At 47.6% G+C, this 72089-nt stretch overlaps 3 protein-coding genes across 3 annotated transcripts; 2 read left to right on the top strand and 1 right to left on the bottom strand.

Annotated features, from left to right (window-relative positions):
• The first annotated feature begins 3275 nt into the window (after nt 1-3275).
• Nucleotides 3276-4431, top strand: LOC125520620 (uncharacterized). Its single transcript, XM_048685583.2, has one exon. The coding sequence runs from the start codon at nt 3363-3365 to the stop codon at nt 4011-4013; it is 651 nt and encodes a 216-aa protein (XP_048541540.1). The 5' UTR covers nt 3276-3362; the 3' UTR covers nt 4014-4431.
• Nucleotides 4432-34141: 29710 nt separating this feature from the next.
• Nucleotides 34142-35393, bottom strand: LOC125522146 (SWIM zinc finger family protein / mitogen-activated protein kinase kinase kinase (MAPKKK)-like protein). Its single transcript, XM_048687222.2, has one exon. It carries the CDS (start codon nt 35150-35152, stop codon nt 34355-34357), a length of 798 nt encoding a protein of 265 aa, XP_048543179.1. The 5' UTR covers nt 35153-35393; the 3' UTR covers nt 34142-34354.
• Nucleotides 35394-67283: 31890 nt separating this feature from the next.
• Nucleotides 67284-68159, top strand: LOC125521448 (early nodulin-like protein 17). The gene is made up of 2 exons (XM_048686499.2): nt 67284-67539; nt 67628-68159. Exons 1-2 carry the CDS (start codon nt 67329-67331, stop codon nt 68026-68028), a joined length of 612 nt encoding a protein of 203 aa, XP_048542456.1. The 5' UTR covers nt 67284-67328; the 3' UTR covers nt 68029-68159.
• Nucleotides 68160-72089: the final 3930 nt, after the last annotated feature.

Here is a 72089-nt window from a genome sequence, read left to right as displayed (position 1 = left end):
CTATTGTTCCTACCTTTTGATCGCCAGACTTTGGCTATGTTCGATCGCTGACCCTATGGCATGATGATCGCCGACCTGTGGCACCGAACTGTGTCGTTCTTTTGGTAGCGGGAATGTGAACTTTGATTTTTTTTATGCGTTTGGGGCCGAAACCTGGGGGCACGGCTGGGAACTCGATCGCGTCTAGGCCGAGAAACCCGCCGGCGCAAACGCCATAAGCCCTTCGCCGGATGCGCTGGGGGCCAAACGGCTGGAGATGCTCTTAGGATCCTTTTCAGTAGCGCACCATGCAGTACAGTTACTGCCGATCCACATATTATCCACACTACAACATCGTACATTATTGCAGAGGATTTCACAGAATCTCAACCCCCTCTTCTGATGCATCTCAAGAATTCTACAAAACTTTTAGCACCGGGCAAATTCTCAAACTGCCCGGAATGGAAACTACCTGAACAGGTGATACATACACACGGCCCGTGTGAGCAATCAAATTGCCCCGTTGGACGATGTCAGCAGTGACATAACACGAGCTACCAGCCTAGGCCGACGACGCGATCTCTGCGGTGCAGCAGCCCTGCTGCTCTAGGCACCCGTGCTCGTTTCCTTCCGTGGCTGCCGCCGCCCGACGTCGACGTTGATCGGGTTTCAGGCAGACACGGAGAGGTCGACCCGAGTGGGTGGCTGGATCGGCTTCGCATGTGACCGTAGACTTTGCGTACTCATTGGCCCTTCCAAGTTGAGCATCAAGAGAACGACACAAAGCTGCTGATAAGCTCATGCGTGTATGGTATGATAAGTTGATACAGCCTTTTTCCTGAAAAACGAGGAGGAGATCGCTTATCACCCGACCTCTCTTGCTCTCTGCTTTTGTGAGCAAGTTGTCGGCGCGGCCGGGAGCCAGAGAGCTCTGGAGATGTTTGGTGGGGTCCAATGGCGGAGCCAGAATTTAAATATAAAAGAGACCGAATACGTATATTGATCTAATCTCGTTGATAATTACTCGTCGCTCCTACTAAAATTGTCGATCGTTGAGGGAAGGAGGCCCCTGCTCGTCCCCCTGGCTCGGCCCATAGTGACGTCGTGGGGTAAAATACATGAGAATCTACATAAGTATCATTTTCCAAAAACAGTGGTATGTTGGTATCTGGCTCACTGGCTGCATGCATCTAGAAGTTGTTTCGTGCATATTCTAACAGCAACCACTGGACCGCCAGGGGAATCTTACAATGTGAAAGTCTTGATTCTATCCAGGGACATTTCTCTGGCGGCTGTGAGAGCATCTCTAGTGGATAGTGTAAATTTGGACGTGTATATCTTCATATACACGTCCATATACACCTTGCTAAATTATACACCTCCTAGTTTTTCAATGAAACGTGTAAATTAGGACGTGCATATTAGAAACGCGATGGCGACCTGGGGGCGAGCTCCTCCGATCCTTCCTTCGGGCGGGCGCGGAACGAAGCAGCGGTCTTCTTTTCGCGAGCTCACGAGCGTGGCTTGCTCGTGCATATTTCCACGCCTTGTACCGTCGTGGCCTGGGCGTGGATGTTTACACGCCCTTTTACACGAGTCGCTGGGAGCAGTTTTTCAGCTCACATCGTGTATATTTTCTATACACGTCCATATAGATGATCCACTAGAGATGCTCTGACAAGTTCTTCGTGATCTTCCCGTGGCAAATTTAACAATTTTGACCTATGGATGAAATCATTTCACAAAATGAACCGCCCCTAAATTTTTTTCACTCAGATGATCTTTTTTAGTGGTGCCCGACACGAAGGCGCCACACTGCACTGTGCAGCGCCTGACTGACAGGCGTTGTACGCCTCGCCAGCGTCGCGCCCGTGTAAACCGAAAATTACTAAATCAGTGTGCAACGCCTGAGAGTTAGGCACCACACTATACAGTGTAGCGCTTAACTTCTAGGCGTTGCATTAGTGGTTGCACTAGTGGCGCCTAACTCTTAGGCTCTGCACATTAACTTATTAATTTTTAGGCAGTCCGGGGTGTGACGCCGGCCAGACGTGTAGCTTCTGTCAGTCAGGCGTTGCACAGTATAGTGTGACGCCTTCGTGTCGGACGCCACTTAAAAAGATCAGCTGAGTGAATTTTTTTTAGAAACAGTTTATTTTGTGAAATGATTTCATCCACAGATCAAAATTGTCAAATTTGCCTCTCCCCATCGACTTCTCTTCATGCATGTGCGTGCGTTGGGAGGGAACGCTGGCCGTTTCATGCCGACATCATCATGTAGAGAACAAACAGTTGTACTTGATGTCTAGATGATCCAGAACAATTATTAGAATTTCAGCTAATACTCGGCGGGTACCAAAATGTTTGTAATCTCGACATTTCAGCCTGGATTCAAACTAATTTGAAATAAAATTAAAATTAGGTTAAATTTCATTCAAATTCAATGTGTTTTGATAGATTGAAATCCGAAATAATTGTCAAAGTCCAAATTGTCTCTCCTCCCCCCACCCACATCTCTCGGCGAATGACGGAGGACAAGTCAAAACAAATTCTACACATTCATTTCAAGAATGGATCACACATATTCCCATTTTAACACCATGAATATGCATGTCTAGTCATCTTTGTGTAACTCATAATCTGCTTGAAATTCATCTGGCCAGTGGCGGAGCTTCCTTAGGGCCAACCTGGGCCATGGCCCCCCCTGTTTGTGTAGTTTTCTTATATTATTAGCACATAATTAGACAGAAATGATGGTGTTTTGCCCAATCTTTGGTTGAATAGCCCCTCCTACATGGATTAGCCCCTCCTATAATTCTGATCAAGCTCCGCCGCTGCATCTGGCTATGTTAATTAATCACAACAAAATAATTAATGAGAACGTCTGTCACAAACGAGAACTTACTAGCTGCAAAAAGGTGAGACCGAAATTTAATGGCACTGCAATTGGCTGCATTTCACAATCACCTTTTGCCCATGCAGATTTCAACTCTACTTTCATGATTTCTCCCGAACACCATCACGTGCTTAAGATTGTGAGCCTATCACCGCGTCTACCACTTGACACAAAGGGTTCTGAACTGGCCAATTCCATCAAATATTTATGTCAAAATTTGTAATCCCTTTAGGTGCATCACCTGGCCACACCACAAGTTATATTCATCAAGTTGCACACCACCTTTTCGCCACATTTTGTGGACAGTATCGTGCATGGACGCACGCATCTTTCCTTTGGCTCCTTTGAACCTCTATAAATAGCCGTGGATTTCGAAGCTTCTTATCACAGAACCAATCGTGAGCATCAGCTTGTAAGATCACAACTAAGACACACACACACACTACACGGCAAGAAACACCAGGAGGTAGGGCAATCCGATCCGGTTATGGCGCCCAGCAGAGAGGCGTGTGCGATCGCCATGGCCGTGGCAGCCCCGTTCATCGCAATGGCAAGCAACATCGGCACCGACAACGTTGAGAAGCGGCGCAGGACCTCGTCCGACATGCTCCAGCGCACCGTCTCCGACGTCTCCTTCCAGCTCCACCACCACGGCCCCGCCAAGGAGGAGGAAGAGGCGGCGGCGGAGGCGGAGATGAAGCTGCTCCACCCGGTCTCCGAGGTGGAGGACGCCAAGTGCGAGTGCTGCGGCATGTCGGAGGAGTGCACGCCGGAGTACATCCGCGGCGTGCGCGGCCGGTTCTCGGGGCGGTGGGTCTGCGGGCTGTGCGCCGAGGCCGTGAATGAGGAGGCCGAGAAGAACGGAGGGTCGCTGGAGGAGGCGCTCCGGACGCACATGGGCGTGTGCAAGAGGTTCAACGGCTTTGGGAGGACGTACCCGGTGCTGTTCCAGGCGGAGGCCATGAGGGAGATCCTGAGGAAGCGGTCCAAGCTCGGGCCGAGGTCCAGGACCGGCATCAACCCCCGGGAGGTCAGGGAAACCGCCTCCAAGGCGAAGGCGAAGGGTTCAGCCGGCGCCGGCGGCATCGCACGCAGCTCCAGCTGCATGCCGTTCATCACCGACGAGTTCAGCGACTAGACGGAGCTGGTTGATTCGCTGGCTAACTTTGAGCATGACAAGGTGCTTAGCTAGAAGGATAGTTTTAAGCCTTCTTGTTGCATGTTTTCGCCATCTTTTTGGGCCAAGGGTGCATACTTCACACGCCTTTAGGGTGTTTTTTTGGTTGCACCTCCAGCTTATCTAGATAGAACCTTGAGCATCGTCGTGGCAACACCTTAAGTCTTAAGCTTGTACTCCCTCCGTTCTGAATTACTTGTCTTAGATTTGTCTAGATACGGAGGTATCTAGCACTAAAATGAGTCTAAATATATCCGTATCTAGACAAATCCAAGACAAATAATTCAGAACGGAGGGAGTATGCTGGTTAGTCAGCGGTCATGTTCTGTTTTTCCAAGTTCAAGTATAAATTGGATTTGGTGGTTGGACAGCCTTAAAATTTGGTGCGCTGATCTTCGGTGTGGTTTAGAAGTTCTTATTTGTTTTGGAACGGGGCTTCTGTTTGGTTCTCTTGTGGCGTAGTTTCGTTGGAAGGAGCATAAAAGATCAGCCCCTTCTTCCATTGATTCCATGCAAGTTTTATGCGTGCATGTGCATGGACAGTGGAGTATGTATGTGTTGAACCGACTAGTAAACTAGTCTTTATCTTGTCATCGTAAGAGAAATGCAATGAAATCAACTGTGATTAACTGCTTGTGTGTTTGGTCATTAATTAATTTGAGTTTCTATGTTGAAAAATGTGGCCAGGGCCTGACGCTGTTGTGTTTAATTGTTTGCCTGGTGTTTAACTTCAGAAAATGGAAGTGAAGAAGAACCAAGTCCAATCATCTCCACGAACTCTCTGTTATTCTTTTCCTTTTCAAAAAAGTACATTTTCGTTCAATGGATATATCGAGGTGATACAACTGCACCGAGTGAATGTTGGGCCTGTGAATAGCATGATCCACACAATCAACACGTCCAACACAACTAAAAAGAACATATTATTTTACATCAATATTAAAAAATGTTCATGTGAAAACCTTCCTAGCCATATGCTTCAGCCGGGTAGACACCATCAAGTATAAATTGGATTTGGTGGTTGGACAACCTTAATTTGGTGCGCTGATCTTTGGGGTGATTTAGAAGTTCTTATTTGTTTTTCGACAGGGCTTCGGTTTGGTTCTCTTGTGGCGTAGTTTCGTCGGAAGGAGCATATAGATCAGCCCCTTCTTCCATTGATACCATGCAAGTTTTATGCGTGCATGAACTGTGGAGTATGTATGTGTCGAACCGACTAGTAAACTAGTCTTTACTAGGAGAACACACGTGCGTTGCTATAGGCTATCCGTCATGTTATCTTTAATATCTGGGGACAATACAAAAATCCCACGCCACGATGCACCTTTTTTTTTCTATCGCGCCCTTCTCTTCCCGCTCAGATTTCCGCCGTAGCGGGATATTCCTAACTGGAGCCACCTTCTTTAAAACCAGATGACGTCCACCTCACCTTTGTTGTACATTGCAAAAGGGGTGAAAAATTTCATTTACAATATAATAGAATGGGTTAAACTAACACATAATATTAACATAAAACAACAAATAACTATAGAGATCATTCTCAAAGGTCCATTCAACTTTGCAAATGCACACTGATGTTGGAGGCAAGTGTCAACCTGAATGTATTCCTAGTCATCAATAAGTTCCACCTCCAACCCACATATCATTAATTGCTTGAAGCGACAATTGTCATTCTTCTCTTTCTTGTCCTTCCCTACATCTTCTACTCCTAGCCTTTTCGCCGACCCATTTCGTTGGCGCCAACTATCACCACAATAACATTAGTGCATTCATCAGCGACGCCTCATCTTCTTCCTCCTCCTTCCTGCTCAGCTTTAGTTCTCGTTCCTACTTATTTTCTAGAATACTCTTTCTTTCTTTTTCGTTTTTTGGAACACTCTTTCCTTATCGGAAACCATGGACCACTTGGTGGCTTTAGTTTTTTTCCTTCTTATTTTTGGAACACTCTTCCTTTCTACTATAGCATGAATCACATGGCCAACACTAGTAGAAAAAGGGCCATTTTTCCCGGTTCATAAGGTCCATCTGTCCCGGTTGGGGAACCGGGACTAAAGGGTCGTTACTAATGCCCTAGGCCTTTAGTCCCGGTTCTTATACTAACCGGGACAGATGGGCCTCCACGTGGCCGCTCCGGCGAGCCCAGGCACGAGGGCCTTTGGTCCCAGTTGGTGCACCAACAGGGACCAATAAGCTTCCACACGTCAGCATTTCAGGGGCTGAGTTTTTTTTTGAAAGGAGGTGGTTTAGGGGTTTTGGGGGTTAATTTAGGTTGGTATAGGTAGCTAATAGAGAGATGTCTCCTCTCTTATCTCCGTGCTACTGCTACTGCTATGCCTAAACATGACTTAGATTGAAGTGAGGCAACATGTGGTGCATGTCGAAAGTAATACTAATCCTAACTTGATCAAGTTTGTATTGTACTACTTTCGACATGCACCACATGCATGTTGCCTTCACTTCAATCCAATCCATGTTCATTTCACCCGCTGATATATAATAACTCTTCATGCTCGCATCATGTATCATCATATATAATAACAAGCCTACTAATCATCATCATACAACTTCTACTCGTTATTAATAACAAGTCATACGATCATCATCCTCATAGTCATCGAACCAACCCTACTTAATTGTTCTTAGCACATGATCATCAGTATTAGGTAGGACCTAAATACCCTCTTTAAGGTAAAATAGCATAAAACAATATAGACCCTGACTCTCCATTATGGAGAATGGAGATCATCCTGTCTTCAATTCTTGCGCTTCGTTTCCTTTTGCTTCCAAGAACCTCCTTACGATTGTCCATATATTTTTTCCATCCTTTGATTTGCATGTCTCTATTCCTTTTAGAAATCTGGTATAGGCAGTTGAGATTCGTAGGATGACCTGGCTGTATGTTCAAAACATTAAGGCTACATTTCTGATACATCAAATGAGGCACACAATTCTCTAGGATTATCTATTGAAAAACATAGTAATAACTTCATAGTTAGCAATGATGTACTAGTTTTAGAAATATGCAAAAGATGCACGGATGTCGTAATAGTAAAAAATCTTACCAGGGTATCTCCATGGTAGTTACCGTAGTTCAACACATGCACTAGTGGCACGTATTGACCATAATGTTGAGGAGTTTGATTGTAGATATTGTAATTCTCAATGTCAGTACAAAATCCGACCAGATGATTTTTCTCCTTGTAAGTTAATTCGGAGCCATCGGTGTAGTGGGTTTTGTCTACCATCTCCCGCACATTCTTTGAAGAATGAAAATAAGCTGTCAACTATTTTTAAATAAACAATATAAATTAGCTAATAACTATGTTTGAGAAACTCACATAGCGGTAGAATTGAAGGCGTATCAACAAGGACCCAAATGTCCATATTGTCTTGCTCGATTTCAGGATCACCAAGATCCATGGTGACAAGCATACCCTCATCAAAACCATACATCTTGCAAAGTGCTTCCCATTTTTTGCAACCAAAATGGGTTACGCTCTCATAATTGTACAACTTTACTTCAAAATCCACATCATGATGAGTCCTTAGGTGAATTTTCTTTGTTTCGAAACTTTCATGGTCTTCAAAACCCATCCTCTCCAAGACATAGCGCCTTGCATGGCATGTGATAAGCTACTCGAATTGTAAAAGATGAAAATTACACGTTGAAATAGTTGTAGTCATGCTTAATTACAAAAAAACACTTGTCGTCGTTGCGTACCATTTCAACATCGAAGGTCTCCTCAAGCTTAATGCTGAAGCGCCAATCATCGTCCAGGTGAGGCCTGTCGCACAGACCTCGATCATCGTGGCATCAGCTGCACTCCCCCGGGAGACTTTCGTCATCTGATGACGACATTTCCTACATTCATAATTCAAAGATTAAACTTGTACAATTAAATATAGGTACTACAAAAACTAAATTAGATCATTATTATTCATCCCGGGTTGACTATCGGTCTGTCGAGTCTTTTCTTGAAAACTCTCAGCTCACGTGGTGTATATATTCGACTCTCGGTGATGGTCGTTACCCCTTCTTCCCCTAGTGCATAACAAAGGTCTAGCACCCGGAGAAGAAGGAGAAACGACCCCCACGACAACAGTCGGGATTCTTCGTCCTCTCATATATATATATATATATGGTGAAACTCTCCCTCACTGATTCCTCTCTGACATTTGCGACCATCGATGATGGTCGTTACTCCTTCTTCCACTAGTGCATAACAAAGGTCTAGCACCCGGAGAAGAAGGAGAAACGACCCCCACGACAACAGTCGGGCTTCTTCGTCCTCTCATATATGGTGGAGACTCGACAGACTTAAAGTCAACCCGAAATATCATTTAATTATCTTTCTAAAAAAGGATTTGGCTTGTCTCACCTCGAGGTCGGAGGGGGTCGGTGACGGGGATGACGGCGGGGATGATGGAGGGGGGCTCCAAGATTTCTGCGAAAACAAAAACCCTATAAGCTATCAACTAATCATATGCATACGCCTTGCATAGTGCTCTCCAATTTTAACATTCAAAGTAGGAGTAGTTTTCCAATTTGAGCATTCAATAAGCAAAATCAAATCACAAAATAAAGCAGTATTCAAATTACGATGCATTCAATTATAAGAAAAACTACATCATCTCTTGCGTCCGTACATCGTCGAATATTATCACTAATACACCTCGAATACTATCATACATATAACATCACTAGTACAGCTAGAATCATAGCGCCTGACGGGTATCGGCACGGGCGGTGGACACCCAAAGAGAAGGAACCATCACATGATCGCTCCAGTGAGATCCCTGAAGAACCTGCCAGGTATTGTCGAACCTTCCCTCCAACGCAACCATGTAGCGATGGACGTGCTCGTCCTCGTCGTTGACAGGGTGACGTACCACCTCCGTGGTGTCCGGAAGCCTCGGCACCGTCACTGGCCCACGCGACCGCCACCAAACAAGGATCGGGTCAACGACGGGCTGGCTCCTCACCAACCTACGCCCCCGGAAGGTAGCACATCCCAAAACCAACCCGGCGGAGCCCAGTCCAAGACATGCCCACTCTGATCAAGCCGACCTCCTCCGCCGAGTCGACGACGAGGATGCGGGATAGGCAACGTCGACGTCGATGCGGGAATAATTGCTTTAACTAAAAAAATAAACTACTTCTATTAATTTTCTTGCTAAAAATAAACTACTTCTATAGTAAAATAAACTAGTTTTATTAAATCAAGTAGTTCAACTACAAAGCACTTACTATAAATAGAATAAAGTAGTACTTACTAAAAATAAACTACTTCTATATATAGTAAAATAAAGTAGTTTTATTAAATCAACTAGTTCAACTACTAACTAATTAAGCACTTACTATAAATAAAGTAGTTTTTATTAAATCAATTAGTTCAACTACTAATTAAGCACTTACTATAAATAAACTAGTTTTATTAAATCAACTAGTTCAACTACTAATTAACCACCTCCGCGGTGTCCGGAAGAAGAAAAAAAAAGAGGAGAAGAAGAAAGGATTAATAGAGGAGAAGATCGAAGAAAAAAAGAACAAAAAAAGAGGAGAAGAAGAAAAAATAGAATATATTCTATTTTTTCTTCTTCTCCTCTATTCCTTTCTTCTTCTCCTCTTTTTTCCTCTTCTTCCTCTCCTCTTCTTCTCCTTCTTCCTCTCCTGCTTCTTTTTCTTTTTCTTCTTCTTCTTCCTTCTTTCCTTCTTCATCTTTTCTTCATTTTCCTTATTTTACTTTTTCCTCTACACTAACCTAAAATGCACTAAACTAAAATTGATATCTACGAACAATCTAAATAAAAAATTAATACATATATGAAAAAAAGGGCTCACATCGGGGGCGGCCGGCGAGGGCGCCGGCGGCGGGGGGCGGATGGCGACGACGACGGCGACGGGGGGCGGAGGGCGACGGTGGGGGGCGTAGGGCGACGGCGACGGCGGCGGGGGGCTGAGGGCGACGACTACGGCGACGGGAGGCGGCTCGGGGGCAGCGGAGGGCGACGACGACGGGGGGCGGCGGAGGGCGGGGGGCAACTAATTGTGAAATTTTCACAAGCCAGCTTATATACCCAGAGCATTGGTTCCAGTTCGTGGCAACAACCGGGACCAATGCCCCCTTTAGTCCCGGTTGGTGCCACGAACCGGGACCAAAGGTCAGTTTTCGGCAGCCCAAAAGGCGGGAAGCGGCAGCCTTTGGTCCCAGTTGGTGGCATCAACCGGTACCAAAGGGGGGCATTCGTATCGGTTGGTGCCACGAACCGGTTCCAATGCCCCCCTTTAGTCCCAATTGGTGGCACCAATCGGGACCAAAGGCCTCGTTCTGCCCGTGCCCAAATGTTTAGTCCCACCTCGCTAGCTGAGAGGGGCGCGCAGTGGTCTATAAGCCCCACTGTCGCACCCTCTCAAGCTCCTCTCCATTGCAGGCTTTCTGGGCCTAATTATCACTGGTATGCCTGATGGGCCTACTGGGCCTTCTGCGGGCCTGAATCCTGGCCCATGGATGGGTTTCTAGTCGTATTCAGGCCGTTGAGGCCCAATAGGTGGCATATTTTTTTATTTTTTCCCTGTTTTTTTCTTTTTTGCTTTATTTATTTTGTTTTGTTTCTACTTACAACAAAAAACTTATTTATTTTATTTTGTTTCTAATTACTTACTTATTATGTAATTTTGCTATTAAAGTTTCTAACAAAAAAGTTTTTTATGAAAATTCTTTTTTGCTTTTAATGATTTTGAACAGAAAATACTTTGATAATTTTAGTTGCATCAATTTTATATGTAATTTTAGTTTCAATAATACTAGAGGTTGCTTATAATGTTTTGAACAGAAAATACTTTGATAATTTTAGTTTCATAAATTTTATTTATGTTATTAAAGTTTATTTTATTTTGTTTCTACTTACATATTTTATTAAAGTTTATATTATTTTGTTTCTAATTACTTATTTAATTTATTTTATGATAATTCTTTTTGCTATTAAAGTTTGTAACAAAAAAGTTCTTTATGAAAATTCTGTGAACTCCTGACTTTTTGTGTGTTCAAAATGCACCATTGAGCTATAAGCCACATCATCAATAAAATTCTTTTTGCTTTTAATGTTTTGAACAGAAAATATTGTGATAATTTTAGTTGCATAAATTCGATATAATTTTAGTTTCAATAATACTAGAGGTTTATAAAATGCAACATTCAAAGCATTTCAACAAAACATTCAAAGCATTTCAACAAAATGGACAATCTATTTCGAGATATCAGGGTTTCATACGGAAACTCATCTGTTACAACATGCATTTCAAATGAATTAGGAAAAGGTTGAAAGTTGGCATGGTATCATCATAATAGTTGTGGAGAGAAAGTCTTCATTTTTTCTTCGCTTGTGTGCTTTGCTTATTGCACCGTAACCATGGATAATCTTCATCATTTATCAGGATGCTTGGGTCAGCCTTGACTTTGAAGGGAGGAATTTCATGAAACTTTTCATAATCTTCGGACATGTCTGTCTTGCCCTCCACTCCCACAATGTCCCTTTTTCTTGAAAGAACTATGTGGCGCTTTGACTCATCGTATGATGTATTCGCTTCCTTATCTTTTCTTTTTCTCGATTTGGTAGACATGTCCTTCACATAGATAACATGTGCCACATTATTGGCTAGGACGAACGGTTCATTAGTGTACCCAAGATTGTTCAGATCCACTGTTGTCATTCCGTACTGTGGGTCTGCCTGTACCCCGCCTCCTGACAGATTGGCCCTTTGCACTTAAACAAAGGGACCTTAAAATCATGTCCGTAGTCAAGTTCCCATATGTCCACTATGTAACTGTCGTGGAATTGTCACGGCAGATGTCCTAGTGGAAGAACTTAGTCGTAGGGCCATCGCAACTAGGAAGCTTAAAGGGGTTAATCGGGACAAAGGACACGAGAGATTTTATACTAGTTCAGCCCCTTACGATGAAGGTAAAAGCCTACGTCTAGTTGTGTTGGTATTGCTGGGATTTCGATCACCAAGAGGCTAGTTCGCCGGCTTGGCTCTCGATCTGTTGTTTCTTGACCTAAGCCGCCATCGGGTCGTCCCCTTATATACACGGGTTGAGCCTAGTGGCCTACAGAGTCCCGGCCGGCTCATAAAACGTGTCCGGCTCGGTGACTTCTTTTACATGCCTTTCTTTACAAGTCTTCCCTTATATATGGCGGTTTACAATATTGGGCCTTAAGCCGCCTCCAGGCCTTTAGGCCTTCTATAAGGTTTAATAAACTATCGTCTTGAGTGTTTACTGGGCTTCCTTCGTGACTCGCCATTGGGGTTGACCCGGCCCCTCCTGGGCGGGTCATAACTGATAGTTATATCCCCAACATTAGGCCCCAGGTTGACTTCGAACTTTGTTCTTTGTCAATCTTCAATACTTAGACAAAATCCATCTTCTTATCCTCGCAGAGGTTTTTGTAACCCGCCATGACGTCATCTCTGGAAAACACAAAAAAACTTTTATGACGTCATCTCCCAACGGATCTTCATCTTTAATGCCTTCCGAGAATCGAGGCGTCCATCTAGTTAGATAACCATTATTCGGCTCTTCCTCGATTTTCGCGCCTATCTGTTCACTTATTTCCTTATAAATAGGCATGCCCCGGTCTTTTCTCATTCCTCTCTCTTCTTCATCTTCTTCCTCTCGCAACTCCACTGCAGCTCGAGCCCCGCCGCCGTCGCAGAGCACCTCGTCGCCGACCTTGGCCACTGCATCAACCAGATCTGGTTCAGAGAACGGCGGCGATCTTCCTTGGAGGATATGCAGCCGTAAGTTCTCGTTCTCCTGTTCCTCAGATCCGCATTCAAAGCTTCTAGGTTTTCCTCATGTTCTTCATAGTTCTTCACATTTTCTTCGTAGTCCTTCCACTGCCTCCTCCTCTTGATCCAAAAGAGATGTATGCTTGAGCGGTAGTTGTTTGGTGCCTACTTTTGACATTAGCATATCCCTTTTTCTGGTACAAGAGCCGCATTTAGAACTGATGAACTCATCTGAGCTGTATTTTTAGGTCTAGGAATTTTTTTCATTTTGAACGACCATTTGATCCATATTAATATCCAGAAGTTTAAGAAACCTGTTTGTCTCCATACTTAACCAATTTCTGCCGCTGGTATTTCTCAAATGTCTGTAGTCATGGCGGCTTACTGTGCCGACTTACTTTTCCTTATATGACATTAGCCCTTAATTAAGCCGCCATTACTCCCCTGTATCATCTTGTACTTTCATCATATTTATTGAATTGAACCGGCATGTTACCTTCCTTTCAGTATGTTTTTGAACACCATGCCATCCAAAACGCCGACTGTCTGCAACTGGGTTCCCTCAACCGTAACCGAGGAGCATTTGAAGGAGTTCTTCTTCATATGATTTTTGCCAGGAAAAAATGTCATGTCTTACCGTGCACCTGACCCGGACGAAGAACAGCCCAATCCAAAAGATGGTGAAGTCATTGTCTTTACTGACCACATGAATCGTGGCTTTTCACCGCCCGGCTCAAAGTTCTTCAGAGATGTCCACCATTTTTTCAAACTCCACCCTCAAGATATCGGGCCCAATTCCATATCCAATATTTGCAACTTCCAAGTGCTCTGTGAGGTGTACCTTCAGGAACAGTCGACCGTGGAACTGTTTAGAGAGTATTTTTATCTGAACCGGCAGAACGAGTGCACCAACGGCCTTAGCTTGGAGCTTGGAGGCATCTCAATTCAGCGTCGGTAGGGCGCTGTATTCCCCCTCATAGTCTTGCTGAGTCATCCAAAAGACTGGAATCAGACTTGGTTCTATTGTCAAGACACTTCACCAGCAAACGAGAAGCCACTGCCGGGTTATCACGCCGAGCGTCTTGACTCCAAATTCGTGCTCCCTGACAAGCTTACTGCTGCCGAACGCAAAAAGCTGATCCCATCAATTAAAAGGATTAACGCCTTATTAGGGAACGGCTTAACCAAAGTTGACCTGACCCGCTGTTGGATCTCATGGCGGGTTATCCCTCTAAGCCGCCGATCAAAACTGATGTGTGAATATGGTGGAGGCCCAAATGATTCTCTTCGTCACAGCCCCGTCCAATTACCCGAAGAAGATATTGTTGCAATGTCAACCCTTCTGGTAAACGGCAAATACGAAGACTACAGTAAGGTCGGGTTAAACCCCTTCTGCAAACTTAACCCGGCGCCAGAGGTAAAAAACCTTTGATTCCTTTGTATTTTCCCAGCCGTCTTAAGTACTTGCTTGATCTTTCATCTTTGTTTATTCATCTACAGGCCAGATCTGATTTCTGGAAATCCAAGTACGACCACAAAGCCGCCAAGAAGGCTAGAGCCGCTGCTATCAACACCAAGAAAACGACCCGGCGGTCCAAGAAGAAGAAAAGTACCGCTGAGGATATGATGAAGCTTGATGATACTTCTGAGTCGGAGGTAGCCCTTGACTCCCTTGGCCAACTTTTTAATAATCTTATTAACACTGATCATTGCCAGGGGCCAGTCAGGCCGTGGAAGAAGAGGTAACTATTTCCTCCGACTCAACCCATTTGCCAAGACAGAAACTTCGAGTCGTAACCCGGAAAGTAAGGTTTTCACACCCTTTGGCTTATCTGGATCCTCATTTTCTTTTGAAAAAGCAGCAACATGAGAGCCGCCGTCAGACACGGAATGATGATGAACCGCCTGCTCTTCTTCAACAGACTCCTCAAAAACGCCAGAATGAGGTTTATTTCTTTGTCTTTGACTTTCTGTTAATGGATCTTCTCCCTTGCATTACTTACTTTGTTTTATCTTTGCAGGAGGTGTCTCGCTCTTCTGGCGACTCGTCTCAGAACCAATTTCCAGCTTTCAAGACTGCCCCTGGGTAAGAAAGAACCCTTTTTCCTCCGTGATTTTCAAATTGTATCTTTATACTAATAGTGTCATAATATTTCTTTTAGTGGTCAAGCTAAGTCCAAGAAGGCCAAGGTGGCTAAACAAGTGGAAGACCTGCCAGTCCTGGTGCCTGAACCGGCCATGCCACCTTCTCCCCCTCGTACTGAAGCTCCAGAAGATCCGGCCGCCAATGCTGAATTAAATCCTCCTGAGCCGTCAGCCGACAATACCACCGTTAACCCTTCTGCCACTGGTCCATCCAGCTCGGCTAACCCGCCATCACCGTCCGCTCAAGACATTCTGATCATTGGCAGCCGCTTCATTGAGCCGGGGAATCCCACCGTGTTGGCTCATCATACTGCGAAACAAGAGGTGTTGGAGAGACAAAAAGTGTGTTTTGATATTTCGCATTATGGCCATCTGAATGCCAACGATATATTATCCGGCTATCTCAGCCATGTGCACTCCAGCCGCGACTCAGAGATCGAAATGGTCAAGCAGTTGCAGCTAAAATATGAGGTATATTCTTCCGGCTTACTTATATTCTGCCAGCCCCCAAGTCTTCAGATTGTGAGAAAACCGGAATGATCCGTAGACTTTATGATATAGGCTAAGACTGTGCCTTTAGATTTTCTGGAAATCCAATAAAATTTGAACAAAACTTCACCTGTAGTCCCCAAGGGCCGGTTCATTTAACCATAAATGAACCGGTACTTTGAATTTCATAACTGTCTTGTACCGAATCCAAAAAATATTGTAATCCGGCTTAACCTTGAGAAACTTTGCTGAATATCATACATTAGCCCCCAAGTGCCAAGTGCTGTTACTTTGTAATGTATTTGGGACTTGAAGTATTTTAGAGTCATAAGAAATTGTTTGGCATACATTAGCCCCCAAGTGTCAAGTGGTTTTGTAATGCAAAAGTACTTGAGACTTGAATCTTGACCTTTTGACTTTAATTGAAACCTTGATACATATGTGTACATTTTGTAGAATGCTTTATCTGAATTGAGCTCGCAATTAAGTGATGCGAAGACCCGGATGGCGGATCAGGAAGCAGAAATCAAGTCTGCTGGCTCCAAACTGCAACTGAGTCTTGCCGAGACGAAAAATTTGAAAACCAGCTTGACTGTCAAGAAGAAAAACTGGGCTGAGGAGAAAACACTGCTGACACAACGCGCCGAAAAGGCAGAAGCAGCTCTTGAGGAGGTTACTACAGAGCTGACCGGTTTAAATAACCGGGTATCTCAAATGGTGTTCGCCATCTTTGGTAAGCCATCTGTGCTGACTTTTCTTACCTTCTTTTGACCCAGAATGCAAACGCTAGCTGACCCTTTGTGTTCAAAACATGTGCAGGCCCACGAAGCAAGAATCTGAGCCAACACAATGTGATGAAGCTAAAGGCGGTTTATACCTTAGTAGAGCAGTTGTACATTGGCGCACAACGAGCACTTAACGCTCTATCTCCTGCCAATCAAGGACCCAACCGGCTCAGTAATGTATTAAAGAAGCTATTAATCTTACCCGCCAGGTTCCAAGAAGTCAAGCGCTCCTGTGCTAGAGCCGGAGCTTTAACTGCCCTAAGCCGGTCCAAGGCTTGGGTGCCAGATCTAGACCCGGCGGATGTAGCCAGAGGGTACCCCACGGTAAAGGAAGACGGGTCACTGTTTAAACAAGATGACTTTGTCGCTTGCGTGAGGGAGGTGCGACCTCAGGCCACCATTCTTGGAGATGAAACAAATATCGATAAATACCAGCCGGGTTTTGACTTGGACAATAAGAAGATGGCGACTCCCTCCTACAAAGTGACCGACCTTATCCCGCTGGTTCGTCAACATACTTTTGCTCCGGATATTGATCCAGCCGACTTGATTGATGAAGAAGCAGAATTTACTGCTATAGACGGTTTTGACTGGTCAAAACCTAATTTCCAATTAGCACAAGGCGGTGAGCCGGCGAGGGAGGAGTGAAGATTTTTAAAAGCCTTGTAATAGATTAGTTGTGAAAACACTGCATAATTTGCCTATGCCATCGCGCATAAGACACCGTCTGTGATTCTGTATTTGCTGATGTTAATATATGCATCATATTTATGGTTGTCCCTGCAATATTTCCGCTTTGTACCTGTAGATAAAAGGGAAAAACTGGCTTGGCGTCTTAGTACCGAACGAGTCATAACACCCGGTTTATAGCCAATATTTTTATCATAGTAGAAAATAGAACCAGACGTAAAAAAGAAAACAATGGTTTAAATAACCTTTGATTAATACCGAAGGAAACTGTTCATAAACAATAGCCATACCTGTATCTTTGACCTCTGGACCACCGGTTTATACGACCCGGGTGATGAGGTTGATAATCAAGTCTTTGCGAGAAGTCAATGCTTCTGAATACCTGATGATTATCATGCCCTGGCGGCTTGTTGTCAAATAGTCAAGCCGGTGAAAAGACCATGATTGATTATTTTGAAATTGATACAACAAAAAACCGATAAGACAAATAACAGGTGGTAAACAACATTAGCCTTGTAACTAAAGGTTGGGGGTTTCTGATTCGAATACGATCAGTAAACCGGAGCAAAGGGGTTAAGCTAAGGTTCGAATACGACCATATAGCCCCAAGTGGCTTTGGCGTTGCGCCGATCAAGAGGGTGCCGACAGCTATGTTCTCTTTGGTTCGAATTCGATCTATGTTTGAACAGGAAGCCCCCAAATGACCTTGAGAAGTTTTTAACGACCCTGATTCGAATACGATCCAAGTCGGACCCAAAAGGGGTTAAGCTGTGATTCGGATACGATCAAGAAGCCCCCCTAGTGAGTTTGGCTTTGAGCCGATCAAAAGGGTTACGACAGCTATGTTCTCTTTGGTTCAAATACGACCTATGTTTGAACAGGAAGCCCCCAAGTGACCATGATAGTTGCAGCTAGATTCGAATATGATCATAAGCCGGACTAAAAAAGGTTAGACTTGATTCAAATATGATCAGCTCCTTAATAGTCATTTGAAAATAGTAGTAAAAAATAATAAAGATGTGTAATCTTTCTGAAAAGAAAAGAGACCGATTGTCCTGCTTTATTACTTATCATAGTATATACAACCTTAAAGTATGTACATGATGAGAGTCGATGGCTCAGGTGTAGTATGGCCGGAGTTGAGCAATGTTCCACGGCCGGCGGGTCTCCTCTTCCGACTCACGTGAGTCTTTGTGCTCTCGAACGTCAATGAGGTAATAGGACCCGTTGTTTAAGTTCTTGCTGACCACAAAGGGTCCTTCCCAAGGTGGGGATAGCTTGTGTGCATCTGATAGGTCCTGGATGAGCCGGAGCACCAGGTCACCTTCTTGAAAAGTCCTGGACTTAACCCGGCGGCTGTGATAACGGCGCAGGTCCTGTTGATAAATTGCTGATCGAGCCGCTGCTAAGTCTCTTTCTTCATCTAACAAGTCAAGTGCATCCTGTCTGGCTTGTTCATTGTTAGCTTCAACATAAGCCGCCACGCGAGGCGAGTCATGACGGATGTTACTAGGCAACACTGCTTCCGCTCCATAAACCATGAAGAAAGGTGTATAACCTGTAGACCTGTTAGGGGTGGTGTTGATACTCCACAGCACTGAGGGTAACTCCTCTACCCAACAACCCGGTGTTCGCTGCAAGGGAACCATAAGCCGGGGCTTGAGACCTTTTAAGATTTCCTGATTTGCTCTCTCAGCTTGACCATTGGATTGAGGATGGGCTACAGAAGAAACATCAAGCCGGATATGCTCACGCTGACAGAACTCCTCCATAGCCCCTTGGGATAGATTAGTGCCATTGTCATTGATAATGCTGTGTGGAAAACCGAAACGAAAAATTACCTTTTTCATGAACTGAACCGCTATGGCCGCGTCACACTTACTCACTGGTTCTGCCTCAACCCACTTTGTGAATTTGTCAACTGCCACTAAAAGATGTGTCTTTTTATCCTTAGACCTTTTGAAAGGTCCAACCATGTCAAGTCCCCAGACCGCAAACGGCCAAGTGATGGGAATCATCCGCAGCTCTTGAGACGGCACATGTGCTCGTCATGCGAATTTTTGACATCCATCACATCTACTAACCAGATCTTCTGCATCAGCGTGAGCCATCAACCAATAAAAACCATGACGAAAAGCCTTGGCCACCAGAGATTTTGACCCGGCGTGATGACCACAATCACCTTCATGGATCTCACGAAGTATTTCTTGGCCTTCTTCAGGGGAAACACACCGTTGAAATGCTCCAGAGACACTGCGATGGTATAGTTCTTCGTCAGAAATCGTCATTGACTTAGACCACCGGGTTATTTGTCGGGCCAGGGTCTCATCCGCTGGCAGCTCACCCCGGGTCATGTAAGCCATGGACGGTACTGTCCAATCTGGGATGACGTGAAGAGCCGCCACCAACTGCGCCTCCGGGTCAGGAACGGCTAGATCTTCTTCTGTAGGTAACTTAATGGACGGGTTATGCAAAACATCCAAAAAGGTGTTAGGTGGCACCAGCTTACGCTGAGATCCCAACTGGCTTAAAGCATCAGCCTCTCCGTTCTTCCTACGGTCAATGTGCTCCACCCGATAGCCTTTAAAATGCCCTGCAACAGCATCAACTTCACGGCGATAAGCCGCCATGAGAGGATCTTTGGAATCCCACTTGCCTGACACCTGTTGAGCTACCAAATCTAAGTCGCCAAGACACCGGACCCGGCTCAGGTTCATCTCTTTAGCCATTTGAAGACCATGGAGCAACGCCTCATATTCCGCTGCGTTGTTAGTGCAAGGAAACATCAGCCGCAACACATAACAAAATTTGTCACCTCGAGGGGAGGTTAAAATAACTCCAGCCCCCGAGCCTTCCAACTGTATGGACCCATCAAAGTGAATAGTCCAATATGTGTTGTCAGGTTTCTCCTCCGACATCTACATCTCTGTCCAGTCATTAATAAAATCAACTAGTGCTTGAGACTTGATCGCAGTACGTGGCATATACTTCAACCCATGAGACCCAAGCTCAATGGCCCACTTGGCGACTCGTCCAGTGGCTTCTCTATTTTGAATGATGTCTCCCAAAGGAGCAGAGCTAACCACAGTGATTGGGTGACCCTGAAAGTAATGTTTGATCTTCCGGCTCGCCATGAACACCCCATATACGAGCTTCTGCCAATGTGGATATCTTTGTTTGGATTCAATCAACACCTCACTGACGTAGTAAACCGGCCATTGAACCGAATGTTCCTTGCCAACCTCCTTGCGCTCCACCACAATTGCCACACTAACAGCTCGTGAGTTGGCGGCTACGTATAACAATAGCGGCTCTTTCTCAACTGGAGCAGCAAGGACCAGCGGCTCAGCAAGATGTTTCTTCAGATCCTCGAACGCAGAGTTCGCAGCATCGCTCCAAACAAAATCATCCATTTTCTTCATCATCTGATACAAAGGCATCGCCTTTTCCCCTAACCGGCTTATGAACCGGCTCAAAGCAGCAACACGACCCGCCAGCCGTTGAATGTCATTGATGCATGTTGGTTTGGCCAGGGATGTGATTGCCTTAATCTTCTCTGGGTTAGCTTCAATACCTTGGTTGGACACCAAAAAACCCAAGAGCTTACCAGCTGGGACCCAAAAACACACTTGGCCGGGTTAAGCATCATTTTGTAGACCCGGAGGTTATCAAAGGTCTCTTTCAGATCTGTGACCAAGGTTTCCTCTTTCCTGGATTTTAGCACTATATCATCCACATAAGCATGAACATTACGCCCAATCTGATTGTGAAGGCAATTCTGCATACACTGTTGATAAGTTGCCTGGGCACTCTTGAGCCCGAAGGGCATAGACACATAGCAGAAGCCTCCAAACAGAGTGATGAAAGCTGTCTTCTCCTGGTCCTTGACTGCCATCTTGATCTGATGATAACCTGAATAGGAATCCAAAAAACTCAAACGTGCGCAACCCGCCGTAGCATCAATGATCCGATCAATACATGGGAGAGTGAAAGGGGTCAGCCGGACAAGCCTTATTTAAATTGGTGTAATCCACACACATACGCTAGGTGCCATTCTTTTTTAGTACAAGCACCGGGTTGGCTAACCACTCTGGGTGAAAGACTTCCACAATGAACCCGGCCGCCAAGAGCCGAGCCACCTCTTCTCCGATGGCCTTGCGCCTTTCCTCGTTGAATCGTCAGAGAAACTGCCTGACCGGCTCAAACTTCGGATCAATATTGAGAGTGTGCTCAGCAAGTTCTCTCAGGACACCCAGCATGTCAGAAGGTTTCCATACAAAGATGTCACGATTCTCACGGATGAACTCGATGAGAGCGCTTTCCTATTTTGGATCCAAGTTGGCACTGATGATGAATTGCTTGGATGAGTCGCCGGGCACAAAATCAACCGTCTTGGTGTCATCACTGACTTGAATTTCAACACCGGTTCATGCTCTATTGTTGGCTTCTTTAGAGACGTCATGTCTGCCGGGTCAACATTATCTTTATAAAACTTCAGCTCCTCCGTTGCACAAACAGACTTAGCATATGCAGCATCTCCTTCTTCACACTCCAGGGCTATTTTCCGGCTTCCATGTACTGTAATGGTGCCCTTATAACCCGGCATCTTGAGCTGTAGATACACATAACACGGCTGAGCCATGAACTTGGCGTAAGCCGGCCGTCCAAACAAAGCATGATATGGGCTTTTGATCTTAACCAGCTCAAAGCTTAATTTCTCCGCTCTGGAATCATATTCATCCCCAAAGGCGACTTCCAATTCAATCTTGCCAACTAGGTATGCTGATTTGCCAGGTACCACACCGTGAAAAACAGTGTTAGATTGCTTAAGACTCTTATCAGTCAACCCCATCCGACGAAACGTCTCATAGTAGAGGATGTTGATGCTACTGCCTCCATCCATGAGCACTTTAGTGGATTTATATCCACCAACCTGAGGTGCTACTACCAAGGCCAAGTGACCCGGATTGTCAACCCGGGGAGGATGATCCTCTCTGCTCCACACAATAGGTTGTTCTGACCACCGTAAGTAACACGGAATCGCCGGCTCACCGGCATTGACAACCCTCTTGTGAAGCTTTTGGTCCCGCTTGCACAAGCTACTGGTAAACACATGATATTGCCTACTATTCAACTGTTTTGGGTTGCTCTGATATCCGGATTGCTGCTTATTACCTTGGCCGGGTTGTGGATTATAACCTCCTTGGTTACCCGCATGTCCCTGACCATGAAAACCGCCTCCACCTGAGCCAGCACCCGGGCCATGAAAGCCGCCTCCACCTGAACCGCCGCCAGGGCCGTGACTTCCATCGAATGCATTTGAATTCTTAAATGACTTCATGATTGTACAGTCCTTCCACAGATGGGTGGCTGGCTTCTCCCGGGTGTCGTGTCTTGGACAAGGTTCATTCAATAGTTTCTCAAGGGTGGGACCTGACCCGCCCGACCGAGGGGGTTGCCTACCCTTGCACCGTTGATTGTTGCCCTGCGTGTTGGTGTTAGCCAAAAATTTGTCACCCTTACGTTTATTACCTCCTTGATTTGCCGGGTTATGTTGGTGACCCTTGCCGTTGCCGTTCTTCTTTCCCTTCCCTGTCTTTTCTTCATCAGACATAGGGTCCTTGGTAGTATCAGAATCAGCATACTTGACGAGAGCCGCCATCAACTGGCCCACATCACTGCAGTCACGTTTAAGCCGCCCCAGCTTCCACTTCAAAGGTTCAAAACGGCAATTTTTCTCCAACATTAAGACTGCCGAGCCGGCATCCATCTTATCAGATGAATGAATTATCTCCTCGACCCGGCGCACCCAATGGATTGTGGATTCACCTTCCTCTTGCTTACAATTGGTCAGGTCCATGATTGACATAGGTTGTTTGCATGTGTCCTTGAAGTTCTGAATGAACCGGGCTTTTAACTCCGCCCATGAGCCGATGGAATTGGGGGGCAACCCTTTTAGCCAAGTACGAGCCGTTCCATCCAACATCATGGTGAAATATTTAGCCATTGCCGCGTCGCTGACCTCCAACAACTCCATGGCCATCTCATAACTCTCAATCCAGGCCCCAGACTGCAAATCGGCCGTGTAATTAGGCACCTTACGAGGCCCCTTGAAATCCTTTGGCAAACGCTCATTGTGTATGGCCGGAACCAGGCAAGGGACACCTCCGGTTCTCGTGGCCACCCCTGCCTCAACCAAGGTTGCTGGATAAGCCGGAAAAGTCTGGTGAGCCGCCTGCTCCACTGCCGATTGAGACGCTCATTCAGCCTCTTGTCGGATCATTTCCTTATCCGCCAAGTTAAGGGCTCCAGCCTGTCCTGGCTCATGCCTTTGTGGCCGGTTGCGGCGTTGAACATTGCTTGACATGTCAGCTGAATCCATACGCCTATTGTAGCTTGGGCTCCGGCTTGGGCGAGGGGTTGAATGGATCTTGTCTCGACTGTAAGAGTACGCATCCTGCTGCGCCAGAGCTGTTTGAAGAAGTTCTCTCGCCCTTCGTGTTTCGATCGCCGCCAGAGATTCGCCCTCCATCAGGAGAGCCACCAAACGAGCCGAAGCTGCAATGAGGTTTTCCAAGGGATTGGAGAAGTGACCCGGCAGTGTTGGTACATAATGAGGCGGAGTGGTATGTATACGAGGCGGTTCCATGGCGCGCGGCTGAACCGGTGCCCCGGGTGTCGTGATCCGATTTGCCTCTGGCGGATTACTTGCCCTGGCCCCGGGCCTATGAAAAAGGTTCCTAGGATTGAGCGTTAGAGGTAGACGTGACTGAGTTTTCTGATGCCTTCTTCTCATGACCTCACTTGATGCGTTCAGATCCACCGAGAGCCGGAAAGTCTCTGCCTGAAGCTGCATAACACGAGCGTCCAAAGCCGCCCTCTCCGCGGCCATCCTGACCTCCTCTACTGCTAAATTTCCTTTAGCTTGTACCATCTCCTCATGTACGCGTGCCACCTCTGCGTCATGCTGAGCTTGATTCGCCGGCTCTACCACGTCAGTCAACAGGGTTGTCAGTTTATCCATGAGGTCCATCAGAATCTGAGCCGGGGGGCGCGCGGGGTCTCCTGACGCGGCTGCGGACGACCCGGTGGTTGTTGCTGCCACTGCTGTGGAGTTCTGCCCCGGCTGTGTTCCTGCCATGAAGACTCTGGCCCAATTCGGCGGCTCAAGGGGGTCCGGAATACTGCTGCCATCGGAACAGCCCCCGAGCATGCCATCCTGCAGCTGATACAAAGAGTCCGTCTCTCCCATTGATGATGTGGCGTCAGAACAGACGGCCATCTCACCGCCGTGGATGCAGCCTACGAAGGCATGCTTCACGACAGATTGAACACGGGTGGACCTCGCGCGCTGAGCCGTTTCGATGAGGTTGGTGTGGATGTCCGGCTCAGGGCCCGACTCGCCGATCCGGCTGATGAAGACATGAATTCCGCCGAAGGGGACCCGGTACCCGTACTCAATTGAGCCGGCCTCGGGGCCCCAACCTTCGTCGTCGATGTAGAGCTTGCCATGACGACTCTTGGTCATCCGGCCCACAGCGTATCCCTTGAGCGCTTTGAAGTTGCCCTTCAAGAACTCAAATCCACCGCGCGCTGGCCCCACGGTGGGCGCCAACTGTCGTGGAATGGTCATGGCAGATGTCCTAGTGGAAGGACTTAGTCGTAGGGCCATCACAACTAGGAAGCTTAAAGGGGTTAATCAGGACAAAGGACACGAGAGATTTTATACTAGTCCGGCCCCTTACGATGAAGGTAAAATCCTATGTCTAATTGTGTTGGTATTGCTAGGATTTCGATCACCAAGAGGCTAGTTCGCCGGCTTGGCTCTTGATCTGTTGTTTCTTGCCCTAAGCCGCCACCGGGTCGTCCCCTTATATACATGGATTGACGCCTAGTGGCCTACAGAGTCCCGGCCGGCTCATAAAACGTGTCCGGCTCGGTGACTTCTTTTACATGCCTTTCTTTACAAGTCTTCCCTTATATATGGTGGTTTACAATATTAGTCCTTAAGCCGCCTCCGGGCCTTTAGGCCTTCTATAAGGTTTAATAAACTATCGTCTTGAGTGTTTACTGGGCTTCCTTCGTGACCCGCCATAGGGGTTGACCCGGCCCCTCCTGGGCGGGTCATAACTGATAGTTATATCCCCAACAGTAACCATAATATGTGTCATTTCCCCTCTCGGTTGCTGCATCAAAGCGGACACCGCTATTTTGGTTGGTGCTCTTTTGATCTTGGGCGATCGTGTAAAATGTATTCCCATTTATCTCGTATCTTTGTAAGTCAATGCAGTCGAAGATGGTCCCCTGGACAACGAGTATAGCTCATCACAAACAGTGTTGTCACCTCTGAGACGTGTTTCCAACCAACTACTCAAAGTCATGATGTGTTCATATGTAATCCAGTCGTCACACTGCTCCGGGTGTTTGGGGCGCAGACTGTTCTTGTGTTCATTGACATACGGGGTCACCAAGGTAGAGTTCTGTAGAACTGTGTAGTGTGCTTGAGACCAAGAATGTGCGTCCCTGTATATTATTGAGTCCGCTCCTAGCGTGCCTTTTCCAGTTAATCTCCCATCATACCGTGATTTAGGGAGACCTATCTTCTTAAGGCCAGGAATGAAGTCAACACAAAACCCAATGACATCCTCTGTTTGATGGCCCATGGAGATGCTTCCTTCTGGCCTAGCACGGTTACAGACATATTTTTTAGGACTCCCATGAACCTCTCAAAGGGGAACATATTATGTAGAAATACGGGGCCCAGAATGACAATCTCATCGAGTAGATGAACTAGGACGTGCGTCATGATATTGAAGAAGGATGGTGGGAACACCAGGTCGAAACTGACAAGACATTGCGCCGCATCACTCCGTTGTCTTGGTATGATTTCTGAATCGATCATCTTCTGAGAGATTGCATTGAGGAATGCACATAGCTTCACAATGGCTAATCGGACGTTTTTCGGTAGAAGCCCCCTCAATGCAACCGGAAGCAGTTGCGTCATAATCACGTGGCAGTCATGAGACTTTAGGTTTGGAACTTTTTCTCTGAAATATTTACTATTCCCTTTATATTCGACGAGAAGCCAGTCAGGACCTTCATACTGAGCAGGCATTCAAAAAAGATTTCCTTCTCTTCTTTGGTAAGAGCGTAGCTGGCAAGACCTTCATACTGCTTTGGAGGCATGCCTTTTTTTCGTGCAAACGTTGCAGGTCCTCCCGTGCCTCAGGTGTATCTTTTTTCTTCCTATACACGCGCAAGAAGCCTAACAGGTTCACGCAAAGGTTCTTCGTCACGTGCATCACGTCGATTGAAGAGCGTACCTCTAGATCTTTCCAGTAGGGTAGGTCCCAAAATATAGATTTCTTCTTCCACATGGGTGCGCGTCCCTCAGCGTCATTCGAAACAGCTAGTCCGCCGGGACCCTTTCCAAATATTACGTGTAAATCAGAGACCATATCACGTACGTGATCACCAGTACGCCTGGCGGGATTGTTCCGGTGATCTGCCTCGCCTTTGAAATGCTTGCCTTTCTTTCAACATTGATGGTTGGTCGGGAGAAATCGATGATGGCCCAGGTACACATTCTTCCTGCATCTGTCCAGGTATATACTTTTGGTGTCGGCTAAACAGTGCGTGCATGCGTGGTATCCCTTGTTTGTTTGTCTTGAAAGGTTACTGAGAGCGGGCCAATCGTTGATGGTTACAAACAGCAATGCAGGCAGGTTAAATTCCACCTGTTTGTGCTCATACCACGCACGTACACCGTTTCCATTCCACAGCTGTAAAAGTTCTTCAACTAATGGCCTTAGGTACACATCAATGTCGTTGCTGGGTTGCTTAGGGCCTTGGATGAGAATTGGCATCATAATGAACTTCCGCTTCATGCACATCCAAGGAGGAAGGTTGTACATACATAGAGTCACGGGCCAGGTGCTGTGATTGATGCTCTGCTTCCCGAAAGGATTAATGTCATCCGCGCTTAAACCAAACCATATGTTCCTTGGGTCACCTACAAACTGAGCCCAGTACTTTCTCTTGATTTTTCTCCACTGCGACCCGTCAGCGGGTGCTCTCAACTTCCCGTCTTTCTTACAGTCCTCACTGTGCCATCGCATCAACTTGGTATGCTCTTTGTTTCTGAACAGTCGTTCCAACCATGGTATTATAGGAGCATACCACATCACCTTCGCAGGAACCCTCTTCCTGCGGGGCTCGCCCTCAACATCACTAGGGTCATCTCGTCTGATCTTATACCGTTCAAATCCTTGCACGCACCGCGGTAGAGGATGCATTCATTAGGGCATGCATGTATCTTCTCCGCCTCCAATCCTAGAGGGCATACGACCTTCTTTGCTGTGTACGTACTGTCGGGCAATTCGTTATCCTTTGGAAGCTTCTTCTTCTTCAATATTTTCAGTAGCTTCCCAAATCCTTTGTCAGGCACAGCATTCTCTGCCTTCCACTACAGCAATTCCAGTACGGTACCGAGCTTTGTGTTGCCATCTTCGCAATTGGGTACAACCTTTTTTTGTGATCCTCTAACATACGATCGAACTTCAGCTTCTCCTTTTCACTTTCGCACTTTTCCCTTGCATCAACAATGACCCGGCGGAGATCATCATCGGGCACATCATCTGGTTCCTCTTCATCTTCAGCTTCCTCTTGATCTTCAGCTTCCCCCGTTGCAGCATCACTGTATTCAGGGGGCACATAGTTGTCATCGTCCTCTTCTTCTTCGCTATCTTCCATCATAACCCCTATTTCTCTGTGCTTCGTCCAAACAATATAGTGTGGCAGGAAATCCTTATAAAGAAGGTGGGTGTGAAGGATTTTCTTGTCAGAGTAAGACCTCGTATTCCCACAATCAGGGCATGGACAACACATAAAACCATTCTGCTTATTTTCCTCAACCACTTCGAGAAATTTACGCACGCCCTTAATGTACTCGGAGGTGTGTCTGTCATCATACATCCATTGCCGGTTCATCTGCATGCATTATATATAATTATGTGTGTCAAAAGTAAGAAAATTAGACAAGTATCTATCTAAAGTAAGATTTTTTTTCTTTCAGAAAGAAGATAAGAACAAGAGGCTCACAGCGGTGGTGCGGACGACGAGATCGGCGCGGGCGATCGGCGGCGGTGAAGACGAGGACAGGGCGTGACGGACCGCTAAACCTAGACTAATCTCAGAAAAAATGGAGCTCGGAGGTCGAGCTTCGAGAGGAGAAATCTTAACTAGTGTGGCTCGGGCATTTCATCGAACACCTCACATGCATAAGAGGTGAGCTAGAGCACCCAAATGCCCTTCCGCGCCGGCCAGCAAAAAACAGAGCACTGTGGAGTGCTCTGCTCACCGGCGATGGGGTATATATAGGCAACTCATTTGTCCCGGTTTGTGGCTGGAACCGGGACTAAATCCCAGCCTTCTGTCCCGGTTCGAGCCAAGAACCGGGACCAATGTTTGTGGGCCAGGAGCGAGGCCCATTGGTCCCGGTTCGTGCCTAGAACCGAGACAAATGGGTCCATACGAACCGGGACCAATGCCCACGAGGCCCCGGCCGGCCCCCTGGGCTCACGAACCGGGACAGATGCATCAATTGGTCCCGGTTCGTGGAAGAACCGGGACTAATGGGTTGGCCAGGCCCGAACGAAAGCCCCTTTTTCTACTAGTGCAATGTTGTGTCGTATTGTCTTTACCTGTGAACATTTTGGCAACCGTCAGCGTGTGGACATCCTGCAGAGTATGGTCGTCATCCATCTTGCTAAACGCTAGGTCGCCCATATCTCGAACGCATGGTGGTTGTTATCCATGTTGGCAAGCGGTGCTCGGCCATGTCGCAGACAGCCTGTTGATCGTCCTTGCCCACGAGCACTTCTAAAATGATTCGACGTGATTAACAGCTTGCTTAATTAATTAAGTACTCCATTCATTTATAAATATAAGTCTTTTTAGATATTTCAACCTGAGTGTTCACAACCTGACTAGACATCTTGTCATCCTAAAAGAAGTGCAATGAAATCAACTATGATTAACTGCTTGCGTGTTTGGTCATTAATAAATCTGAGTTTCTATGCTGAAAAATGTGGCCAGGGCCTAACCCTATTGTGTTTAATTGTTTGCCTTGTGTTTAACTTCAGAAAATGGAAGTGAAGAAGGATTAAGTCCAATCATCTCCATGAACTCTCTGTTATTCTTTTCCTTTTTGGAGAAGTACATTTTCGTTCAATGGATATATCGAGGTGATACAACTGCACCCTGCGAATATTGGGCCTGTGAATAGCATTATCCACACAATCAACACGTCCAACACAACTAAAAAGAAAATATTATTTTGCATCAATAGTAAAAACCTAAACCTTCTGGGCAATATGTTCCAGCTAGGTAGACTCCATTATAAAAAAGTCTTTGTCTTTCGGTTTTAGAAGAACAAGTAAAGAGCCATCACACACATGCATGAATAACATGTGCAGGAGATGTAACACTTTTTTTGTCGAAAACCACATCAGCCCAATAAGACACAAAGCCTACATAAGGTTGCCACCCCCACAAAAATATGTACAGAAAATTGTTTTTAGTACCCCGCAACCTATTGCCAAACATATGAAACGCACTACGTAGGGGTAAAGGTTTGAAGCTGTTTGATCTATGTCCCACACTGCAAAAGCAAACTTACATTAAAAAACATATGTCCCACACTGCTCAAGCAAGCTTACACTCAAAAACATATGTTCTACACTGCACAAGCAAACTTACATTAAAAAACATATGTCCCACACTACATGGATCTCCGCCGCTTCCGGGAGGAGTGTGCCCGACCGTGGGCGTACTCAATGTGGCAGGAATCCATTGTGTCCGCGCAAATGGCGCTTGGATCCGCCAGAGCGGGTGGCTCGAGACACGTGACCGCAGCCTCAATGGACGCAGTAACCACCGCTTGCAACATCTTCAGTGGCGCCATGTGGCGTCGAGCTTCGAGTCAGAGGTCAACGACACGCCTCACGTCCCGTCCGCTGTGGACGCGGGTTGTGGACGCGAGGCGTGCCCTCCGTGCGAGGCCGAGGTCGCGAAGTCGCACACCGCCTTGGACGAGGCCGGTCCGTCCACATCTATCATTGACCTCATCTCGACTGGTGACGTCCAGGCCATGGCCTCCGATGAGGAAGAGTTGGGTATGGGAGACGATGACGCCTCATGTCCCATGTGGGCCAGGTCCCGTGTCCAATGTGCTACTCTTCCTTGTCGTCGACCGCACCTTCACTTCCAAGGGCTCACGACCGCCGGACGTGGACACAGAGGGGAACAACAAAGGACTTGGAGCACATACGGTGGCGAAGGTTTAGACTAGGTTTTATAGACTTTTGGACGATGCATGTAATTGTATGGATATGAGAATTTGCTATGAGGTACCTCATTGTGAAAGAACACATTTGAGGGGGACATTTGAGGGACGACCGATCACTGTCCTTGTACGTGCCCGTCCACGTCCCCATATGTTTAGGTGGCCAGAATAGCCCTTCTATAGATGCTCTTAGCAGTGTTGCAACATCATTATTCATCCACTACCAGGACCAAGGTAACACACAACTCAACCAAAGTGAAGCCCACACGAGAAGCAAGTGATGCAGGAGGCCCAACAACTAAGGTCACATGTGTCATGAAATGTCATGGTTCCATTTCATAGGATTGGAATGGTTTCATCTTTGTGTTTGGTATAATAATGGAGTGGAATGAAATGGAACCTGAGTGTTGCATACTGGCCTGTCGCCCTTTAGCCCCGTGCACCCACTCCCTACCCACCGATTCAGGAGGAGATGAGGGAGAGGAGCGTCCAGTGGCGCGGATCTTGGGAGGGAGCAGACTGAGGGGCCTTGTGCGGGAGAAAGGGACGAGTGCTGAGAGACGGTTCCGTGTTGTCTGCTCAATTTGGAGAGACCGCTCTGTTCCGGATCTTGGCGGAATATTCAGTGGGTGAGGATGAGTAGGTTCCATCCCAGTTGCGAGCCAAATGTTAGAATGTGGCCCAGGAACGGGTCCATCCCGTTACATTCTCGTTGGTTCCTGGAACCAAACACATCCCAAGACACATCGGAGGCAGGGGCATCGAGGATTCGATCAGGCGAACGGCTGCTACCAACTTTCCCCTTCCATCTAGGCTCTCAACCATGTCTTCTTCTTGCTTTTCCCCAATTCGGCACATCTGTGCCTGTAATCACTGAATGTATCCAGCCATCATAGCTACTACGAATTCATCAGGCAATATACAGAGGGCATCCAGAGGATAACGTCATATATATCCTTAGATGAGTCCAGGGTTGAGGATGTCCCTCAACTTGCGATAGACGAGAATGAGATTTTGACTGCCCCATTTATGGAGAAAGAGGTGTTTGAGGTCATTTCACAAATGAAGAACAATAAGGCTCCAGGGCCGGATGGTTTTCCAGCGGAGTTTTATAAAAAGTGTTGGCATATTATCAAAGGGGATTTGCTCCCGATGTTCCATGATTTATTCTCTGGATAGCTTCAGTTGTTTCAACTAAATTTTGAAACGATAACTCTACTTCCTAAAAAAACAAAGGCCGTTCGTATTGAGAAGTTCAGGCCTATATGTCTTCTTAATGTAAGGTTCAAAATTTTCACCAAGGTCAGGACTAATACTCTTACGCAAATTGCGCACTCTGTGGTGCAACCGTCCCAACCCGCTTTCATTCCGGACAGAAGCATCCTAGAAGGGGTCGTCGTCCTACATGAAACGCTCCATGAAATCCACACAAAAAAACTAGACGGAGTTGTTTTCAAAGTGTACTTTGAGAAAGCGTACAATAAGGTCAAATGGCCCTTCCTTCAACAGGCATTGCGTATGAAAGGTTTTGATGAGGCGCGGAGACACCAGGTAGACTCTTTTACGCAAAAGGGAGTGTTGGGATTAAAGTGAATGATGACATAGGTCACTACTTCCAAACACACAAATGGCTGAGGCAAGGAGACCCGATGTCACCTATTCTGTTCGACATAGTGGTCGATATGTTGACAATTCTTATAGGAAGGGCTAAGGATGCATGTCAGGTTGGTGGCCTCGTCCCGCACTTAGTTGATGGTGGTGTATCCATTCTAAAGTACGCTGATGATACTACCATATTCATGGAGCATGACTTGGCAAAAGTGCGAAACATGAAGCTCGTGTTATGCTTATTCGAACAATTGACCGGGTTAAAGATTAACTTCCACAAGAGCGAATTGTTCTGTTTCGGAAGAGCTAATGATGACCAAGACGCGTACAAACAATTGTTCGGGTGTGAATAGGGGGCTTTACCTTTCACGTATTTAGGTATACCAATTCACCATCGTAAGCTGACCAACAGAGAATGGAAGTGCATTGAGGACCGTTTTGAGAAGAAACTGAGCTGCTGGAAAGGCAAGCTGATGTCATACGGAGGCCGATTAATTCTCATTAATTCGGTCCTCATGAGTATGCCCATGTTTCTTCTCTCCTTTTTCGAGGTACCGGTTGGAGTCCGGAAGAGGCTAGACTTTTATCGATCACGCTTTTTTTGGCAGAGTGATGAATTTAAGCGAAAATGCAGACTTGCTAAATGGGATATCATTTGTAGGCCGAAAGACCAAGGGGGTCTAGGCATTGAGAATCTGGAGGTGAAGAACAGATGTCTACTTGGCAAGTGGCTATTTAAGCTTTCTATCGAGACGGAGGCCACATGGGCTCAGATCCCGCGTAACAAGTACCTTCACTCTAGAACCTTATCCCAGGTGACAGTGAGGCCGACTGATTCACCTTTTTGGAAAGGATTGATGAGAGTTAAACCACTCTTTTTCAATAGGACAAGGTTTATAGTTGGAAACGGTACCGCTACGAGGTTCTGGGAGGATACATGGCTAGGGGAGACGCCCCTCGCACTCGAATATCCTTCTTTGTATAGCATTGTTCAGCATAGAGACGCTTACATTGCAACAGTACTGCAGTCCACTCCCCTCAATATTCAATTTCGGAGGACGCTAGTGGAAAACCGTTGGGAAGCCTGGCTCAATCTTGTGAGAAGATTGATGGATATTCAGTTGTCTCAACAGCCCGATCAGTTGTACTGGAAACTAACTAAGAATGAAGAGTTTTCAGTTAAATCCATGGACTTGGATGTTATTAACTCTAGCGTGATTCCTAGAACGAAACATATTTGGAAAGTTAAAGTACCTTTGAAAATCAAAGTGTTTATGTGGTTTGTGCATAAACAAGTTATTTTAACTAAGGATAATTTGACAAAACGTAATTGAACAGGATCTACAAGATGTAGCTTTTGCGACCAACATGAATCAATCAAACACCCCTTTCTTGATTGTCCTCTGGCAAAAATTATGTGGCGGTCGGTTCACATAGCTTTTAACATTACTCCTTCGAATTCTATCAACACGTTATTTGGGACGTGGCTTGATGGGATAGATTCCGATACAGCGAGACATATCCGTGTAGGAGTGTGTGCTTTATTATGGGCAGTGTGGAATTGCAGAAATGATTTAGTTTTTAACAGAACAACAAATATTAATTTTTTGCAGGTTATCTTCAGAGCCACTGCGTTGATCTGTATGTGGTCGCTACTCACTCCGACAGAGGCCAGGAAGCGCTTGGTTACTAGAGCTACCCGATGGGCGATGGTAGCACGGGATATTTTCAACTGGTTTGGATGACGGTCATGTAATAGGATAGGCATTTAGTGTTCCTATCTTTTTATACCAGGCGGTTGTGGCTTTTCTTTTACTGTTTAGCTCTTCGTGAGCCTTTTTTTGTTCTTTGTTCGAGACATGGAAACTTATGTTGGATCTTTTGCTTATTAATAATCATCACCGTATGCATCATTCTGATGCACAGACTGGGCGAACCTCTTTTTGAAAGAAAAAGATATACAGAGGGCATATCTGTGAGTAGTTAACAGATGGTACAAATGGGCAATCTCAGTGTCAGATTGCTTGCACGTCTTCAGAAACAGAGAGAATGAGACTCACAAGTAACGACAGCCTTAACTGAATGAATCATCCTGCTCTGTCATCTTGAAGACAGCTCACAATTAGAAAATTAATGACCTTTTCGGTCATAAGTTTGACATGCAAACCCCGCACAAATACGGAAAATTCAAGGACTTTTTTGGTCCCAATGTCTCGGATTTGCATTGCCCCAATAACAGCACACACTGCCATCATCGATAATTTCTTCATAACACAGTGATTTTTATTGACATAGAAATTCTGTACATGCATGTAACAAGTCACTTGAAGTCAGATCCTAAGAAAAATAAGAAAGAATTGTCACGAGACCGAATGAATCGGGAAGCTACTCCCTCTGTACAGCTTCTTAGATTTCATACAGTATCTATGAACTGCCGTAGCAAGTTCCTCTATCCGCCACAGGGAGCTCCGTCCTCGACCTGCATGTCCGCCACGTCGTTCCCCTCGTTCATGTACGCCGACAGGTTCAGGTACTGCTGCTGGTCCTGCTCCCGGTCCCGGCTCGGCTTCCGCCACCTCGCGCGGCACACGACGCACGTCGCCGCCCGCCTCGCGCGGCTGCGCTTCCACCGCGCGAAGCACTCGGCGTGCACCGAGTTCCGGCACGTGCCGCACGTCAGCAGCGGCGCCGCCGCGCCGCCTTGTGCCTCTGCCGCCGGAGGCGCCATCTCCTCGAGGCACACCGGGCAGGCGGCGCCGTCGAGGCGCCCCGACGGCGGCGCGGCGGACTCCTGCCGGCGCTGGTCGGCGGCCTTGGCGGCCGCGGCCGCCGCGTGAGCCGACCACAGCTGGTGGAACCTCGCCCGGGCGCGAGGGCCGGCGAGCACCTCCGGGTAAGTCGGCGCGGCGACGAGCCGCGCGACCTGGCACGGCCGCAGCGATTGCCTCCACACGCAGGCCTCGTCGAGGGACAGGCCGAGGACGCGGAGCAGCACGAAGAGGATGTGCTTGCAGGGCGCGCCGGGGTCGGGGCACGTGCACGCCGGCGTGGTCGCCAGGGTCACCGTGTACACGTTGCCCGTGGCGCCCAGCACGAAGAAGTCGGCGCCGGCGCGGTGCAGCAGCAGGAGGTGGTGCTGCAGCGCGCGGATGATGCGGTTGGCGACGCGCCGCGTCGACGCCTCCTCGGTGCCCGCCGAGCTGGACCCAAACGACGGCTCCATGGACACGTCTCGCGTTTCTGGCATGGGATGGCGGGAGCCCGGGGGCGAGCGGCTATGTAAGGCCGGGGCGCCATGCCATGAGATGCGTTGAGTGCCGTGGGAGAAGACTGCGGCGATGGGGATTACGGGGGCCGGAAGCAAAGCTCACACGAGGGAAGAGGAGGAGGCAGCTCCGGCAAGTTAACTTTGGGCTCAATCTTGGGCACCTGACCTGCAGCTGTAGGAGTACAGACCAATTCTTCCAAGTCTCAGCAGCAGGGTGTACCGAAGCATGGGTTAACTGAAGCAGAAGCATACTTGAGGAGGTCAGCTTGGGAGGTGGATGATGGATGGAAGCCATAGCCATCCGATTTGACCGGACTTGTTTAAGGAAGAATATTCCGAAGCGGCCGTTATTGTATTCTGGTGAGATGTACGTACTACACATGTAGTGAGCGCGCGCGTGCGATGCTGTTCAAGACATCAAAGTTTTTGGTGGTGATGCAGAGTGAGTGCAGATGCAGCAAAAGAGGGTGGGAGCAGTATAGAACTGATGGTCCGTACACATAGCTAGAGTTGACATTTTGGCAACATAATATTTTGGAAAGAGAAAAAAAATTCGACGAAGGATGGAATTTATTAGTTTAAAATGCATCATCAAGAAGATATATAACACAATGAGCACATACTCGGTCTTTGCATAGTTAGGATGCACATACCCAGCACCAACTCACACATACATATGAAAATACGCCGGCAACCAGCAAAGTCATGTAAGACCAGAGCTATGCGAAGGCCGGGAAAAAGGAAAAGAAAAACCCCAAGCGATTAGATATGCTATCGGCAAACTACAGCAAAGACCATATCTGTATCAACCATCTCATAACATTACATGGACAATGAGATTCTTCAACAACAATGCCTTCAAGACGGGAGCGATACTTAAGCACCATTTTCATCTTGAAGAATCAGTCCAAGCATACCCGAGCAATGCCTTCAACAAGTTAATCCCGCATCTCAAACGTTCACAAACCCCTCCAGGTGCGTCTGCAGATAGTGATCGATCATCTCTTATTTTGTTGCCTCCGCAACCTTCCCTCTCATATCATGCCCTTCAAAAGCCATGTAACGTAGATGCTCTAAAACTAGCAACTACGTAGACCAACACACTTTAGCAACAAACGGACATAATTCACATACTAGTAACCACTTCCCCATGCGGTGCCGGTGCGGCTGTACCCCTCTGTGTAGGCGTCGACGATGAGAGGGGCGTCATTGTTGAAGCTAGAGCCATCTGAGAGGTCGGAGTCGCCGGAGGAGGAGATGACGCTGGCCATCCTCGGGACCGCGCACGCCTACACCTTCGTCAGCCGGGCGGCCTTCACTTTGGCCACCGCTTCCTTCGTCGTCTCGTGCCCCGACTGCTCGATGGTGAGCCGGTGGGCTTTGGCGTTTTTGCGACGGAGTCGCCGCACATCGATCTCCGCCTTGGTGAGGGAGCGACGGAGGGCCTTCGCGAGGAGCTGGTCCTCTGGACCCACCGGCGCGTGCGGGGGCCCTGCGCTTTCCGCACCTCCACCCTCTCCCCCGCCTGCTGCCTCTCCCGGCGTGCGGCCCGTGCCTCAAATTCGGGCATCCATGGTCGTGTCGACGCCGGCGCAGGCATGAGGACCCAACAGCAGTCGGGGACACCATCTGGAGCAGACAGAGAGGGACAAGGGGGTGCAGACCGGCAGGGGCTCAAAGCGCCTGGAGCTGTGTGGATGTGACGTATCGACACCATCGTCCGCACTGTGTCGCCGGGTGACAGGGGACGGTGTGGAGCCAAAGCTTCCGCTTCCACCCCGGTCATGCCACGAGCGGCGTAGAGCAATGTGGACGACGAGCTCCTCCAGGTCGCCCGCCTCGCACAGCAGCGACTCCCGGTCGTCATCGGCGTCGGATCCGCCGCTGGACACGCTGTTGTCATCGCTCGACGTGAATCGAAAGGGAAGGGGATGGGGAGAGGAGGAGATAGAGAAAAGTGGAGTGGAGTGAGCGTTTGACTGTCATCTAGGGTTCATCCAAATGGGGATATATGTGAGGTCTAGATGGGCCAGGGTAGTCTAGGCCGACGTGCCTGGCACGGCTAGGCATGTACGGATCTTCCTAAATTCGTCCCAGATTTGGCCTGGGTTTGAGACATGCTGGTCAACCGAGATGACTGCGGCTGGTTTGAGGAGGTCGGCCCCGGGTCACGGTTTTGTGACCGGGACTGTCCGGATGGTCCGTATAGTCAGCTTGAGCAGCCCGGCTCTAGAAGCTCTGATGCACAAGTCTCAAACAAACATGCATGATGGACCGCACAGAAGTGATTGTTACTACTTCCTCTGTTTTAAAATTCTTATTTTAGATTTGTCTAGATATGGATGTATCTAATACTAAAATGTGAGTTGATACATTTGTATTTAGACAAATCTATGGAAGGGTAATTTCTCTTCCTTAATCATGATCGTAAGTTATAAATCAACTGGTCTTAATGAAAGAAAGGCTAGGTCCCCGAAAAAAGGAAAGTAGATTCTGTCGGCGTTCTGGGAACGGGGTCCCTAGACTTGCCTATCTGCGGCCTGCGGCGTGACTCAAGTGGGGGCCCAGCGCGGCCCATCTTCATCAGCTCAAGCTTAAGATCCTCATGAGGGGCTAAGCCTCGCGGGGCGGACGACAGAAAGCTTTTTCAGAGGCAGCCTCATCAGGCAGGCTCACGAGGAGGCGGAGATATCAAGACAGGAGTACCTCGCGAGGAGTCCGTGACGCAAGCCATGACGATCGAGACCAGGCGGGCGCCAGGCCTGCGCAGCGTCCTTATTTCCCCTTTGATGCCAAGGGGACAAGCACGGGCCAAGGCATCGGGTAAAGGTTGCCATTCCGGTGCAACGAGACTAAGACCAGCAGAGCGGCAGGACGGAGGTCACCGTGGAGTCCAAGACGGCGTCATCACCAGTACTTTTGGCAGCCGAAGACCACCTTTGGTCAGGATAATTTGTACTGGATGTTCCCCTTTTAAATGGCCAATTGTTGGCGCCCTTCCCGCTCATTATTTGGGGAGAGGCCCAGGGCCTCTATAAATAGAGCTAGCCACCACAGGGTAGAGGATGACCGATAGAGACATCGAGAGATGGGGACACCCAAGAGCAGAGACATCTAGGGATCTGATAGAGCCCTAGCAGAGAGAGAGGCGACTGAACTCATCCAAGCAGTTCATCGCACCAGCTCAAGAACACCTCTCGTGAGGCTGTTCTTCCCTTGTACTGTTCATCATCAGCCCCTGAGGCAATCCATCACACCACACACTGGAGTAGAGTATTACACCACAACGGTGGCCCGAACCAGTATAAACCTCGTGTCCCTTGTGTTGTTCGTTGTTTCCAGCTTAGATCACGCGAGGAGATTGGACGTAGATCGGTAGGGGAGAGATCTCTGCGCACACCCCAGTGTTCGAACCTCAAGGGTTTGCCGGACCCGAAATCCTACATTTGGCGCGCCAGGTAGGGGTGCGCCGGAATCTCTCTTCCGCTGTTCGCATGTGATCTTCCGTCGTGTCCATGGCTGACGCTCGTCGGGTTCGCGCCGAGCGCCGAGCTGCTCTCCCACCCGCGTCGCCCAGACGGCGCCCGTCGGCGGACGCCCTCGTCGTTCCCCGTCGCCTGCCGCCAACGCCGCCACCGGCCCGGCGGGGAACGAGTAGTAGGCCTCGTCCCATCATCCTTCGGTACGGCGGGAGGGCCGCACCGCCACACCGTCGCTAACTCCAGCCGCTCCGTCGTCCCACGCCCATCGCGCCCCCACGGACGCGCACGCCGCGCTGCTCTTGGCAAGAGAGCTCTTGCACTACCGCCCCGTCGACGACCTCTACGAGGACTGGCTCGCCCGCATCACCGAGCTCGTCAGCGCCGCAGGGGGCTCCCCCTTGTCGTCCCTCTCGCTGCCTCGCCCACCATTCCGCGCAGGAGGCGAGGATCAGGAGGTGCCTCCGCCACCTCCTCCCTAAGAAGGCATCCTGGCTCCAAGGCACGCAGCCCCAGGGCGAGACCCTCCGTGTCCGGCGCCTGCGCAGTAAGAAAGGAGCTGCCAAGAGATCCCTCATCCCCAAGAAGGTGCTCGCGCGCTCCCAGCGCCGGCGCGCCAAGATCGCGTCCCTGCACCTCCACGCCAAGACCCCGCGCTGCTCCAAGCAGCGGCGCGCAGTAATCCCCAGGAACAAGCCCAACACCAGCAAAAGGCATCGGTGGCCACAGCAGGCGCCATGCCCTCACCCCCGAGCTACGCGGCGTCGCATGGCCAGGAAAGTTCAAGCCTGACCTGCCCCCTCGCTACGATGGCACGGCGGACCCCGCGGAGTTCCTACAGCTCTATGAGCTATGCATCGAAGCCGCCAACGGAGACGAAAGGGTCATGGTGAACTGGTTTCCCATGGCGCTCAAGGACGGGGCCCGCACCTGGCTCCTGAACCTGGCTCCTGGCACGATCTCCTCCTGGGGCGAGATGCGCACTCGCTTCATCGCCAACTTCCAGGGCACTTGCGACCGGCCCCCGGCCGTGAGCGATTTGCGTCGCATCAAGCAGCAGCAAGGGGAAACCCTGCAGAAATACATCCAGCGCTTCAACAACGCCCGCCTCAAGATCCCCAAGGTGACTGAAGAAGCCATCATCTCGGCCTTCTCCAATGGCGTACGCGACATCAAGATGAAGGAGGAGCTAGCAATCCATGAAGACCTGTGCACATCCCTGGAGCTGTTCAACTTGGAAACCAAGTGCGCCAGGGCTGAGGAAGGGCGCCTTTCCCTCCTCGAACTCCCGGCTGCCGACCCAGAAGAGAATAAGCCCAAGGCCAAGGACGTGAAGCGCAAGGGGGCTGCTGTGCTTGCAGCGAAACCGGACACCAAGCGAGGCAGGGATCAGCCTGAGTCATCCAAGGGCAGCCGGTACTGCGTGTACCACGACCTCCACACCCACAACACCAACGAATGTCAAGAGCTCAGGGCCGTGAGAGATGGACGTGTCGGCCGACGCCCCGAGCGCAATGACAGGGGCTATGGCCGAGGAGCAGGAAGAGGTGGCGGACGATGGGAAGACCGTGGCCCTCGCCAAGGGTGGCGTGAACGACCTCGCGAGGATCGCTGGCAGGACCAACCTCGCGAGGGAGGCTGGAGAGATCAGCCTCGTGAGGATCGCCCGCACGGCAACGCAGGCATTCCTCCTCTGCCGCCACCGCCAAGGAGGAACGAAGACCAACATCAAGACGAGGGAGCTGGGGGCTTCCAGGAGCCGCGCGCAATCGCTTGCATCTTGGGTGGAGCGCAGGCCCCAGCCTCACAGCGCATCTTCAAGCAGTTTTCTTGCGAGGTGAATGCAGTCCTCCCCAAGCTTGAGGCCATGCGCCCTCTCAGGTGGTCTGCGTGCGCTATCACGTTCAGCTCAGCGGATCAGCTCAAGTGCGCGGCAACGGCCGGAGTCCTCCCGATGCTTTGCTCCCCAGTCATCAGCAACGTGCAGGTCACCAGGACCCTCATTGACGGCGAAGCAGGATGCTACGTCTTGAGCTTGCGTTGGTTTTCCCCAAAGAGGAAGGGATGATGCAGCAGAGTAGCGTAAGTATTTCCCTCAGTTTTTGAGAACCAAGGTATCAATCCAGTAGGAGGCCACGCTCAAGTCCCTCGTACCTGCACAAAGCGATAGCTACTCACAACCAACGCGATTAGGGGTTGTCAATCCCTTCACGGTCACTTACGAGAGTGAGATCTGATAGATATAATATTTTTGGTATTTTTGGTATAAAGATGCAAAGTAAAAAGTAAAAGCAAAGTAAAAAAGCAAAGCAATATTAAAGTGATGGAGATTGATATGATGAGAATAGACCCGGGGGCCATAGGTTTCACTAGTGGCTTCTCTCAAGAGCATAAGTATTCTATGGTGGGTGAACAAATTACTGTTGAGCAATTGACAGAATTGAACATAATTATGAGAATATCTAGGCATGATCATGTATATAGGCATCACGTTCGTGACAAGTAGATCGAAACGATTCTGCATCTACTACTATTACTCCACTCATCGACCGCTATCCAGCATGCATCTAGAGTATTAAGTTAAAAATAGAGTAACGCCTTAAGCAAGATGACATGATGTAGAGAGATAAATTCATGCAATATGAAATAAACCCCATTTTGTAATCCTCGATGGCAACGATGCAATACGTGCCTTGCTGCCCCTTCTGTCACTGGGTAAGGACACTGCAAGATCGAACCCAAAGCTAAGCACTTCTCCCATGGCAAGAACTACCAATCTAGTTGGCCAAACCAAACGGATAATTCGAAGAGACTTGCAAAGATAACCAATTATACATAAAAGAATTCAGAGAAGATTCAAATATTATTCATAGATAGACTTGATCATAAACCCACAATTCATCGGTCTCAACGAACACACCACAAAAAGAAGATTACATCGACTAGATCTCCACAAGAGAGGTGGAGAACTTTGTATTGAGATTCAACGAGAGAGAAGAAGCCATCTAGCTACTAACTATGGACCCGAATGTCTGAGGTAAACTACTCACACTTCATCGGAGAGGCTATGATGATGTAGAAGCCCTCCGTGATGACGGCCCTCTTCCGGTGGAGCTCTGGAACAGGCCCCAAGATGGGATCTCGTGGATACAGAAAGTTGCGGCGGTGGAATTAGGTTTTTGGCTCCTGTTCTGATCGTTTGGGGGTACGTGTGTATATATAGGAGGAAGGAGTACGTCGGTGGAGCACCGAGGGCCCACGAGGCAGGAGCGCGCCCTAGGGGGGTGCCCCCCACCCTCGTGGCCTCCTCTTTGACCTCCTGGAGTAGGGTCCAAGTCTCCTGGATCACGTTCGGTGAGAAAATCACGTTCCCGAAGATTTTATTCTGTTTGGACTCCGTTTGATATTCTGTTTGTCCGAAACACTGAAATAGGCAAAAAAACAACAATTCTGGGTAGGCCTCCGGTTAATAGGTTAGTCCCAAAAATAATATAAAAGTGGAAAATAAAACCCAATATAGTCCAAAACAGTAGATAATATAGCATGGAGCAATCAAAAATTATAGATACATTGGAGACGTATCAGGCATCCCCAAGCTTAATTCCTGCTCGTCCTCGAGTAGGTAAATGATAAAAAGAGAATTTTTGATGCGGAGTGCTACTTGGCATAATTTCAATGCAAATCTTTTTAATTGTGGTATGAATATTCAGATTAGAAAGATTCAAGACAAAAGTTTATATTGACATAAAAATAATAATACTTCAAGCATACTAACCAAGCAATTATGTCTTCTCAAAATAACATGGCCAAAGAAAGTTATCCCTACAAAATCATATAGTCTGGCTATGCTCCATATTCACCACACAAAGTATTTAAATCATGCACAACCCCGATGACAAGCCAAGCAATTGTTTCATACTCTAACTTTTTCAAAACTTTTTCAATCTTCACGCAATACATGAGCGTGAGCCATGGATATAGCACTATAGGTGGAATAGAATGGTGGTTGTGAAGAAGACAAAAAGGAGGGGAAGATAGTCTCACATCAACTAGGCGTATCAACGGGCTATGGAGATGCCCATCAATAGATATCAATGTGAGTGAGTAGGGATTGCCATGCAACGGATGCGCTAGAGCTATAAATGTATGAAAGCTCAACAAAAGAAACTAAGTGGGTGTGCATCCAACTTGCTTGCTCACGAAGATCTAGGGCAATTTTGAGGAAGCCCATCATTCGAATATACAAGCCAAGTTCTATAATGTAAAATTACCACTAGTATATGAAAGTGACAACATATGAGACTCTCTATATGAAGAACAAGGTGCTACTTTGAAGCACAATATATGAGACTCTATATCATGGTGCTACTTTGAAGCACAAGTGTGGAAAAAAGGATAGTAGCATTGGTCTTTTTTATTTTTTATTGTTTTGGGGCCTTCTTTTTTTCTTTGGCCTTTCTCTTTTATTTTATTTTATTTTTATTGGGACAATGCTCTATTGAATGATGATCATCACACTTTTATTTATTTACAACTCAATGATTACAACTCGATTCTAAAACAAAGTATGACTCTATATGGATGCCTCCGGCGGTGTACCGGGATATGCAATGAATCAAGAGTGACAAGTATGAAGAAATTATGAACGGTGGCTTTGCCACAAATACTATGTCAACTACATGATCATGCTAAGCAATATGACAATGATGAGTGTGTCATGAAGAACTAGATGGTGAAAAGTTGCATGGCAATATATCTCGGAATGGCTATGGAAATGCCATAATAGGTAGGTATGGTGGCTGTTTTGAGGAAGGTATATGGTAGGTGTATGATACCAGTGAAATGTGCGCGGTATTAGAGATGCTAGCAAAGGTGGAAGGGTGAGAGTGCGTATAATCCATGGACTCAACATTAGTCATAAAGAACTCATATACTTATTGCAAAAATCTAGAAGTTATCAAAGCAAAGTATTACGCGCATGCTCCTAGGGGGATAGATTGGTAGGAAAAAACCATCGCTCGTCCCCGACCGACACTCATAAGGAAGACAATCAATAAACAAATCATGCTCCGACTTCGTCACATAACGGTTCACCATACGTGCATGCTACGGAAATCACAAACTTTAACACAAGTATTCTTTAAATTCACAAGTACTCAACTAGCATGACTTTAATATTATCACCTCCATATCTCAAAACAATTATCATGCTCAATCTTTTCTTAGTATTCAACACACTCAAAAGAAAGTTTCACAAATCTTGAATACCAAGCATATTATTATTAAGCAAATTACCATGCTATTAAGAGACTCTCAAAATAATTTAAGTGAAGCATGAGAGATCAATAGTTTCTTTAAAACAAATCCACCACCATGCTCTAAAAGATCTAAGTGAAGCACATAGAGAAAAATTATAACACTCAAAATATATAAGTGAAGCACATAGAGCAAAACTACTTAGCTCAAAAGATATAAGTGAAGCGCATAGAGCAAAATTACTTAGCTCAAAAGATATAAGTGAAGCACATAGAATATTCTATCAAATTTTAATTCATGTATGGCTCTCTCAAAAGGTGTGTACAGCAAGGATGATTGTGGAATACTAAAACACAAAGACACAAATAATACAAGACGCTCCAAGAAAAACACATATCATGTTGGTGAATAAAAATATAGCTCCAAGTAAATTACTGATGGAAGTGGACGAAAGAGGGGATGCCTTCCGGGGCATCCCAAGCTTTGACTTTTTGGTGTCCTTGGATTATCTTGGGGGTGCCATGGGAATCCCCAAGCTTAGGCTCTTGCCACTCCTTGTTCCATGATCCATCAAAAGAATTCACCCAAAACTTGAAAACTTCACAACACAGAACTCAAAATAGAAAACTCGTGAGCTCCGTTAGCGAAAGAAAACAAAAGACCACTTCAAGGTACTGTAATGAACTCATTCTTTATTTATGTTGGTGTTAAACCTACTGTATTCCAACTTCTCTATGGATTATAAACTATTTTACTAGCCATAGATTCATCAAAATAAGCAAACAACACACGAAAAATAGAATCTATCAAAAACAAAGCAGTCTATAGTAATCTGTAGCTAGTGCAAGATCTGGAACCCCAAAAATTATAAAATAAATTGTTGGACATGAGGAATTTATCTATTAATCATCTGCAAAAATAATTAACTAAATAGCACTCTTCAAATAAAAATGACAGTAGTTATCGTGAGCGCTAAAGTTTCTATTTTTTACAGCAAGTTCAACAAGACTTTCCCCAAGTCTTCCCAACGGTTCTACTTGGCACAAACACTAATTAAACACAAAAAACACAACCGAAACAGAGGCTAAATAATTTATTTATTACTAAGCAGGAGCAAAAAGCAAGGAATAAAAATAAAATTGGGTTGCCTCCCAACAAGCGCTATCGTTTAACGCCCCTAGCTAGGCTTAAAAGCGAGGATAGATCTAGGTATTGCCATCTTTGGTAGGCAATCCATAAGTGGATCTCATGATAGTTTCATATGGTAATTTTATTTTCTTACTAGAAAAGTTTTCCATGCCCTTTTTTAATGGGAATTGAAATCTAATATTCCCTTCCTTTATATCAATAATCACACCAACCGTTTTAAGGAAAGGTCTACCAAGAATAATAGGGCAAGAAGGATTGCAATCTATATCAAGAACAATGAAATCTACGGGCACATAATTCCTATTTGCAACAATAAGAACATCATTAAACCTTCACATAGGTTTCTTAATAGTGGAATCCGCAAGATGCAAGTTTAGAGAGCAATCATCAAAATTCCGGAAATCTAGCAAATCACACAAAGTCTTGGGAATAGTAGAGACACTAGCACCCAAATCACACAAAGCATAAAACTCATGATATTTAATTTTAATTTTAATAGTTGGTTCCCACTCATCATAGAGTTTTCTAGGGATAGAAACTTTCAACTCAAGTTTTTCTTCATAAGATTGCATCAAGGCATCAACAATATGTTCGGTGAAGGCTTTATTTTGACTATAAGCATGTGGAGAATTTAGCACGGATTGCAACAAGGAAATACAATCAATTAAAGAGCAACTTTCATAGTTAAATTCCTTGAAATCCAATATAGTGGGTTTAGCAACATCTAGATTTTTATTTCTTTCAATCCCACTTTTATCAATTTCATCATTAAGATCTAAATACTCCGACTTTTAGAACGCCTTCTAGGTAAAGGAAGATCATATTCAGTTTCATCAAGATTCATATTGCAAAATAAAGATTTAACAGGGGACACATCAATAACTTTTAGATCTTCATCTTGATTTTCATAGGAATCCAGTTTAGCAGCCATCTTATTAACTAAGGTGGCTTGCATATCCGAAAATTCAGCAGTCATCTTTTCTAGACGAGCAATTTGGGATCTTATGCCATCAAATTCTTTAGACATATCATCAAGCTCTTTATTCATATAACTCATAAAACCTTTTTGTTCTTTAAGCTCGTTTTAAAGAAATTATTATGCTCAAATTGTAAAACCATAAATTTCCTAACGTTGTTTCGATCTCCTCTAACCTTTTAAGGTGAAGATCACCAAATCTTGGTTGAGCCATAACGACAAACAAGCAATCTAACACACAAGCAAACAAAAAGGCAAGCGGGCAAAAAGAGGCAAATAGAGAGGGAGGATAGAGAGAGAGGGCGAATAAAACGGCAAGGGTGAATTGGGGGGAGAGGAAAACGAGAGGCAAATGGCAAATAATGTAATGCGAGAGATAGGGATTGTGATGGGTACTTGGTATGTTGACTTTTTGCGTAGACTCCCCGGCAATGGCGCCAGAAATCCTTCTTGCTACGTCTCGAGCTTGCGTTGGTTTTCCCCGAAGAGGAAGGGATGATGCAGCAGAGTAGCGTAAGTATTTCCCTCAGTTTTTGAGAACCAAGGTATCAATCCAGTAAGAGGCCACGCTCAAGTCCCTCATATCTGCACAAAGCGATAGCTACTCGCAACCAACACGATTAGGGGTTGTCAATCCCTTCACGATCACTTACGAGAGTGAGATCTGATAGATATAATATTTTTGATAGTTTTGGTATAAAGATGCAAAGTAAAAAGTAAAAGCAAAGTAAAAAAGCAAAGCAAGATTAAAGTGATGGAGATTGATATGATGAGAATAGACCCGGGGGCCATAGGTTTCACTAGTGGATTCTCTCAAGAGCATAAGTATTCTACGGTGGGTGAACAAATTACTGTTGAGCAATTGACAGAATTGAGCATAGTTAAGAGAATATCTAGGCATGATCATGTATATAGGCATCACGTCCGTGACAAGTAGATCGAAACGATTCTGCATCTACTACTATTACTCCACTCATCGACCGCTATCCAGCATGCATCTAGAGTATTAAGTTAAAAACAGAGTAACGCCTTAAGCAAGATGACATGATGTAGAGAGATAAACTCATGCAATATGAAATAAACCCCATCTTGTTATCCTCGATGGAAACGATGCAATACGTGCCTTGCTGCCCCTTCTGTCTCTGGGTAAGGACACCGCAAGATCGAACCCAAAGCTAAGCACTTCTCCCATGGCAAGAACTACCAATCTAGTTGGCCAAACCAAACGGATAATTCGAAGAGACTTGCAAAGATAACCAATCATACATAAAAGAATTTAGAGAAGATTCAAATATTATTCATAGATAGACTTGATCATAAACCCACAATTCATCGGTCTCAACAAACACACCGCAAAAAGAAGATTACATCGAATAGATCTCCACAAGAGAGGGGAGAACTTTGTATTGAGATTCAAAGAGAGAGAAGAAGCCATCTAGCTACTAACTATGGACCCGAAGGTCTGAGGTAAACTACTCACACTTCATCGGAGAGGCTATGATGATGTAGAAGCCCTCCGTGATGACGGCCCTCTTCCGGCGGAGCTCCGGAACAGGCCCCAAGATGGGATCTCATGGATATAGAAAGTTGCGACGGTGGAATTGGGTTTTTGGCTCCTATTCTGATCGTTTGGGGGTACGTGTGTATATATAGGAGGAAGGAGTACGTCGGTGGAGCACCGAGGGGACGGTGGGCACCCTGTGAAGAAAGGGACGCCGTGTGTTCACTTGAGCGCGCGTTCCAAGCCGCAGCAATCGAAGACCCGGACCACGGGAACGGAAGACTTCCCGAGGCGACCCTTAAGAAGAAGAAGGTTTCGCCTGGCCCAAGCCATAAGGAGGCAGTCGCCTCCGGAGGTGTTGCGTCAAGATGTGCGCCCAATCAGGGAGCATCACCCTCTCTCGCATAGGAAGGCGCGTCCGGCACCCTCCTCAGGCAGGGCTCGGAGGCTCTTTCTTGGAGATCCACCGACTTTGCCAAGGTCGCGAGGGAGGCGCTCGGGCACCACTTGAAGGGGTGCTTCCAGGCACTTTTCCCTCAGGAAAGTACAAGGCAAGGAAGACCAAACCCTCAGGAGTTCATCGCAAGAAACACCCATGAGCTACAGGAGTCGAGAGTCATGCGCGACAGCCGCCGCTTGCCCACCGTGGCCCCACATCCAGGCGAGGATGGTGGGCTGCGCGTCTGCATCGACGTGCCAGGGCTCAACCGAGCCGCGTCTCAGGAGCGCCTCTGGCCTTCGCGCGTGGGGCGCTGTGAGGGTCCACCTCACAACTATGTTCGCATGCCTTCCGGCCTGCCAAACACGGTCGCCGCTCATCAGCGCCTGCTGAGGAGCATTCTGGAGGCCCAGGAGGTCGGGCATCGTGCGGGCCTGGCGGAGATGGAGATGGCCCTCGGAAACCCACCTGCGCCCCCGGAGCCTCCCGAGACTCCTGGGCCTGGGGGCTCGTGAGGGTCGACGTCATCATCGCGCATCGCCCACTTCTTCAGCATCACTTCATCTTCAACGGCACCAGGTGACATCTTTCTAAGTTCCGTTTTTAGCTGGGAGCGCCCACAGGGCCGCATCATTCCCAGGTCGCGTGGGTCCGTCCCTGTGGCATGTATCCGTTTTGCTTATGCCCTTTACTTACCTTGTTGGGGGCGCCCCTCGGGCTGTATCATCCCCGAGCTGCTCGGGCCTGGCCCAGCGACGTTTTCTTCTCCGCGTCTACTTAAAATGAATTTGCTCTTTCGCGCTTAATTGTCACCTGCTGCTTATCGCGGACTTCTCCGCTTTCATGCAAAGCGCTTGCACGTTAAAAGGGGGGGGTACCTGAGCATCGCGACTCATGGGCTCCTACTGGCTCTTCAGCCCTCACCCCATGGCCTTGACCCACGGCATCACGACCTGTCATACCAGCGGCGGCTGAGCTAGCTCGAGGGTCGGGACCTGAGGACGTAGAGCATTAGCATTCTAACCACCCTCCAGGAACACACCATTGATAAAGGCCCAGAGCCAGGTGCAACCCGCCTCGAGGTAGGGCCTCGTGAGTCCCGCGCTGGCTCACGAGTGCCCAGATACACCTCTCCTAGCCCTACCGTGCCGGCCACGTGTCAGGGCGGGGCTGTACACGCCCCGGGGGATCCTCCCGGAGGGGAGGCCCCTCCCACGTACCAGTGGAAGCACCATGCTCCGCACTGGCTGACGACACTGCCGAGGAGCGGCTATGCCTGTACACATACGGAAGCGCCATGCTCCGCGCTGGTGATAAACAACTGAGGGCGGCCTACGGCCGTACCAACCTCAGGGAGCCCGGAGCTCAGTGTCCGGCACCATCGCAACGCCTCCCCTCGGGAGCTCCGCGTGAGGGGGCTGGACACGGGGGCTATGCCCGGGCCTCGCCCGAGCGCACGCCACCCAGCCAGGTCCCTCGGACCTGGTCGTCATGCGCCCCTCCCCGAGCGTAGCCAAGGTATGGAAACCCGTTTGAACGTCAAGGGGGACTCCTGAGCATCGCGACTCAGGAGCCTAACTTGCCCCATAGCCCCTCACTCCTTAGTCCCATCCTAGTTTCCGGTCAGGGCTAACGCTGGGTGAGGTATGCGCAGGGCCGGGCCCTGCCGACGCAGAATGACTAATCCACTCCTCGTTTCCCCCCTTTCCTACTTGTTGCTTGCGTGTCAGGGGGGACTCCTGAGCATCGCGACTCAGGAGCCTAACTTGCCACGTAGCCCCTCGCTCCTTAGTCCCGTCCTGGTTTCCGGTCGGGGCTAACGCTGGGTGAGGTATGCGCGGGGCCGGGCCCTACCGACGTAGAGCGCGAGCAAGTAGGGGAGAAATATGCAAATTCCAGGAAATTCAAAGCAAATATTACAAGCCATAGATCGTTTCATGATGCCAAACAACAAGTTTAAATGCCTCCGCGAGGCATGGTGCGTGTTGCAGGAATAAAAACAGGACAGAAGCCGCGAAGGGATCACTCTCCAGTGGCGCTGCCACCTGTGGTGGAGTCACGCTGGACGACTCCGCCTCCCGGGGCCGCGGAGCTGGCGGCACCGCGCCCGGGCAAGACGCTGAAGGCGCGAAACCTCCCCAGCAAAGCTTCGGCTCGGCCTTTCACGGCCTCAGCGGCAGCGGCGACAAGGTCGCCGCTCACGGGTTCCAGTAGGCTGTCGAAGTCGACGTCGGGGTCGCACAGGTAGACGTGGCTGAGGACATGCGTCAGCGTCGCAGAAGACAGGGCACGTGCCTCGGCCTCGGCCGTGGGGCCAAGGCCATCTATGACATCTTCAAGCGCATGAACCAGGAAGGGAAGCAGCTTGGCGGGGCCGTCCTCCGCACCGGCCAACGGCTCCTCCAATCCGCTCTCGTAAAGCGTCTTCAGCGCGGCACGAGCCTTCTCCTCCATCTTCGCGAAGGCCACCCGATCCTCCGCCAGGACCTTCGCCTTGGCGTCTAGCTCGATCCTCTCCGCCTTCAGCGACCGCTCCAGCGTCTCCAATTTGCCGTGGCGGTCATCAAGCTTGGCGTCCCGGTCCTTGACGGCAGCCTCCCGAGCCTTCATCTCCTTCTCTTTCTCCTGGCGGCCGTGGACCTCCTTGGCGAGCTCGTCGCGCAGGCCTTGCAGCTCGGTCTCCAGCGCCTCGCAGCGAGCCTTGGCAGCCGCAGCATCGCCCAGGGCAGTGTCGCGAGTGGCCTTGGCTTGGTTGGCAGCCTGCTTCTCCCCATCGGAGGCCTCCACGGCCTGGCTCAGCGCTGTTCAGACGGAGGCAGCGGAACGGGCCCAGCCAGAAGCTAGCTCCAGGCGCCCGGCCGCTAGGCGAGGGTCCGCGCTCAGAAGATCCTCCCGCAGCTGGCTCAGTTCACTGGCGACCTGGTCTAAGACGGCGGCAGAGGGAACAGAAGAAGCGAGAACCGGCGGAGCGGGCGAAGAGGACGGCAGCGCGATCACGGTTTGGCAGGAAGGAACCCCCTGGGCCTTGGTTGCCCCGGCTGCAGCATCGAGCACAGTCGACTCCAGGGTCAGTGGGGCCACAGGGGCTGACTCCTCGCCAAGGCGTCCCGGTCGGCCTCGCGAAGACGATCGGACCAGGGAGGCGCGAGCCTCGCCGTCTTTCCCCTCAGCGGACGAAGGCGCCACCCCGGCAGGTGGACTCGCCCCAAGCAGGGCCGCAGAAGCCCCTTTCAACCTCTTCGCCGCAGGTGCCGACCTGACAAAAGAATATGGATGTCAAGTATCGGCGGCAGAAACCAAGCAAAGCACGAATCGAGCACTTACTGGTCGTCGCTCGTGGACCCAAGCAACCTCCGGCCAAACTTGAAGCCTGAGAGCCTGCAGCTGGGGTCAGCCTCGGGAGGCTCGGAAGCAGAGGGCATGTCAGGAGGGATGGAGCTGGCCTCAAATCGCCTAGGGACCAGAACAGACCCTGGGGGAACCAGCCCCGACCTGCCCTTCCTTGTGACAAAGGGGGAGTCCTCCCCTCCTCGCCTGGCGCCGGCCTCGTCGTCGTCCGGCATGGAGCGGAGGGCCTAGGACCTTCACCGAGGGAAAGACTCCCTCGACCCCTCGCCAGTCGCCTCAGAGTCAGACTCTTCCTCCTCCGCCTCTTCTTCCCCCTCACTCTCGTTGGAGCTGTCGGAGGACACGTTCACTATCGCCAGCGCCGCAAGACCCTTAGGAGCTTCCGCGGGCACCAGCCCCTCACCATTGAAGGTGGGCATGGCATTCACCACCTGCTCCCAGTCATCACGAAGGAACAGGGGGACAGGGGCGCCCACCGGCTTCGTCACGTCTCCCCCAACCAAGGAATGGAGGGCCGCGACCAGACTCTCGTCGGTCAGGGCCTCAGAGCTTAGGCGCAAGGCGGCGTCCGCTTCCCCAAGCCTCCACAACGGGAGCGAGTGCTCCTGGATGGAGCCACCCGGTGCTCCAAGAACTCCCTCAGGAGCATGGCCCCGGTCAGCTTCACCGCCCCCAAGTTGCTTGCCTCAGGTCCGCGTTCATCCTCTTCAGCGCCGCCTTCGCACGGGGGTCGACGAGCTCCGCGCGGGACCACGCGTCGACAGCCTTAGGCTGCCCCGTAGGCAACACCAGACGGGGGTGGAGGCGCCCGACGTCCACCATGACCCACTTGCTCCAGAAGCCTTCGATTCTCTTCCCAGGCTTCGAGATAGCATTGGAATTGGAGTATGCGATGAAGCTCACACATGCGGAGATATGTCCACCAAAAACCCGGAGGGAAAAATAGTGGCGCAACAGGGCCACCGAGGGCTTTACCCTGACATGAGCCTCGCACTAGTAAGCAAAAATCGCCAGGAGAAGAACAGAGTTGGGGTGGAGATGTAGAGCCTGCAAGTTGTACTGGCGGAGAACAACAAAGAAGAACTCAGAGAAAGGAGGCACCAGACCGGCGACGATGGCGCTCACAAAGAGCGTATAGAAGGTGCTCCCCTTGCCTTCAGGCTGGTCGGAGCCGGCCTTGAGCGCAGTCGCCCCCTTGCTGCCCTGCGCCATCGTCATCAGGCGCGTGAGGGCGAGGTTCTTCTCCGGCAGATTCGGGGAATCCAGAGCCGGCGAGTACCAGGCCTTGGTCGGGGACTTGCGAGGCGCCATGGTGTGCCGGATGAGGAGGATTGAGAAAGATCTGGAGGATTTCGGGAGCAAGAAGGAGGAGAGCGAGAAAGGGGATTTAGGGCGAGGCGAACAAGAACAAAGCAGGTAAGTCTAGACCGGGCACCTCTTTTGTCAGATGGACAGTGCCGAAGCGTCGTGGGAAGCGCAGACGCCCACGACCAATCAATCGCCATGCGGTGCCCAAGGCCGCCGGCTATTGGGGCCCACGGCGCTTCACGCTTGCCTCTTCGCTTCCCTGCTAGGCCAAGCCCGGGCGCGCCTTGGGCCCGGGGGCTACTGTCGGCGTTCTGGGAATGGGGGTCCCCAGACTTGCCTGCCTGCGGCCTGCGGCGTGGCTCAAGTGGGGGCCCAGCACGGCCCATCTTCATCAGCTCAAGCTCAAGACCCTCGCGAGGGTCCAAGCCTCGCGAGGCGGATGACAGAAAGCTTCCTCAGAGGCAGCCTCATCAGGCAGGCTCGCGAGGAGGCGGAGAGATCAAGGCAGGGGTACCTCGCGAGGAGCCCGTGACGCAAGCCATGACGATCGAGACTAGGCAGGCGCCAGGCGGGCGCCGGCCTGCGCAGCGTCCTTGTTTTCCCTTTGGTGCAAAGGGGGCAAGCACAGGCCAAGGCATCGGGCAAAGGTTGCCATTCCGGTGCAACGAGACCAAGACCAGCAAAGCGGCAGGATGGAGGTCACCGTGGAGCCCAAGACGGCGTCATCGCCGGTACTTTTGGCAGCCGAAGGCCACCTTTGGTCAGGATAACTTGTACTAGATGTTCCCCTTCAAAATGGCCAATTGTTGGCGCCCTTCCCGCTCATTATTTGGGGAGAGGTCCAGGGCCTCTATAAATAGAGCTAGCCACCACAGGGTAGAGGATGACCGATAGAGACATCGAGAAATGGGGACACCCAAGAGCAGAGACATCTAGGGATCTGATAGAGCCCTAGCAGAGAGAGAGAGAGAGGCGACTGAACTCATCCAAGCAGTTCATCGCACCAGCTCAAGAACACCTCTCGCGAGGCTGTTCTTCCCTTGTACTGTTCATCATCAGCCCCTGAGGCAATCCATCACACCACACACTGGAGTAGGGTATTACACCACAACGGTGGCCCGAACCAGTATAAACCTCGCGTCCCTTGTGTTGTTCGTTGTTTCCAGCTTAGATCACGCGAGGTGATTGGACGTAGATCGGTAGAGGAGAGATCTCCGCGTGCACCCCACTGTTCGAACCTTAAGGGTCTGCCGGAACCCGAAATCCGACAAATCCTGATATTTATTTTTGTAGGGATCTATTAGGTTTCGCTTTGCAGCACGGAGTGAATTGCTCACATGATTTGAGCCATTCAGCTACCAAATGAAACAAAATTAAACAAAAATCAATGGAAACGGCAGATTTTCTGTCAAGCCATTTTATGAGGCGATTGCCCTATTGATAACAAAAACTTATGGAAGCTCAAACTATCTTTTTGAGTGAAGATATTCCTCTAGTTTTAAAACAGTGGTGTGATCTCTAGAAATAACCTAACACATCACAATTAGCAAGGTGGCAAGACTTGTGTCTTTTGCTAACATGACGAATCTTAAACACCCTTTTTTAATGTATGTTTGTTCGTAGTTCAAGTAGCGTCAGAACTTTACCCTTGTGGTGTGTGTAATACGTTTCATAATTGGTTGTCAGGTATTGACAAATATTTTTTGCACAAATTGGGGATAGCAACCTTATGTTGGGCCATATATCTTACCAAGTACGTTCCGATTTTAAACCAAAAAAATAAAATGTGTTTCACCTTAGGTGCATGTTATTTATGTATGTCCATCTAAAAAAGTTTATTCATATATGTATGTGATTGCTCTGTACTTGATCTCTCATGCGCAGGCCCAAAGGACAGAGACATTTTTACAGTGATGTCTACCCTACTAAAGCATACAACCCCTCATTATTTTAGAGCAAAGCAATGCTTTATTACTTAACTGAGCTTAGGCAGATCGCCCAAGACACAAACGCCCACCTGGGCGGGTACATCAGACTCCCAGTCCATAAAATGGTTGGGGTCACACACACGGCCAATATTGACAAGTTCCTGAGCTACAAAATTCGCATTACGCCTACAAACATGAATAGTGAATTTGGAAAACCAGAGTTTCAGTTGGTACTTCATGTCCTCAATGACAGTTGCATACGCCGAGGAGTCAACCCTTTGCATGTCTAATGCTTCAGCCAGCGGTTGTGAATCCATCTCCAGCTCGACACGAACAATGCCCAGGTCTGCCGCAGTGTTGATAGCATGCGACATGGCTATTGCCTTCGCGGCGAAAGCGTCTGTGATATGCTCCTGTCTGCCAGCCCGGGCGTGCACAAGTGTTCCATCAGCCGTTCTCACAGCGACACCCCATCCAGCATGGTTTTGGCCCGGAATAAAGGAGATGTCCATATTGATTTTGTAGTCTACTCCCATTGGTGGCCGCCACTTGTTCAATTGTGGTTTGGCATTGGGCTGTCGGAAGATCTCCAAATACTAGAGCACATTGGACCTCGTACGCCGAGCCACATCGTTGGCCGACAACGGCATCTTTCCTTCCCTGAGCTTGTTTCTGTTGGACCACCAGAGCCACCAAAAAGTGAGGACATGTAGCCGGTTTTTCTCATCTAGCCCCCAGAGAAAGTCGACGATTGCATGAACGGACCCGATCTTCTCCAACTAAAGACGTTCCCCCTCGAGAGCAAGCTCCCTCCACACCTCCTTTGCTGCTTTACACTTGATAACGAGGTGTGCCCTATCCTCGTCGGCCCTTGCACAGAATAGACACTTCGTATCCACGATGGGGATGCCCTTTCTTGCCACATTGATCCGCAGAGCAAGAGAGTCATGCTTTAGTCTCCAAGCAAACATCTAGATATTACGGGGGCACGACATCTTCCACATCCTTTTCCATGAATCATCTTTGACCTCGTTCAGATTCCCTGGAACATGTGAGCTCCCTCCCACACCTCCGTCCGTTTTCATCCTCTCAAGCTGGACTTGGAGTTTGTATGCACTCTTGACCGACTGGACGCCCTTCGTGTCGTACTGCCATGCAATGAAATCTTGGACACCATCTTACAACCCCTCATTATTATGTAGAAGCAACACTACTATTCAATAATAACAACGACAATTCCTAGGTGCCCATTTCTTCAGTTTACGCAAACGGACCAACAACCCCCAGCCCCCACCGCGTTGGGCCAGCCCATTTCCCCTTCCCTTTCTGTTTTAAACAGCTGCAAAGAAGAGGCGACATGTTGGTTTCAAACCCACGACCTCCTCGGGCAGTGCTAGCTACAGTAGTCAACTAGACCACTAACGCCATTATGGTTAGTTACAACATTTTTATTCCTTTCTTCTTTTTTCTTTTTTATTTTTATTTTTAAAATTTTGAGAACTTTTTTCAAATTGGATGATATTTTTAAAAATTTATGAACATTTTTTCAAATTCGATGAACTTCTCTATAAATTGATGATTTTTTTTTCAAATTCAATGAACCTTTTTTTAAAATCAATGAACATTTTCAAATTCGCTGAAATTTTTTCAAAACCAAAGAACATTTTTAAAATTTGATGAAATTTTTTCAGAATTGATGAACTTTTTTCAAATTCAATGAACCTTTTTTTAAATTGCCGTATTTTTTCAAATTTGATGAACTTTTTTTCCCAAATTCATGAACTTTTTTTTTAAAATCCGTGAATATTTTTAATTCAATTTTTTGATATTTTTTGTTTTTTAGGAAATCTTTTTTTAAGTCAAGGGTTGACTGGAGTGACGATCAACTGCGCTCGACCAAACCGGGGGGGGGGGGGGGGGGGGTAAAGTGATCAAGCGCTTGCCTTACATGGGCCGGCCACGAGAAGGGCCGCATGAGCGCCCGTTCCTCCAAGTGGTGCCTTAGGAGGGAGCTCCCAACACCAACAACAAAAAACATGAAAAACATAGAAGAAAAAAACTATATAGCCCAAATGAAAAAGGCCCATTGAATCAAATCCATGTGTCCCTGTCCCTGAAAAAGAAAGCCCACAGACGAGAGATGCCTTGCACCTTCTCCACGTTTGATTACTAAAAAAAAACTTTCTCCACATTTCAACTCGGTCAATTCTAAAAAATAAAAATAAATCAACTCTGTCACGCAGCTAGTTGCACGAATATCTGTAAAAAAAGCTAGTTGCACAAATCATAACGCAAATAGATCGAACAGCTCTTTCGTCTCCTGGAAATTTAAAGAAATCTTGGGCAATTGAGAATTAGCAATTTCAATATAAAATAGAAAGATCTTTTCTAGAATGATCTAAAAATATATAGATATATGTCAATAAAGAGGGGATGTTCTAATAATTTCGACCATGCCCTTTTAGCACATGAGATTCTATAAATACTACTATAAGCAACCTACGCCAACCTGCCCATGACTTTTGCTACACACTTGGATTTAGGGGCCACATTTGAGAGAAGTGATGCTTATTGCATCAATTTGGTGGCCATGAACCCACAGCTCAGCCTGTATGCCCACACGCCAGGCACAGCGGGGCTCTAAGCTCACAAAAATCTGGGTGGCATTGTCTCACTATAAAGGGAAGAAAATGCGTCCAAAAATTAAGAGCAGTGCTACAAGTACGATGAATTTGTATCCAATATCTGTGTGACACTGCTGAACCACGATCAAATCACTACATCATCAGGAATCGTGGGATCATAGTGTAGGATGCAACCCGTACATAGAATGTTATATGCAGAGCAATTTCGAAAAATTAACTCTCTTGATCACATAATGTACCAACGGTAATGGCATCAATAGTAGTGGATTGCACAATTTGACTACAGTACCACCATACGCAATGCTCTAACATAAGTATTCAAGTTCATTCACAATAGTAAGGAAAATGAAGTTGATCTTGTATGCACAAAATAGTGTTTGCTGGCAGGACGCAATCTTGCCATAATAAATCCGAAATCCAGATAGGCTATAACTGATTTGCTCAAATCTTAGCATAGTAAATCTGAACTCCATACAGAATTAACTGAATTGCTCAAATTTGAACATATTCATCCTGCACGTTTGCTTTGTGTAGCAGTCAGATTTGTTGAATATAATATTGGTCCACCTATGTGAAAGGGTTTGGAACCTTCTGGAGATAAGCACCGCGCAAGGAGTCCAACTAGATAGACTAGAATCTTTAGCTATTCGCATATAGTTGTAACTTCCTTTATCTCTTTCTCTCCAAGAATGTAATCTGAACCAACTTTGTACGCTATACCAGGAGGTCGTGAGCTGGCTATTTAACATGCAACCGCCGCCCCAGGATGGGTACGACGTTCCTCCACATGGTATACAGAGCCTAACTCTTCCCATCTAGCTCTCCTCCTTCCACCGTAGCTTCCTGTCATGGCCTAATCCGCCGCCGCCGCCTCCTCTCCTCTCTTCGGCCAGATCACCGAGCGCCTGACCCACACTAACTATGTCCTATGGCGCACTCAGATCACGCCGCAGCTGAGAGAAGCTGGAGTCTTCGGGTACGTTGATGGAAGCATGGCGGAGCCGGCCGAGTTCGTCGTCCGCAAGGATAAGGATGGAAAGGAGGAAACCATCCCCAACCCGCTCCATGCCGTGTGGTTTCGAGAGGATCAGCAGGTACTCGGTTATCTTCTCAATAACCTGTCCAAAGAGGTGCTAGTGCAGGTCACCTCCATCGCGCACGCATGCGAACTCTGGACGGCGCCGACGAGCATGTTCACGTCAACGTCGCTGTCCCGCATCAACAACATCCGCGCCGCCCTCACCAATGCGCAGAAGGGAACGCAATCGGGGCCACTTTCTTCGCATATATGCGGGGACTCGCTGACAAGCTCGCGCGGCTGGCAAGCCGTTGAAATCCTCAACGCGCTTGACATGGAGTACCAGCCATTGGTGTTTGCCCTCGACGCCCGCACCACCCCGGTCACCCTCGATGAGCTGTTCGGGCAGATGAGCAACTTCGACCAGCGGGTGGCTCTTTTCCAGGGAGCGGGCGCGGCAGGCGGCTTCAAGTCATCGGCAAACGTTGCCACTCGCAGCCGGGGCGGAGGCTCCCGCTACCGCGGTCCACCTCAGAATGGTAAGGGTCGGGGCTCTGGCAACAGCAGCGGCGCCAACAACACACGCGGCGGCCGGCCTTCCTCCTCCAACAACCGAGGCCGACGCAACAACTCCTCCAACAACAGATCACGCCCTGATGCAATCAGGTGCCAAATCTGTGGCAAGCCAGGACACTCGGCGAAGGACTGTTGGTACTGTTTTGAAGGTGATGAAGATGATTCCTCCCAAGATGAGAAGGTGGCCGGAGCTGCTGATGGCTCCTAGGGCGTCGACACCAACTGGTACATCGACAGCGGCGCCACAAACCACATCACCGGTGAGCTGGAAAAGGTGACCATGCGTGACAAGTACCGTGGCAAAGATCACATCCACACAACAAGTGGAGAAGATATGAAAATTAGTCATGTTGGTCACTCAATTATTAAAACCCCTCATCGGAAAATTCACCTTAGAATTTTTTTTGCATGTCCCTAGTGCTTCAAAAAGTCTTCTTTTTGTTCATCGCATTGCCATTGACAACCATGTCTTTCTTGAGTTTCACCCTTACTTCTTTTTGATCAAGGATCAGGCAACGAAGAAGGTGCTATATCGAGGTAGATGCGTTCGTGGGCTTTACCCTTTGATTCCGGAGATTAGAAGATTCAATAAACAAGTTTTTAGTGCCACCAAAGTGTCTTCAACACGATGGCACGGTCGTATAGGACATGCATCTTTTTCCTTAGTTGAACGATTACTTAAGAAAAGTAAGCTCCCGTATGTTGGAGAGCGTGATGTTGAGACAATTTGTGATTCTTGTCAAAAGGCTAAAAGCCATCAATTACCTTATCCAGTTTCTACCAGTGTTTCTACCAAGCCTTTACAACTTGTTTTCTCTGATGTGTGGGGGCCTGCCCCCTCCTCTGTTGGTAGACACACGTACTATGTGAGTTTCATAGATGATTATAGCAAATTTTCATGGATCTATCTTCTTAAGAAAAGATCGGATGCGTTTCAAGTGTTTCTGAACTTCCAAGCTCTTGTGGAGCGCCAATTTGATTGCAAAATCCTTGCTCTCCAATCTGATTGGGGAAGGGAGTACGAGAAGCTAAACTCGTTTTTTCAGAAAATTGGCATATCTCATCACATGTCATGTCCTCACGCTCATCAACAGAATGGGTCTGCTGAACGCAAACACAGACACATCGTTGAAGTCGGTCTAGCTTTACTAGTCGGCGCCTCCATGCCCTTAAAGTTTTGGGATGAGGCTTTTCTTGTTGTGGTACATATCATAAATATGCTCCCCAGCCGTGTCATAAACTATGAAACCCCCACTACACAATCCTTCGCGTGTTTGGTTGCGCTTGTCGGCCGAATCTCCGTCCATACAACACTCGCAAGCTCATGTTTCGCTCTAAGCAATGTGCTTTTCTTGGCTATAGTGCTCAACACAAGGGTGTCAAGTGCCTTGACATCTCCACTGGTCGCGTTTATATTTCTCGCGACGTCATTTTTAATGAGACAAAGTTTCCTTTCTCTGAACTTCATCCAAATGCCGGTGCACTCCTTGGTAAAGAAATTCTTCTCTTACCATCTAGTCTTACCGGCATTTCTCATGGGGATAATGATTGTAGTGATCCAATATTGACTAATGTTCATAACCAAGTGCATGAGTTCTATGATGATGCAGATGAAAACAGCGCAGAAAATGGTGCAGAAACCATCCAAAATGGCAAAGAAAATCTACAAAATATGCCATATTTTATGTGTCCAGGGCTGGGGGACAGATCTTCCTCGGGATCAGTTCCACCGCAGCCTGGCAGTAGATCCTCCTCGGGATCGGAGTCGCATCATGAGGGCAGCGATGCGCGGGATTCCGCGTCACCCGACAGCCGACCCAGCAGCGGGCCCGCGTCTGCCACCCGGCGCGTCGTCACAGGCCCGGGCGACCCGTCCCACCTCCACCACTCGGACGCCCCCACGCGGCGCACCGAGCCTCGCTGGGCTCTTGATGGGCCCCGCCACTACGTGTGCCGCCAGCCGACCGGTGGGGAGTCGCCTGGACAGGAGACAGGCGCGTCTCCCAGGGCAGATCCGGCCCAGTCCGCTGGCGCACGATCCGGTGCGATCCCGCCAGGATTCGCCTCATCATTGCGACATGAGGGGCCTGCGCGGGATGTCTCCCGCGACCCAGGATTGTCTGCGCCTGATCCAGCCGCATCTCCAACGCCTCCACCCCGTGACGACACAGAGGATCTGCCTGGCATGGTTGGCAGCGAGGCGGGGAATGTCATGGGATTGTCCTCGGGTTCTGTTGCCCCTGACACTACAACATCGGGATCTTCTGCGCCCACACCCGCTGCTGCTCCACGGACACGTCTTCAAAAAGGGGTAACAAAACCAATTAATTACAAACAGTTGACAAAGTTCAGTCTAGTTTGCTCCACAGATGAACCAACGACTCTTGGCGAGGCACTTAGCGACAAAAAGTGGAAGGCAGCCATGGAAGTAGAACACATGACACTTCTCAAAAATAAAACGTGGCATTTGGTTCCCCCACAACACGGTAAAAATTTGATTGACTGCAAGTGGGTCTTTAGAATCAAAAAGAAGGCTGATGAAACCATTGATCGCTACAAAGCCAGGCTCGTTGCAAAGGGCTTTAAACAACGGTATGGTATAGACTATGTGGACACCTTTAGTCCAGTTGTTAAAGCTGCAACTATTCGTCTTGTGCTCTCTATTTTTGTTTCCAGGGGATGGAGCCTTTGCCAGCTAGATGTCAAGAATGCGTTCTTTCATGGCGTTCTGAAAGAGGAAGTGTATATGAAACAACCTCCTGGTTTTGAAAACAAGAACAAACGGTTTCACGTGTGCAAGCTTGATAAAACTCTATATGGACTCAAACAAGCCCCCATGGCGTGGTACTCCAGGCTTAGTCACAAATTGCAAACCCTTGGCTTTGTTCCTTCTAAGTCTGACACATCCTTGTTTATTTACAACAAGCTGAAAACATCCATATTTGTTCTTATATACGTTGATGATATTATTGTCACAAGCTCATCTGATGAGGCTATATCAGGACCGTTGAAGGATTTAAATGCTGAGTTTGCTCTCGAGGATCTGGGTGACTTGAATTTCTTCCTAGGGATCGAAGTTAAGAAACAAGGTAACAATCTTCATCTATCTCAGGAAAAGTATGCCACTGATCTGGTAAGAAGAGCTGGGTTACAGGGGTGTAAATCTTCATCAACTCCATTGTCCAGCATAGAAAAATTGTCACTTGCAGAAGGAGAGCCCTTGGGTCAAGATGATAGTACTAGGTACAGAAGTCTGGTAGGTGCACTTCAATATTTGACCTTGACAAGACCTGATCTTTCATTTGCAGTAAACAAGGTTTGTCAGTTCTTCATGCACCCACTACAACTCATTGGACTGCTGCAAAACGTATAGTGAGATATGTAAAAGATACAGCCAATCTCGGTCTCATATTCCACAAGTCTTCATCTACACTTGTTAGTGCTTTTTCTGATTCAGATTGGGCAGGATGTCTAGATGACGGACGATCCACTGGTGGTTTTGCAGTATTTCTTGGTCCAAATCTAATATCATGGTGTGCAAAGAAACAAGCCACCGTATCAAGGTCAAGTACTGAAGTGGAGTACAAAGCTCTGGCCAATGCCACAACCGAAATTATCTGGGTTCAATCCATGTTGCGAGAGCTTGGTGTAAATGCTACTGAAGCCCCATGTTTATGGTGTGATAACCTTGGTGCTACTTATTTGTCTGCTAACCCTGTTTTTCATGCAAGGACAAAACATATCGAGATTGATTTCCACTTTGTCAGAGAACGAGTGGCAAGCAAAAAGCTGGAAATTCAGTTTATTCATTCTCGTGATTAGGTTGCAGATGGATTCACCAAAGCTTTTCCCACACGAAACTTTGAAGAGTTCAAGCGTAATCTCAACTTGACCAAGTTGTGATCAAGGGAGGGTGTTGAACATAATATTGGTCCACCTATGTGAAAGGGTTCGGAACCTTCTGGAGATAAGCACCGCGCAAGGAGTCCAACTAGATAGACTAGGATCTTTAGTTATTCGCATATAGTTGTAACTTCCTTTATCTCTTTTTCTCCAAGAATGTAATCTGAACCAACTTTGTATGCTATACCAGGAGGTCGCGACCCGGGTATTTAACACGCAACCGTCGCTCCAGGATGGGTACGACGTTCCTCCACAAGACTGCCAATCACATCCATGGCGGCCCTCGGCACTTGACTCTTGTTACTGTCATGGACATGGCGTGCAATCAAGAAACCTCTTAAATTCATAGTAGTAGCTTGAAGCAAAGACAACATCCTTATCTCTGAGGTAGTACCGCCAAAAGAAAAAAAATATAGGAAAGTAAAAGGCTAAGAGAGACATGCGGAAGCTTGTAACAGCAGAAGAAACCATACTGAAGTATTATAGTACATAATCATTTTATAACAAACAACCGAACTTACTAACGAGAGCACCGTCATAAGTTTTTTTACCTTAATGAAAGGCATAAGGTTTATGTGGATCAAATAGATCAACTCCTGTGTTGGAGTAACCACCAGTCAAACGGTTCATAGGGAGGTAACTAATATGAGAAGCTAGGAAAAATGTATACCTGAGGAGAACTGGATGTGTGTAATTCTTCGCTAATGCAGCATACCTCATTAAGATTCTCACAATTACGAAGACTACTTGCACAGGTGGACCAAAACAAACAGTAAAAGCTAGCACCACACTAAAAAAGTCATAGCAAAGAATTCTCAAGCACAACAAATGGTTAGCTCACATACATCTGCTAAATAGGTTACTAACATGAATTCTTCACTTTATGCACCACTTATATCTATACATGTATCATTCATTATTCACTCTATGCCAAACTTCATTCCAGAGATACAAAAGAGTGAAGTGCCAAGCCTATCTTTCTATACTGTGACTTAGTGATAATGAGTAAGGTAAAGCATCTCACATCGAGTATTGAAGGTAAAGGGTATTTTTGGGTGTCATAACAAAAAATGTGAGAGTAAGTGTATTATGAAAAATCCTACACAAATTAACCAGTCGAATCTAAAACTGGGAGCAAATTAAAATCTTGAAAATCAATGTAAGAAAAATCAGGAAATAGGCATGGCAGAAGAAAAGTTGTAGAATGGTGAATTACATCAACTGAAAAGGTCCCTCACGTTCAAAGAAGTCATCGTCAATTAGTTCCTCATTAGAGTTTCTTCAAGTTCAAACAAAGCTTCTGGATTGAAAGTTCAATGTGCTCAATTGGCTGAGATTTTTCTGTAAGTTTTTTGCAGCAAAATCAATTACTGACATGAATTATATGATATAAAAAATTAAAGATAAAAAGGATATGCGCAGGTATATCTACCGTAGAACAAATCTCATACCAGTACATCATGATTTGCAGTTTTGCACACCATCAGCCAGCTGACCTTGAGCTTAAGTTTTTACATGTTCAAATTCCAGTCTATAGACATAAAAAGAACCTGCAATAGCAGCGGACATGAAAAAACTTAGCATAGAAGAAACCATAGAGTTACCAAGAATCCTTGCAATCAACAATAATCATGAAACAGAGTTACCTTTGCCCTGATTGTGCACATACAAATAAAGGATCAGGGACATTCTATATATGAAGAAGGGTACAAAAAAGTGTATTCATTCAAATTGCAGTAAAAAACAGATTCTCTTTGTGCAATAGCATGGGCATTGCCCGAAAATACAAAAATGAACATGGTTCCACGCGCACCCACATGAATAGTAAATTCAAAAAAAAATACAAGAATTTTTCTAAAAAAATCTGAAAATTTCGGGGTATGAAACTTAGTCGTCCAATCTACCCATGTTTGAAGTTTCGTGATGTATTGACACCCATGGTATTGTTAGTGAAGAAAATACAATTGGCCATACTATTCATCAAACAGTATTTTTTTTAAATATAGCTTCAATTTTGTCATTTTTACTAGATTAGCGCGGATGTGATTTCATCATGAAACTTCATACACGACTATACCGATTGTCTCTGTATATTACAAAAAAAACAGATTTTTTGATTTTTTTTTCTAGTATTTTTTTAATTTATTATGCATAAGGCATGCGCGTGGAACCATACTCAGCAAATCCGCGTCCGAACATTGCCACTGTAAACTGACTCATCTAGCAAAAAAGAACACCAGACACTAACACCATGAATGTCAATATGGTAGAATTAGGCAATTATCAACTTAAACAATCTAATAAACACAGTATATAGCTCAATGCCGATCCTAATCCGTTGACTCGATCACCAACTTTTGATCTTAAAATTAGATATTCTCTTTTGTGAACATTTTTTTACCAGCTCTTTTGCGAACATTAATGGTTGGCCATCTGAAATTGAAAGGAGATTGAAGCACAAAAATATATAAGTTCTTTATTTATCCGACAAGTTTATAGCAAAGCCAAAACATCAGTTTATTGACCAGCAAATCATGAAAAAAAACATTCGGTTTATTTTCAATTCCAAAAAGTTGACTACTGTATCCCATGTAATACTATTAAGGAAAATGCACCCTGTTCCCTTTTCTTTCTGTGTGTATGTCAGCCAATCAAATTCTGCTCTTGGTAAAAAAAAACTGGTGCATTTCTTCCAGAGTTTTGGGTTCTTGAATTGGAGAAATCAGGACAGAGGAAGTGGGTAAGAGCAACTCTAGCAGACCTCGCAATAGCCGCAAACTCGTAAAATTCCGGCGAGTATACGGGCTCGGCCGGATTTTCCGACCAGAACAGAGCCCGTATACTCGCCCGGCCCGTAAAAATATTTACCGCGGCCCGCAAACCGCTCGCCTCGACCAGTATATCTACGGGTTCGCGGCGCATTTGCGGGTCAAAACCCTATCCCTCCGCCGCCGCCGAGCTCCGCAATTCCCCACTCCTCTCTTCACATTTCTCGCTGCCGGTGAACCCCTTCCGCCTCTAGCAGCCAGGTGGGGCCGCATGTGGAGCTCTGGATGCAGCTCCGAGAGCAGATCCGGCGGCAACAGCGACCCTGGGCGCGAGTGGCGCGTCCGGTCGGACGGTGCGAGGAAGCGCGGGGCGAGGAAGTGGACCAACCACGGCCCCTCGCCGCCGAGCTTCTGAGTCCGCGAGACGGACGAATACGACCGTCGGCACGGCCGTACGTCGTCCTCTGCCGCGGCCTCGTCCTCCGCGGCGAGATCTTCCTACACTGGGAGCTCCTCCTCTTCCAACGCGGGCCTTCTCCCCGTGAAGAGGGAGTGGTGAGCCGAAGGAGATCGAGTTTGTCCCCGTCAAGCAGGAACCCGAGCAGCTCGGGAGCCGCGGAGTCATCAGGCCGGAGGACTTCGTCGCCGATGTCGACGCGGTCACGGCCGCCATTGCCGAGCGGAGCTTGCGCGAGAAGGCGGAGCGCCGGCGCCACCACGAGAAGCTCGAAGACCTCGTGTTCCGGCCGGCGGTCGCGGCAACCTCGCCGCCAAGGAGAAGGACGACGGTGGCGGCGCATCCGCGAGGAGCATATGGAGAAGTACATCGACCTCGGCAGCTCCGGCGAGGAGGATTGAGCTCCTCCCCGGCGTCGTCCATGGCCACGAGCTCGCCGCTGTGAGATCCCCACCCCTTCTAGTACTAGTACTGAGGTAGTATGTAATATGAATTAGTGTTTGTAGTGTTTGATCATGTAATATATGTAGTATGTGATGAATTACTATGGTGCAATTTCTTCCGCGAAACTGTTTTTTCAAATTATGCAGTTTCATCTATGGTTTCTATTTGGTCGTGCTCGTTTTCGACCCGCAAACAAGGTCTTCGTCAAACTGCAAACGTGTTTTGCGGGTCAGGATTTTGTGGGGTCTGCTAGAATTGCTCTAAAGATGGGTTTGCGAGGAGAGGGAAGAACCGGTTGGCTATGTGGAGGGCGCCAACTTGAGGATGTCAAACTGCAGAGTAGCCGGTGCTCGTGTTGATGACTTGGTGTGGTCAGTGGACTTGGAGGCGGAGGCGGAGATGAGTCGGGCGTCCCACTTGGACTCCATGACACGGCTTCCTCAAGATATTAGCTGCGGGGCATTGGGGCGCCGCTTGGGACGAGGATCGGGGCGCTGGGGAGGCAGGGAACCGGCTCCGTGATCTATACGGGATCGACGGGGTGGAGGATACGCGTGATGGAGGCAGCCGCCGGAGCTGCACGGGCGGTGGACCGGTGGTCAGAAAACCTACCGTCATGGAATCAACCCCTCACGTCTGACCGACAATCTAGATCGTTTGAGGAAAGGATCGCCAAAAGCGTGCGCGTCGGGAGTGACCTCGGCGTGCGGGTCGTTGGGAGATTCGCTGAGCCGTAACTTCCTCCGCCATAATTCACCGCGGGCTACCGTGGTAACTAACTCAACTCCGCGCCAGATCCTGCATATCCTCTTCTCACGCTCCTTACATCCGCTCGCTCCTCCCATCCGCTCCTCCTATAAACCAAGGCGCCACTCATGCACAATCCACATCACGCCGGCAAGCAGTGTATTTGATTAGTCACAAGCCATAATCAGTTTTTTTCTAAGTTCTGATCCATCAATGGCTCATCCACTCAACTTCTTCTTCCTCCTGTTCGTCTCCGCTGTTGTATCTGTGCGTGGTGCTGGCCTTGGGCTTGTTTCGCCGGTGCCTATCGGTAAGAGGTACATCGTCGGCGGGGCGGACGGGTGGCGCGTGCCACCACGGGAGAACAAGGACCTGTACTTGAAGTGGGCCTCCACCATTGAGTTCTTCGTTGAGGACTCCATTGGTAAGAAGGACCAACTAAGAAAAGAAGTATGATCGATCAAGCTGCATGCATTTTGTTTCATTGATAACTCTCGTTCTTTCTTGTGAAGAATTCATGTACAAGAACGACTCAGTCGGAAAGGTGAACAAGTACGCATACTACCACTGCAACTGGACGACACCGACCTCCGCACTGCCCGCCAAGGATGGCAGCTCACTCTTCCTCCTCGACGCCCCCGGCATCGCGTACTTCGCCAGCGCCGACATCAAACATTGCAAGAAGGGCCAGCGCCTCATGCTCAACGTGAAGGGCAGGCCAACCCTGGCTCCGTCAGCTGATATTTCAAGCCCTCCTGCCCCTGTGTCGCCCACACCTGCACCGGGACCGGCGGTGCTTGGAGAGCCGGTAATGGACAGCGGTGCCACAACACTGGCCTCGTCGTCTAGTCACGCCTTGGCGCTGGTGGTTTCTGTCACAACACTTGCCTTGATGGGGAGGATGAGGACCTGAATGCCCGCGACACGATGAGGCGCAGCATTGTAGGTGCCTAGTTCAGATTCTCTCGCGTGGTTAATTTCTTAATCGCGGGCCGAACCGTTCGGCATGGTAGTGAGAGTGTGTGTTGTGTGAGTATTTTATCGGTCGACACAATAAATATTTTTGACGACCATTATTGATCTTGCTGCAGAATGAAAGAAATTAACTTCTGTATTTTATCGGTCGTTTTCTTGCAATATTGTGCAGATAGTCTCTAACTTCTGTGTTGATTCTGTTTCTATATGCACAAGAATACGACCAAACTAGATCACCAAAGTATTTCTTGCGAAAAAAATTCATTGCGCCAAGGAAAAATACTGTTGAAATTAGCTGAATTAACGATTTTCGGTGTTAAAACCAGCCAAATCGTGGAAGGGGTGTATTGCGAACGGTTTTCAGAGTTTAGGGTTATATTTTGAGCCAAATATTAGTTTTTAATATGAACCATAGGGCAAATTTATGGGGTGGAAGTGTAAATTGGACTTCTTCTTTTTTCTTTTCTTAACTCACATCAGATTTATATATTATTAGTTGAACATTGCATACAACCAAAATGACCCAAGGCCCCCCTGCCCCTCGCTGAAGGATTGAGGGAGGCATGCATCACCTGAAGCATAAGCAAAATAGGCTAGCCATTGCAACGGGCCATTAGAATATAAGCCTTTTTCTGTTAGTATTAAATTATCTTACATACCACTTCAAATAATTTTCTTAGTAACCACTTGAATAAAACTAGTATATATTAAAAATCACTTTGACTAATCAAAAAAGTTTCTTATGATTTTTTTTCTCATGCAAGTAGTGAGATTTATTCATAATATACTAAATAAAATTTTCATGTCACTAGAGAACAATGTCCCGTGAAATCGCAAACGAGTAAAAAAAAGAATGTTTTGTGTTACATTTGAAACTATATTTCATTTTGATTTAGAAATGTCTCCATTTCAAAACAAATGTCCGTTACTAATAAAAATTTCATATATCTCAAAAAGAGGTGTTGATGTATTTATAAAAAATTTAATGCCATGACCTAAAAAAGCTCACGTACTTAAAAAGCTTCGTGTATTTAGTAATGTTAATAATATCGCTTGTCGTTAGCGTTTCGATCGTCTCAGGATTAAAGATTAATCAAAAATCACCAGATTAATCGGTTTTATAAGTCGACTACTAATCAGACAGTTTTTGTTTCAATTCCTATGTTTCTAGAACTAATATACTACCCATATAAAAGAAAGAGAGGGTCGAGAACCAAATCACCCTATCCATCCAAACCTGCAATCTGATGGTCTACATCGCTTCAAAACACCAAACACGTTTTATGCTTTAATTACCCACCATGTCATTATGTTTAATTAATTACCCACCATGCCATTACTTTAATCCTCTCCTCTTTCATCACGCAGGAACAAAACCAAAACCGCTGCCCATGCCTCACCGCCAGCCACACCCCACGCCTCGCCCCACCTCTTTCCCTACAACCTCGCCGCCAACTACCGCCTCCACCTGTGCCTCGATCTCCATGCGCCGCCGTCCGCCGGACCGCCTCGACCTGTGCCTCTCCGCGCGCCGCCGGACCACCGGGCCCATGCGCCGCCGACTTGCCTCGACATGTGTCTCTCCACGCGCCGCCGTATCACCGCGTCCACCCTCCAGCCGCCCGGCCGCGTCGTCCAGGCGCACGGCCGCGGCGCCCACCGGACGCCCGGACCGCCGCGTCCACGCTCGAGGCGCACGGCCGCGTCGTCGTCTACGCTCCAGGCACAGCACCAGGCATCCACGCTGTAGGTGCCTTCCCCTCCGATTGATCCACCGCCGCCGCCTTCGTCCCCATCCCAACTCCTGCCTCGATTTGCTCCGCATCTCCAACCGTACCAAGATCTCAACCCCATCGTCCTCTTCGACCTCCCTCTCTTATTCCCCTGTGCCTGGGCGAGGTGGGCCATGACGTGCACACGGCAAAGAGCGGTTGCAGCTCCGGCACCGGTGGAGCTCCTGCGGCTGGTGGTTGATTGCCGCGACATCGACTGGTGGCGCCGCCGTGGAAAGCCTCCACGCTCTACAGCCCTTGCACGGCGAGACTTCCTTCTCCTCCCGCCTTGCCATGATGCGCGGCTCCTCGGCTGTGCGCGCCCCGGGGACTCCCTCTTCTTCCACTACAACGGCCACAGCCTGGGGTTGCTGCCGTCTGAGACCCGCCAGGACGACGACAAGGGGTTTGACTCCACACCAATGTCATCAAGGTAAGCTGGCTTGGTACACGAATTAGACTCACAGATTAGTTCAATATACAGTGAGTCAGCAAGCAAGTGATTAATAATTATTCCCAGGTTCCTGTTTCAGACAATTCTGATGTTGCTGTTTTTTAGAGCAATGCTATTGGCTTATTGCACACTACGGTATATATTTGAATCCATGTTTTATTGATTCCACACTGCCTAAATTAACCACTATTTTCTTTTCTTCCTTCAGTTGCTCGGTCAAAGTGTGACAACCTGCTATGGGGTGGTTCTCTTATTGAATATGTGAGTAATATAAGTACTCCTATCGTCATAGCTGAGCAAGCTTTAGTGCATATTTGTTAATAATGGATGGACTTTACTGCCACAGAGGTTGATCAAACTATCACAAGGTGGTTGTACCTAAGGCATGGTTTTGTGAGTTACAGTGCCCATGTAAGTGTATATATTAGATATCAGAATTCGTTATGTTCAAGCATTAGAACACTGGAAAATTCTAACATTTACCACTACAGCCTGAGGAATTCACCGTTATTGGATTAAAGAGAAAACACCGAGCCTTTGTTTGAGCAATACAAATAAATTATTATGGAATATACTATAAACTCTAAAATCATGATTCATAAGCAGCATAGAATAATTTACCTATAGATTCAGGTGTGTCTATACAGGTGTGAGGAGGTTATTTACCTTCCACTGAAAGAATAGGTTCCCGTGAGCTTCCACTGGATTTTTCTTAATCTAGAATAGAGTTGGCATCTTTAATGAGTGTGGTTTTGTGTAGCTTGAGCTACGTGGTACCCCTTATCTTAGCCATCCATTTTTGCATCATGATCTGTGCAGGCACATTGGTCATTTTTGTTTCTCTCAAACGAAACAACGTATAAACTTCAAACTTTGCACGACAACAAAACATTCTAATTACTATGTGCGAAAAAACTTTCAGATTTTTTCATGCATTTTAAGTGCAAAAAATTATTATTTTTAATCAAAAAATCCTCGTTTTGTATATTTATGTCGGTCCAAAAATTCTGAAAGTTTTTCACACATTGAAGTTCTAAATTTGGTTTGATCTGCAAAGTTTGAAGCCTATATGTTCTTTCATTTGAGAGAAACAAAAAAGAGAAAACTTCTTGCTGTAAGTTAGTTGACGAGTACGGATCTCAAAGCAATGTTGAAGGGCTGGAGATAAGAGGTTCCGTGTAGCTCGACCTACAGAGAAACTTTACCATCTTTAATCCCATCGAGTCGATGTGCTGACACTGCTCATAATCATGACACATTTGTATTGTTTACAGAAATTTTCACTTTGGAAGTGGAAGTAATGATAGTGAGGAGAAGTCAACTAAACAACAGAAGGTTAAGAGTTCAACTTGAATTATGTATCAAATTAATTATGTCATCAAGATGTCTTAGATTTTAATTAGATGAAATTTTATTACCTTGGCCATCTGTTGGAGTAGAGTAGAGTAGTCGGTGACCACAAACCCCCCTCGCTATTTTTAGATATTGAGGATCTTTAGGATCTTTGAAGAACAACGTGACTGTACATCTACTCTAGCAATTTTTCATATTGGTTGTATGTGTCCTATAAATGGCTTGGATTCCTATAATAATAAGGAGATCATATGTGGCTGATGTTTTCTGAAATGACCAATTAGTTGTGTTGACTATCAGATATTCCTAATATTGATGTTATTGCAATCCAGGAACTTGCCTGTATGGTGTTTGCTAGAATAGAAGAATCTGCAAAAAGGTTGGTATATCCTGTTTATCTATAGGGATCACATCTTCTTT

This window comes from Triticum urartu, chromosome 7A, assembly GCF_056163025.1.
Source record: "Triticum urartu cultivar PI428250 chromosome 7A, HENAU_Tu73, whole genome shotgun sequence".
NCBI lineage: Eukaryota > Viridiplantae > Streptophyta > Magnoliopsida > Poales > Poaceae > Triticum > Triticum urartu.
This window is presented reverse-complemented; position numbering and strand designations above follow the sequence as displayed.

Excerpts from the sequence above, each read along its gene's own strand:
- LOC125520620 (XM_048685583.2), top strand. The coding sequence starts at position 3,363 with ATGGCGCCCAGCAGAGAGGCGTGTGCGATCGCCATGGCCGTGGCAGCC.
- LOC125522146 (XM_048687222.2), bottom strand. The coding sequence starts at position 35,152 with ATGCCAGAAACGCGAGACGTGTCCATGGAGCCGTCGTTTGGGTCCAGC.
- LOC125521448 (XM_048686499.2), top strand. The coding sequence starts at position 67,329 with ATGGCTCATCCACTCAACTTCTTCTTCCTCCTGTTCGTCTCCGCTGTT. Across the intron at positions 67,540-67,627 it reads CTTCGTTGAGGACTCCATTG|AATTCATGTACAAGAACGAC; the intron begins GTAAGAAGGACC and ends TTTCTTGTGAAG.